The sequence below is a fragment of the Caretta caretta genome, chromosome 8 (genome assembly GCF_965140235.1).
Source record: "Caretta caretta isolate rCarCar2 chromosome 8, rCarCar1.hap1, whole genome shotgun sequence".
NCBI lineage: Eukaryota > Metazoa > Chordata > Testudines > Cheloniidae > Caretta > Caretta caretta.
The window spans coordinates 21,913,370-21,968,251 of NC_134213.1; the positions used below are offsets into that span (position 1 = coordinate 21,913,370).

A 54,882-nucleotide genomic window follows, 5' to 3' on the forward strand; every position below is an offset into this window, starting at 1 on the left:
GTGGAACAGCGCTGCCCAGGCAGAGTCAGAGAACCAAAACAGCTGGCTCTGAGCAGCTTGCATAGGAGACAACATCTGACTTCTTAGAAAGAGCCAGGGAAGTCAATCTAAAACTGAATAATAAGATGAAATTGTGATTGCCTGCAAATGTATGCTAACCCCTGAGATGACTATGGGCCAAAGATGCAGCATAGACATGGTTACTTCAAGATGATGCAGCCTTTGTATCAAAAAGTTGATGACCAACTATCCCATCCTGAAATACAACAGTGTGAAAGAAGAGGCAACCATCCAATGTGATACCAGAGAGACAGGGCTTTGGTCATCACTCCTGCAAAAGGGACAGCCAGAAGCTTTTGTAACAAAGTCACTATCAACAACAGAACAAAAACAGAATCAAATTGAAGAGGAATGTATTGCAAAAATGTCTACATGTGAAAAGTTGGACGGGTATGTTCAAGGATGGGAATCCAGTTGAGTTAAAAAACCAGTGCTCATGGCCCCAAAATGCCTTTAGTGCATGCTACTGAAACTCCAATGCTAAAACTTAGATGTACATTACATCGAAAGCAGCATTGCAGGGGGAAAATATGGCAACTGAAGGAGAATATGAGATCCTCAACCTGATTGAAATACATGAAAGACACAGAATGCATCAACCAGGTCAACTCTGTGCCAGTTTCAAAATAGGGGTTGGAAAGAGTCTGAGAGCAAACTATGCAGTCAAAGATTTACAAGTGCTCATGTTGGTCATTCTGTCAGGACCAGGGGAGAAGCCCACCTGCCTCTCAAGAATACTGGAACTAATGAGATGAGATAAGCATCCAAGATAGCATCATATATATAAGCTGTGATCATTGAGACAGAAACTTTCTCAAGAATACTTAATAGCCATTCTGGAATAGAAGTGGGTTTTTTACCCACGAAAGCTTATGCCCAAATAAATCTGTTATTCTTTAAGGTGCCACCGGACTCCTTGTTGTTTTTATGGATACAGGCTAACACGCTACCCCCTGATACTGGAAAGCCACAGCAACCCCAACAGACCTTGATGCACAGAGAGAATGGACCTTTTCACCACCCAAACTACCTCAGTGTACATAATTATTCAGGTTTCTGGGAGCTAGATGAGCTGTCAGATACTACCGCAGCCACCATCATAGACAAAGCTAGGAAGCATTTCTTCAGGCATGGTATCCCATACAATATAGTTCCAGACAAGTGATCCCAGTTTATCTGCAGTGATTTTGTGCAATTTGCTTGGGAATGGGAATCCGGTCACACTACATCATCATCATACCACAGCCAGTCAAATGGCAAAGCTGATTGGCAGTTAAAATTGCTAAGTCTCCATTAAAGAAAGCTGCAAAAAGCAAAGAAAATATATGGCAACCCATTTCTGAATGGAGAAACACTCTTACAGAAGGCATTAATAGCAGTCCGGTACCACACTTGATGTCAAGATGAGCACATACCTTGGTACCATTAATAATGGTACCAACATTACTACCACCAGCAGTGGTGGAAGGAGTAGCAGACAAAAAGGAAGAGAGAAACATGCAAAGACTATGACTGACAAGCTAAAGACCTCCTAGAACTAGAGCCCAAAGATCCTGTCAAGATCATATTGTCTCCTCCGAACAAATAATAGTTTTGGAAGCAAGCTAGGTGTGGTAAAAAGATAAATCCTCGTTCATGTAACATACCAGTGAGTGAGCATATATTTCAACAAAGCTGCACTATGAACACAAGACAAAAACCACAGACAGTAAACTGTGCACTCTGGTGAGACCTGATCAGCTGGAATACAGGCCAGTGAGTGACCAATACATACCAGAATAGCCTCTCAACACACCACATCACCAGAAGACCTATGTGCAAGGTCGTCTGCTGTTATCGTAAGAAAAACTTGCATTCACTCCAACATCAAACGTCCTGCAAGGTATACACAAGCAAACATCCTTGTGCATTCCTTCAGCTCACTGTCTTACACACAGTCATCAGCACAATGACCCAGTGTGCTCTCAGGGAGAGGGCACAGGGCTGGACATCAGGAGAGCTGCATTCTACTCTCCACTTGACCATTTACCATGGGCAAGTCACTGCACCACGCTGTGACTCAGGAAACGAGGATCAGTCTTGAAGACACTTTTTGGCCCTCTGGAATCTTTGCAGAAAGTTGGTTTCACTGCAGCCTTCCACACTCCAGACATTCAGTATCTAGAAAACAGAGACAGGGCCCACGTGCATCTAGAACCGAATCTAGATTTCACACACATGGGGGGTATTCAGATGGGAGGTTTTGGCTTAGCCCATTATAGAAATGAGAGGCCATGATGTGCAGAGCTAGGGATAGGGTTGGGACCATCTCTTTCAGAAAGTAGTTGGGCTCTATGGGCAAATACAGGAGACATTTTGCTCTTACCAATAGCTCACTAACAACCTGAGACATTTGAGCCCCTGCCAGGGTCCTGTCTAGTGCTCTTCCATTGACATCATCAAGTGTTGGAACAGGCCACCAAGCAAGGAATGTTGGCCAGGACAATGAAACGATTCTTAAACTCCTCTTGAAATGCACCTTGAGGTCTTTGCTTTCCACCAGCACAGCTCCTTGGAGATAGGCAGAAGTGAGCTGAGGTTTACAGATCACATGAAGGATGATACCTCTAATACTGCACAGGTTGGGTGGGATTCCCATGAACCTCTGGCCCATAGATAGATATGTATTCATCTTGGTGTAAACACTACGTGGTTTTGAACTAGAAATTATGCTTTCTAATGAACTGCTCTCAGTCCATTCAGCACAGTGGTCAGGAGCATGGAAACCTGGAAGAAGAAAAGGTCTGGCTGAGTCTGGGTGCTGGACGTGTTAATCTCTAACATAGAGCATCACACAGCCTGGAATCTGGTTCGTGGAACAAGGCGATACACATACTGTACAGTCTTAGGCTTTTCCCACCCACCCAGCTTCACTCCTGGGAGATAACTGTAGAATCCGCCCTCCACCACTCAAAACTACCCTCCCAAAATCAAAGCAATTCCAACCCTTTAAGAGGAGGTATGACTATGTATAAAAATTCTGGGGCGTCTTGGAACACAAGGGCTTCTGAGGCCACAGAAGGGCGTATAGGATGGGAATAACTGGGAAAGTGCATGCTGGAATCTCTGCCTCCTGAGCCCAGTGGACAAGTGTTTTTCTAGCACAACTGACAACTTTGAATTGTACAGTAGAACCTCAGAGTTCCGAACACCAGAGTTACGAACTGACCAGTCAGGCACACACCTCATTTGGAACCGGAAGTACATAATCCGGCAGCCGCAGGGCCAAAAAAAAAAAAAAAAAAAAGCAAATACAGTATAGTACTGTGTTAAATGTAAATACTAAAAAAAATGAAGGGAGAAGTTAAAAAAAAGATTTGACATGGCAAGGAAACTGTTTCTGTGCTTGTTTCATTTAAATTAAGCTAGTTAAAAAGCAGCATTTTTCTTCTGCATAGTAAAGTTTCAAAGCTGTATTAAGTCAATGTTCAGTGTAAACTTTTGAAAGAGCGCCCCTAGTGTTTTGTTCAGGGTGCTGAACATTTCAGAGTTATGAACAACCTCCATTCCCAAGGTGTTCGTAACTGAGGTCTACCGTAGCATTATACTCTGCCCAAAGATTCTCATACACAGACAAACGTGTTTCACAGCTGGAGACAGCCCATGAGTGTTCCTTTATTCCTCCATTCTCATAAACTTTGTGCTTTGGTTTCTTTCTTGGTTGGCTGTACTTTTGGGTAGATCTGAAGGGCAGACTGGCTCTGGGGAAGAATCCCAGTGAGCGTTATCTAAGGGGAGCATGATAGCCTTCGATCAGCATCTCCTTTAGTTGGGATGGGAAGGTAATGAGGAGACTGGTAAACACCACCAGTTCAGCCATACAGAGGTACATGAAGTATATAAAGTGGGCAATTTAAATTAAAATTAACTTATTTTCCCAGCAGCACGGGTTTTGTTTCAACTATAATTGAGATAATAAATATGCATGGTCGGCAGCCTATACGAGATAGATGGTAGGAGCCCCAGCAAGAGCCAAGAGGCACTAAACATAACATAACTTGCTTAAATTAAACCCTCCCTTCCCACACACTGCATTGTATACAGTGCAGCGGGCCTCTTGACTACAACCTGTTAGTGTGCATTAAAATAGTGGGGGAGAAATGCCTGGATGACTCAACACGTTAAGAATGCAGTACCAAGCTTTTGAATGGTAGGACTTTGTTATGCAGCATGGCAGAGTGACTGAAGAGTTATTGTTATTGATTTGAACTGTGGTAGCACCCTTACAGGAAGGGATTGGGACCTCAGTGTGCTATGTGCTGTGCACATGTGAAATTAAAAAGACAGCCCCTGCCCCAAAAAGTTTACAAACCAAGCATACAATGAGACAACAAGTGGACAAAAGCAATTCAGTGGGATGAAGGATGGGGAACAGGGAAATGACAGAGCTGGGGATAGTGAATAGCTCTACCAGTGCACCTGGTTTGAGTTTTAAAAAGGGACTCGGAGGAAGAAAAGGTAGTGGCTTTATGGAATTTTAGACAGAGACCCTCCCTTGTGCAAGGGATGATGTGGGAGAAAATTCATCATTCCCTTAGACACCTTTGAATTAAAGGGCAATGAAAGCTGGGAGTGCTGGCAGAGCAGAGAAGGGGACCAACAGTTCAATAACATGTAAGAGCTGATAGGGAAGCTGAAGCACAGAGTAAGATACAGGGATAAGATAGCCAGCTACTACTGAGGCATGATGCTTAAACCATTGATTTGATCTGATTAGTTGAACGAGATGTGAAGTAGGGGGTCACGCTGCAAAAAAAGTGTGGTGCTCTTAGGAACTCTGCCCACTCAGAATAGACTGTGCTGCTCTTCATGAGGCAAGTGTCCTTCTCTTTTCTTCTAGGCTTTCTATGCGTTAATGAAATAGGGAACAATGCTGACATTTAAATTATCCTTGCAAAGCTTCTGAGTTCACACCTGACTGAGATGAATGGGGCAAGTCATGCTTCTCTTCGCTTTTGCTCCAGACTCTCTGCAGACTCAAGCAGATGTTGCTACATCATTTACACTCACACCATGTTTCAAAGGGTTTCTTCACCACTACAGGGGATACAATCATTTTTAAAATGAGAGCTGAGATTCTGGAGCACAAGACAGCAGTTTGGTTACACTGTACCGTCAAGTACTCCCAAATTCGAGACCGGATTGATAGCAAGCACATTATCCATGCTGTAGGCACCTTTTCAAATTTGAACTACAAAGCTACAGCACACAACCTGTATCATAATATAATGGGTTGCCCATTTACCCTCCGCAATTGGCTACCTGCAACTAACCACATCCGCCAGGCTAAAAGGTTAGGTTTCTGGTGTGCTATTTATGTCTGGCAGACCAAAGTAGGGAGTGTGTGGTTTCTAGGTTATCTTTCATGGAGCCCATGGTGTCTCACACCCACAAGGGAGCCCTCACGCATAGACAGCCCTGCCAGCATTTGAAAGCCAGACAGGGAACAACTGGAGACGACAAATAGACACTCTCTTTCTGAAATCTGTTTGGACTAGAAGAGGACAGAGTGAGGAACAGGGTAAATATTTGACTTAAAATACAGTCCCCTCCAAATAGAGATGATTGGCAGGTGGTGTATGTTGTTGGGATGGAAACCTACAGAAGCGTGGCAGCGACATTGTGGTATCAAATGATGACTGGGTGGGAAATATTTTAATTGCAGGCTGCTTTCTCCATCCTGCTACCCTGTTAATTCTTCCTCATCCTGCCTTGGCTCCAGGGAGGATGGGATGGATCCTGGTGCCATGGTGGGCTGAGACTGAGATGCAGGATACTCATGAAGTCCTGAGCAATCTGCTTGCCTGGTAGCTTTCCCAGATTATGCACGACACCCTGTGGTCTGGATGGCTCCTGCGCGTCACTGAGAGGGAAGCATGCACAGGAAATCTGGCAGCAGCAATCTCGTCTCACGTGAGCGCCGGCGACTAGCATAGGAAACAGCCCAAGCGCCAACGATTCCTGTCACGCTGCTTAATGATGGTAAACGGGAACAAAAGAAAAGGCTTAATGCTCAAAAGCCAGGAGGGCTGTCGTGACACAATCCAGGAATCAGAATGAAAACAAAGAAACTGGCCCCCGAGCACCAGAGCGCCTTTGAAAGAGGAAGAACAAATTCTTACATAACAAGAGCACTAAGCGTCTTCCCACCTAACCACTGGCATACGGTTTTCAGTTTACAACCAGCTGGAGTTATTTCTATAATTAAATACTAGGCAGGTGCTCTGACACTATGGTCATGGGGCCGTATAAGAGCATATTTGCATGGTGGGTGACCCCTGCAGTGTGTACTTCCTATTTAGCCCACGCAACCCAAGCTCAGTTCCGGCTGGGGCAGCTAGAACTTGTCAAACGGGCTTTCACAGCAGCACAGTCTTTCTGTACCCCTAAGCAGTGCAGGTGGAAGCTTCCAGCCATAGTGTAGCTCCAAATGTCAGCACAATGTTTATATGAGGGGAAAAAAAGGTCCTTTACACGGAGAGTGGGATTTTCTAAAGCTCCCCATTACCTTCAGTGGTCATAGAGTTAGGGACCATTGAGCAGTTCTGAATATCTCACCCTTGGGATACGTCTACGCTGCAATAAAAGGTTCTTAACTCAGGTTATCTAACTTGGGCTAAAACAGCAGTGAAGACATGGCAAGTGGGCTTTTAACTCTGGTTAACTCAGCTTGAGTTCATCCCCACTCCCTTATAGGCTTGCAGTGGAGCTGATAACCTGAGTTAAAGCCGAGTTGCCGTGTTTTCACTGCTATTTTAAGCGGTTAACTAATCCAAATGCAGAACACATTTGTTTGCTGTGAAGATACTTCCTGAATCTCGTGATCCCTTATTACATGAAAGGGGATTTTGTCTGATTTTATTGTAGTTGGGGGGTTTTGTTGGACAATCCTGGATAGTTGCATAATGTAAGTAACTTGTGTAACAATCTGGTTATAAAACAATTAAGAAATGTTGGTGCAGGGTGTTAGTGGGCCCCAGCATTCCTTTGGAAATAGTGATTTGACACTAAAGCTTTGCTGTTCTACAACAGGTCTCATTTGGGGATCTCAAGCCATCTTTCCAAAGTGGGATAAGCTCCATTTTACTGAGTGTTCCCAGTCATGCCATGAGTCAAAGACAGAGGGTAGAAAAAACCACAACACTTGCTCTCTCTCTTTCTTTCCTTCCTTTTGCATTTAGTGCGCAGACCTCGTGGCACCAGGCGGCACGATTTATATTGCAACATTTCAGTTATGTTTTCATTTTCATAATAAAAACACAACAGTTAGTTTGTACCAACTTGATACTTCTGTTCAATATTAAAGGATAGGACAAAAGAGCCAAGACCATGCACCATTCAGGTTTTAGTCCTTCCTCTACTAGGGTTGCCAACTTCGAGGTAACAAAAAGCTGGGACATCCAGGATGATCCATAAGACTGGAAAAGTGGCAATGTGTACTGAGCACCTTCACAGATCTCCCAGGACAGCTATTCTAAAAAGGGACAATCTTGGGAACACCTAGACAGGTGGCAACCCTATCTTCCACATATCCTCTTTTATCACGCACTTCCTGAAAGAGGAGTTCTCTACATTCCCAGACATTATCCTATAGAGAAGCATACTATCCCCTACTGGGAAGCTACCATCATAACATCCCTTCCGTCACATTTATCTGAGATAGAAAAATTAGACATGACTGCCATAAACTACTTATATATTTAACATTCTGTTATACTCCCTTACATTTATATGTATGATTATAAAGACTTTAATACCACTTGCCACCTTTTGGGTGGCTAACTCAACTTACTGGGTAACTAAGGTATTTTCCTCTGTGGTTCAGAGGGCTGTTGTTTGACACCTTAGCATTGTAGAAAATCTTGTAATTGTTAGGCATCCATCTTCCTCAGGAAACAGGGGTAGCCATGTTAAACCAAATGAAACCAGCTAGCTTAACATTTCTGTCTTTATCTCGAGATACATTTTTCAGAGGGTTTTCTTGGCTTGGTTTTGTGGGATTTTTTGTGCCTTGAGAAGCCATTTATGGGGCTCTGAAACACAAGATCTGTTCTTCTCATGGTATTTCCACTGTCCAAGAACTGAAATCCGATCTCCCTCTCTTTCAGGCCCATAAAAGGGCTCTTGAGGCATTAACAGAATATGAACACGGAGTGCCAGCTTGTGCTGTCACGCTGGTGTAAATCAGGAGTGACTGCTAAAGCCAGTGGAGTTACACTGGTGCAAACTCTGCGTGAGTGAGAGCAGACTCAGACCCAACTGCTGGAAATGCATGGACTAGAGCCCATGCTCATCTCTAGTAATTCCCATAGCAGGAAAATTTCTACCATACTCTTTGGTAGGCACAGTGACTGGAGCTGTTGTTTTCAGTTGTCACAGGCAAGCATATTCCCATACACACCATTTCACCTCTTGTGCCATTTTTAGCTTCCTTTGCTGAAAGGTGAATTGAACTATCTCCATGAGCAGCGACCAAGTCCCAGGTGGGTCCAGTGTATAGAATCAGACAGAGCCATGTGCTGCCCAGAGCGAGGGTCCCAGACTGGCGCAGCATAATTTGATGGCTACCTATTGTGAGAAGAGACTTGATCCAAACTTCCTTTTACTCTGCTTCTTTAACCCTTTGGAGTGAATTTAGTATTCATGAGAAAGAGGGACGGATAGTGTGGCTAACACCAGGTGCAGGGTGGACAGATGCTTTAAATCATAGAGACTAATGATGGAGAAAGACCTATTAGACCTCTTGGTCTGTCCCCCTTGCCAAGGTAGGATTTTCCCTATGATCTAGCCTTTTGTCCATGTCCTACAGGATGGGGCTTCCTCACCACAGCTCTGCCTACGCACCACAATCCTGACCTGCAGCTGCTTCTGCTATTCCCAGCCTGTGCACACAGACACCAGCTCTGCCAATGCACCTGAATCTTGGTTTGCAGCATGTCCTGCTTCTCCATTCCTTGGTCCCCGTCCCTGCCCTGTTCCCCCATGGACAGTAAGGCTGACAAACACACAGACGCCACAGCATGGGAACAGGGGCGACTGAACTCTCCAAGTTTCATTTTATTTCCACAAAAACAATGAGGAGTCCGGTGGCACCTTAAAGACTAACATTTATTTGGGCATAAGCTTTTGCAGGTAAAAAACCCACTTACTTCTTTTCATCTAAAGAAGTGGGTTTTTTTACTCACAAAAGCTTATGTCCAAATAAATCTGTTAGTCTTTAAGGTGCCACCAGACTCCTCATTGTTTCTGTGGATACACGGCTACCCCTCTAATATTTTATTTCCAAGCATTATTATTCAGTTGAATTATCCCTGGCTATCATGACCTCACATGCCGCTCGGAAAGCAGCCCAGATTTGACAGGGTAGCAGGGAAGGGAACTGGTGCTACATGGGACATTCCCAAGAAGAGATTCTTTCTGTTACTTATTTTTCCCAGGCAACACAGAATCATTCGCTGTGATTTAAAGGGGCCATGTCAGGTTACAAATCATGGGCCAGATTGTCAGGAGGAGCAAATTGCCATGTCTCCACTGACTTCAGTGGAACTACATGGATTCACACCAGCTGCCGACCTGATCTCACCTATGTTAGAAATAAGATCTTAGATAATTAACACTGAAAGGAATTGTTTTTAAAGGGGAATTTACTTTGCACCAATTATGAGGTTTATTTAATTTCTACAAGGATAAATGCAAACTAAGATAGTGAGACTGTAATCTCTGGGGTTGGAACGATGTCTGCCTGTCCCTCTGCGGCAGTGCTTTGCAATATGGGACCTCTCTGCAGCGTCTGGGCACCACCACGGTACAAATATTAATCAATAATAATAAAAGATGCAAATAAAGACAAGCATGAGCTGATAAGTGAAAGTGCCTCAGACTAAGTGACACACAATCTGAAAGTAGCCATGGTGAACTCCGGATGAAATCTAGCCAGGAATAAACCACGGGCAGAACTCTCTCGGGTCCCTCCTTTCGAGGGACATCACTAGTCTTAGCCCCACCATTGTACCCACACCTGAGGCTCTCTCACTTCCATTGTTGAAAGTGGTTAATACCAGAAATGCAAAACCCTGATGCTGAGGCTGTGGGAAGAGTTATTGTTTCTAATGAAAGGAATCTGACAGCATTTGACGTTCCTGCATAAGTGATTTTTCTATGTCCCTCATTTTGGGTCTTTGTTGCACTCTGTGCCCATTAGCTGGCTGAGAGGCATGACAGAGAGTGTCCTGGAAGAGAAGGCCGCCTTTACAACTCTCTAGAAATACCATTGGGGCTTAAAGTCCATGAAAGCTACACTACACTTACACTACCAGAGTGGTGTGAAGAGATGTCAGTGTAAATGAGAATCAGGTTCTTTAATTGCATTCTTCAGGATGCTCTGACCTCCAGCTGGCCCCGAGGCTGGGATACTGGATCATCTTGACCCCTGATCCAGGGAGCCCTGCATTTCATGCCACTTTCAGCTAGAAGTTCTATGAAGAACTCGATGAGGAACTAAAGTTAAAATCCAGATACCATTGTACAGATCCTCAAGTCCTATATTTTCTGTGTAACATCATGGGAAAGCTCTGGGTCATCCTCTGCCACCCAAGTGATGTTGACTGCTAGAATTTCCTTGTCATGAACAGACATCCGAATAAAAACCCATTTTCCTCCCTCACGAGTCTCACGTGCCTTTGTAGTGCACCTAAGGCCACTTTTAGGCATTGCCAGACTGAAGCACTACGAGTGCTTGGCCTCCCATCCCAGGGCACAGCATTCCCTTACCCTTGCTGTATCCATACTCTGTGTCCCTCAGAGCTAACAAACTAAGAAGTCCTGGCACAGTCAAGGAATTAATATGTGACTGGAATAAGAGAGACTTGGTGGGATAACTCACATGACTGGAGTACTGTCATGGATGAATATAAATGTTCAGGAAGGACAAGCAGGGCAGAAAAGGTGGGGGACTAGCACTGTATGTAAGGGAGCAGTATGACTGCTCAGAGCTCCGGTATGAAACTGTTGGAAAACCTTAGAGTCTCTGGATTAAGTTTAGAAGTGTGAGCAACAGGGGTGATGTCGTGGTGGAAGTCTGCTATAGACCACCGGACCAGGGGGATGAGGTGGACGAGGCTTTCTTCCGCAACTAACAGAAGTTACTAGATCACAGGCCCTGGTTCTCATAGGAAACTTCAGTCACCCTGACATCTGCTGGGAGAGCAATACTGCAGTGCATAGACAATCCAGGAAGTTTTTGGAAAGTGTAGGGGACAATTTCCTGGTGCAAGTGCTGGAGGAACCAACTAGGGGCAGAGCCCTTCTTGACCTGCTGCTCACAAACCGAGAAGAATTAGTAGGGGAAGCAAAAGTGGATGGGAACCTGGGGGGCAGTGACCATGAGATGGTCGAGTTCAGGATCCTGACACAGGGAAGAAAGGAGAGCAGCAGAATACAGACCCTGGACTTCAGAAAAGCAGACTTTGACTCCCTCAGGGAACCAATGGGCAGGATCCTCTGGGAGAATAACATGAAGGGGAAAGGAGTCCAGGAGAGCTGGCTGTATTTTAAAGAATCCTTATTGAGGTTACAGGGACAAACCATCCCGATGTGTAGAAAGAATTTTAAATATGGCAGGCGACCAGCTTGGCTTAACAGTGAAATCCTTGCTGATCTTAAACACAAAAAAGAAGCTTACAAGAAGTGGAAGATTGAACAAATGACCAGGGAAGAGTATAAAAATATTGCTCGGGCATGCAGGAGTGAAATCAGGAAGGCCAAATCACACCTGGAGTTTCAGCTAGCAAGAGATGTTAAGAGTAACAAGAAGGGTTTCTTCAGGTATGTTAGCGACAAGAAGAAAGTCAAGGAAAGTGTGGGCCCCTTAATGAATGAGGGAGGCAACCTAGTGACAGAGGATGTGGAAAAAGCTAATGTACTCAATGCTTTTTTTGCCTCTGTCTTCACGAACAAGGTCAGCTCCCAGACTGCTGCACTGGGCAGCACAGCATGGGGAGGAGGTGACCAGCCCTCTGTGGAGAAAGAAGTGGTTCAGGACTATTTAGAAAAACTGGACAAGCACAAGCCCATGGGACCGGATGCACTGCATCTGAGGATGCTAAAGAAATTGGCGGATGTGATTGCAGAGCCATTGGCCATTATCTCTGAAAACTCATGGCAATCAAGGGAGGTCCCGGAAGACTGGAAAAAGGCTAATGTAGTGCCCATCTTTAAAAAAGGGAAGAGGGAGGATCCGGGGAACTACTGGCCAGTCAACCTCACCTCAGTCTCTGGAAAAATCATGGAGCAGGTCCTCAATGAAGGACTTAGAGGAGAGGAAAGTGATCAGGAACAGTCAGCATGGATTCACCGAGGGCAAGTCATGCGTGACTAATCTAATTGCCTTCTATGACAAGATAACTGGCTCTGTGGATGAGGGGAAAGCAGTGGATGTGTTATTCCTTGACTTTAGCAAAGCTTTTGATACAGTCCTCCACAGTATTCTTGCCAGCAAGTTAAAGAAGTATGGGCTGGATGAATGGACTATAAGGTGGCTAGAAAGCTGGCTAGATTGTCGGGCTCAACGGGTAGTGATCAATGGCTCCATGTCTAGTTGGCAGCCGGTATCTAGGGTCGGTCCTGGGGCCGGTTTTGTTCGATATCTTCATTAATGATCTGGAGGATGGTGTGGATTGCACCCTCAGCAAGTTTGCAGATGACACTAAACTAGGAGGAGTAGTAGATACACTGGAGGGCAGGGATAGGATACAGAGGGACCTAGACAAATTGGAAGATTGGGCCAAAAGAAATCTGATGAGGTTCAACAAAGACAAATGCAGAGTCCTGCACTTAGGACGGAAGAGTCCCATGCACTGCTATAGACTAGGGACCAAATGGCTAGGTAGCAGTTCTGCAGAAAAGGACCTAGGGGTTATAGTGGACGAGAAGCTGGATATGAGTCAACATTGTGCCCTTGTTGCCAAGAAGGCCAATGGCATTTTGGGATGTATAAGTAGGGGCATTGCCAGCAGATCAAGGGACGTGATCATTCCCCTCTATTTGACATTGGTGAGGCCTCATGTGGAGTACTGTGTCCAGTTTTGGGCCCCACACTACAAGAAGGATGTGGAAAAACTGGAAAGAGTCCAGGGGAGGGCAACAAAAATGATTAGGGGACTGGAACACATGACTTATGAGGAGAGGCTGAGGGAACTGGGATTGTTTCGTCTGCGGAAGAGAAGAATGAGGGGGGATTTGATAGTTGCTTTCAACTACCTGAAGGGGCGTTCCAAAGAGGATGGATCTAGACTGTTCTCTGTGGTAGCAGATGACAGAATGAGGAGTAATGGTCTCAAGTTGCTGTGGGGGAGGTTTAGGTTGGATATGAGGAAAACTTTTTCACTAGGAGGGTGGTGAAGCACTGGAATGGGTTACCTCGGGAGGTGGTGGAATCTCCTTCCTTAGAGGTTTTCCAGGTCAGGCTTGACAAAGTTCTGGCTGGGATGATTTAGTTGGGGATTGGTCCGGCTTTGAGCAGGGGGTTGGACTAGATGACCTCCTGAGGTCCCTTCCAACCCTGATATTCTCTGATTCTAAGGCAAGGTCCATTCCCCACTCAGCTAGTCTGAGCTCATGAATGAAAAAGAGAGACTTCTTCAATCCCTATATTTCGGACAGCAAAAGAGGCTGGAACTCAACCTCAAGTATCTCAGGAGGTTACTGGCTCAGGCTGGGCAAACTCCACTGAAATTTGAGACTAGAGACTAAAAAAGTAGCGGGAGGAGGAGAGTGGTTTGGTAATGGCTCTTCTAAGAGTCTGCAGTACTTTGGATGGGATTAGGATTTACCTTCCCAAGCTATCCCCAGGGCAGTTTTGACAGGCTGATGGCGTTGTTGACTGGTCACTCTCAGGTAAACAAGCAGCAAACAATCCATTGCCATGTCGACAGATGCTCCATACAGTTCAGAGGGGGGAATGAAGCCAGTGTTTGCAAAAACCATTGGGCAATAAAAGTCATTTGTTTAGGATTTACGAATAAATAAAAACAGTATGAAAATGCTCTCGACTGTGTCCCTTGATGAAGACAGGGCTGGACGTATACGACTCTAGTTGTCCAAACATGGAGCCCTCCACAGGTGTTCCTGAAGCACTGGGCCTCAGCATCTTAAACCCCGCCCCCAACCAGTTCGTAAATCCATATCAATTAAAAATGAAAATCTTCCTTGTTTGTTTTCAGTCAGGACTCAGACATGTCAAGCTGGAAGAACTGTGATTTATTGCCCTCAAGTGGTGAGACATGGTAAGAAGACAGCCAAGTGCGAGGTGTTCAGCAGCACTGTGCGTACTTGGCACTTGCCTATCTGCTTGTTCCATTGCCACTCTCTAAAGTGTCTTTCTACATCTCCAGCATCCCGTGCAGCTCAAAGCTTCACAGTATGAGGTGTCCTACTGACCTAACAAAAGACAGAGGGGCTAACTGCTACTGCAGGCAGCCAGGGGTCTTCACAGAAACACTCCCTCTCCCACTATCCCAGGACCTATCCCAAGGGAGTAGGCGTTCAGATGCAAAGCAGGCTGGTGTGAAGAGGCTCTGCATGTGCCCTGCCCTCTGCACAGCACACCCTTCTAACTTTCCTGGCGTCTGCCACCTGTGCAATGGGCGGTCCCCGCACAGGACGACTGTTAGCCGCTCCACTTTACAGGCCAGGTGGTCACTGTCAGACTTGGGATTTGCCAGGACAGAGTCACTTCCCCTCCCTGTTGGGCAGTGCTGGTGGGGCAGAACAGTGGCTGCCATGCTCCCCCTTCCCCCTCCATGCCACCCCACCCACAGTGGCTCTCCCGTTCCCCAGACGGAGCTGGCTGCCTTTCTGCTGAGAACCCTGAGATTCCAGGAGCTATGGAAACAGGAAGGATTTGTAGCATTATGGAAATAGCAAGTGTGTTACACTCCCTCCCACCATCACTCTCCCTCTTCCCCATCACTCCCTGGGCAGCAGATAAGTACCTGCTTCCCCAGCCTTCCCCATCACATCAAATATAATACCGGCAGGGGATGGGATGGGAGCGACAGAAACACACTGGTTCTTAGAATCTCTCCTCCCCTCCCCTTGACAGGGCTTCATACCTGGTAAGAGGAAGTGGATGCAAAGAGCTCAAGAAATAGAGATTTTGCGAGGTGTTTTTCCTTTGAAATCTCCCAGCAGTGAAAGGTACTAATATTTAGAAACCAGCAGCAGCAGGATTGGGCTGCAGATCATGGCCAGAGCAGAGACAGCACCTCCAGCGCTGCTTCTGCTCCTTGTGCAATGCGCTGTTGGTTACTTTTCTGCAACATCTGGGCCAAAATCTGACTGTCCCTGTGCAGAGGGGCTGAGTACAGGGAGAAAGAGCTGGACAGAGGGAAGAGCCTCTTCCACCCACTCTTCCCAGAAGGCGCCAATATTAAGACAGACCTAGTGCAGTCCCTTGGGAGCTAGTCTGGGTTCCCATCTGACATATCCATGCAGCACAGCCCCGAGGAGGCAAGGCCAACGTGGCTGAGGGGATGATCATGGCTCATCATCCCTGCACACTTGCTGGGGTATGAGTGGAGGCGCATGTTGCAGCTTTGCACAAAGTGACAGCAAGGGCTGCAGTTTAGCAGTGCCCTCGCCTGTGCAGGCAGAAGGCAGACGCATGGGCTCCTCCTTCTTCCCATGGCATTCATGCTGCAAAGTAGGAATCCTGTCCTACCCTTTGTCTGTGGCTTTAGGGAAGACAGTTCCTCCCTCCTGCATGGGAAACTGTCACCTATTTACTGTCCCCAGATAGGTGCTGGGTTAGCTGTTGGAACATACATCATGGTGCTTTGTAGGCGGGATGCTTTATAACTGATCCTGTGTGCTTGTGGCATCTAGGTAGCTCATCTGCCCCCTCACAGACAGGAGACAGACTGAACAGAAAATACAGAAATAAATAATACAATTGCTATCGGACACGTTAAAATACCTCTGGAATTAGAGCCAAAGCTCCCACCGATGGCCCCAAAGGCCATTTGTTCAGCCCAAGTCTATAGGGCTGCAGGTGGGAAGGGCGTATTCTCTGAGATGAGCATCGGACTGATGACCCTACAAAACACTTTCCCACCATCAGGGATGAGTTTCAGCACCAGTCCCCTCAGATCAGCTGCGTTCTTGGAGTGCCATCTAGTGGCCACTTCCACAATCTCCATCCCGTGCATTCCCAAACACTGGACTTTGGTTCCATCCTAGCTCAGGCTGATAACTGTGTTGCCACTGAGCCTCCCCCATGTAGTACAGAAAATGCAGTAAGTCTGGTTTGGAAGCAGGGTACGGGTGGTGGTGGCGGTGTCTCCTACTTATGTGCTTTGCAGTTAATGCTAACTGACCAGGCTGGGATGATGATTTCATCTGGTTTCCAGGTGACCCAAGAGCAAAGCCTGCGAGTGATCTCAGGGGAAGGTGTCTCATCCCAAACAGCTGGTCTTTCCATCTGAATGTTAGACACGTGACGATAACCTGGCTTGGGAACAGGCCGGGGCGCAGGACTATATGTTTGCTGTTGCTCTGAACGCACATGGCCGCCCTTCAGCAATGAGGTAAGAAGATAACTTGGTTTGGCTGTTTTCCATGTTGGAGCGTGTGGGTCCCATGAGGAGGCTTCTCAAACGACATGTCCTCCTTCACTCAGCCACCTGGCCCGATATGTAGCACACCAGTCCGGGCCCTTCTACCACAGGGGAGCATTGTATATGAGAGCCAGCTTGGCATGAATGGCACCTTGGAGCTTCTGGTCTCCCAGCTCGGTGGCAGCAGCCAGGGCCAACAGGAAGTAGGCAGCAGCATCTTGTTCATCCTAATCACAAAGGACAAGGGAAAACATGAGGGACTGGTTTGAACTGAAGTGCCCAGTGCTGGAACTGGACCAGGGCCCAGTCCCTGGATCTCTGTCTACACTAGACCCCTCTGTTCTAGCAGCTGAATTCCAGGATAGGCATAGGGATACTCTAGCAGATACTCCAGCTAGACCATTATATTCAGCACAGCATGGAAAGACGCTTCTCACCTTCAGTTTGTGCAGGGTCAGGTTGCCAAGGCGGCAGTAAACCTTGCAATAGTACATGGCCTCTTCCGCACACTGCAGCACCGGAGAGTGCAGGGCAAGTGTCTTCAGATAGCAGTCCTCTGCCATCTCATAGATCTGCAGGAAATAGTACACCGTAGCCAGGCGGTGAAATGCAACCAGCTCTTGCAACTGATCTCCTGGAAAATGATATAATGATACTGCAGCCAGCTATAAATCATTCCCATTCCTGGACAACTGAGCATGGAGCCCATGGACCCTGAGGAATTCTAGAATGGGTGTGCTTCACAGTCAGGGGAAGTGTGGACATCTGTGAATGAGGAGATGGGTGAGAATGGACATGAAGATGGTACAGTGGGGACATGGCCATCAACAAGATCGTTGTCACCATCAGCACAGGTTAACAGGGGATGAATGCTTCTGTGTATATAATTCAATATATAATTCTATGGATATGCCAGGACTGCATGGGTTCTTTCAACACAGGGTGCAGCTAAGAGCTATATATTGGCATTGGCAGAAGCAATTCTTGCCCAGAATTGGGCAAGGGTGGTGAGGAGTTCCATTGGGGAAAGAAGAACCAGGGCGGTGAGGCATCACCACATTACAACCACCCTGAATATCCCAGGCTCTGGCAAAACAACAAACTTCCCATCAGACTCAGGTCTCCCCCACGGCAGCGTGGGAGAGCCAGGCATTCCATGAGCCTATCAGCCAGGGCCCCAGCCATGTGCTTAAAGAAGACTTTACCCTGAGACAGTAAAAGACCATCCAGAGCCTTCATTAAACTAGGAACTTACCTTCCTGGCCAATACATTCAGACAGACTTTTCTCTCTTGCCTCCTCCCCACCCACCCACCCCCCCCACACACACACTTTGGAAAAGACATGGGGACAGATAACTCCTTCTGATGCCTGGGGACCGAACCACTCACCTGCGCTGCTGCTGAGCCTGGCTGCCAGTGTGGCAAATTCCAGGGCTTTCTCGTAGCCCTGCAGCCCAATGTGCAGCTCTGCCAGCTTATTGAACAGCCGCAGCTCTGTCCTGGTGGCCTTCAGTTTCCTGGCCAAAGGCACAGCACCTCCCTGGGGAGAGAGGGGACAATAGCCCACAGCCATCTTGGGCAGTTCCAGTTCAAACCCTGCACGGCACAGAGTAGCCCCAAGGTGCCAGCTACAGAGGAAGGATGGTGCAGGAGTCAGGGCATGAGCCTGGGACTTTAGAAAGCCAGGTTAATTTCCCTGCTCTGCCTCAGAGACCATGTGTGACCTGGGCAAGTTGCTTAATCTCTCTGCCTCAGCCCGTATGAACAGGAGTTAATAACACTTGCCTACCTCTCAGGGGAAAGCCCTTGCAGACGCTATAGTAAAGGGAACTGTGTAAGAACCATAAATGGCTTCTGCCCTCAGTCCAACACACTTGCCACATTCTGTCCTTGGCTGTTTGCCCTGCCATGAAGCATCCCTACAGCCCACGCACTTTCCACCAGCCAGTGCCCTGCAAGCCTCAGAACTCAGTTCTCCTGGGTACAATGTAATTCTGTGTAAAGACAGCCACGGTTGCTCGGTATATCCTGTGAGCTTCCAGGGAAGCAACGGCTCAGGCTTTCTAGGAAACCCTGTCCCCTCTCGCAGCTGAGCTCTGACTGAGGCAGCAACTGTTGCCGGAGGTGTCTGGGCTTCAGAGCCAGGTTACCTGATGCGTTGTGCCTCTGGCCATGCCCAGCAGAGTGCAATGGTCATCTTTGCTCTCTCATGCTCGGACACATCCCACCTCCCCACCACCATTTTCCCCTTTCAGCTTCTCTATTGCCTTTTCTGAATGACTTCACAAAACATGCCGCTCAGCTGGAGATCTCGCTGTGGCCATTTGCACAGCAGGGTCACCCTGATGCCAATGCTCTGTGGGCTAGGTACCCTGTAATATTCCACTGCTCGGTGCCTGTTTCGGTTGCCATTGAAAAAGATATCCCCAGCCTCTTCATACAGGTCCATGGCCACGGACAACTCCCCTGGATTCAGTGCAGTCTGTATGGCTGCCTGGAAGGAGAAGGACTCAGGGTGAGAGCCTGAAAGAGGCAGCACCACATTCACGCTCTGCGTGATTTTCTACTATAACAATAAGAAGCGTAGGCCCAAGTCTTCAGAGCTGAGTATATGCATAATTTGCGTTCTCAGTTGCAGCAGCTATGCATGCAATTAGGAGACCAACCGGTCATTTACATTTGGAAGCACAGTTACTGCTATTCATGCACAGCTAGCTGTGATAACTGCCTTTGTAAGTTACATGCGTGCAGTTTTGACATTCGGAGCGGAACCCAAATTGCCATGCAGGTGTGATGTGCCAGACTGACATCCCTGGAAACCAAAGACATCTGAATATTATTCATAGGAAGTGGAACAGGGCAGCCAGTGGCTGTGCAAGCTTTCCCCAGATGCTGCCCTGCTGCTGGGCTTCAGCCATGACTTGGTGGAACCACCTCAAAGGGCGCTGAGGGAATCAAAATCTAGAGAGGGGAAAGACCAGCTGCGCCAAATGTATGGCTGGAGCGCGCGCATGTAGCTACATTGACATCAGTGGGGCAGCACCCGCTTGTTGCAATGATGAATTTGGCTACAAGGTCCTATTTAGGCCATCTCCCAGCCAGTGCAGGATTGTTCCTTAGTGTATGCTTAGTATTATAAATAATCTTCCCTCAGACACGGAGACCACCACCCTTGGGAATTGCTGCCTGATATTCAGCCTATAGTTCCCCTTCCTTAATGAGAGGTCACTCTCCACTGCTCATTAAATCCATGGCCTCCCTGGTCAAATCACCCACCAGCCAGGGCATTAATTACTACCATTGACGATGGCGTCATTGATCTGCCTGCTGTGAGCACTTGACCATCAGGAAGGAGGCTGAGGCCACCCATTCATTACACATAGGTCCATGAGAAGCCATCTGATCCTGACAACTTCCAGCCACTACTGTCTAGGTTTAGATTCATGCTGGTGACATAAAGGTGAATGTCTCTCCCCTGTTACTAGCACTAAACCCCATGCCGGCCAGTCCCACCAGTTTAAAGGGTTCCTAATGCTGCGTATCCAGGCTGTTGCTTTACTGCACATCCTAGCAGCAGATCACACCATCAGCAACCCTCTGCTCTGCTTAGTCTGGGGCTGATGGGAGGGGCACCCTCTTTAAAAGAGATTGCTTCCCGCAATCAATGTTTCCACCAGAGATTATAGGCTGTTTTTCCCCTCTACTGTTCAAATGCTAGAATCATAGAAATTAGAGATGGACAGAACCTACTAGATCATGCAGTCCAGTCCACCCAGTTGGCAAGGTAGGGTTATTCCCTGTTCTACATGGTGTAACGCTTTGTCCTGCCTGTTCTTAGTCCTAAGCAATGGGGCTTCCACCACTTCCCTTTAGTCTATATGGCTTTCAATGGGATCTGGGCACCTAACCCCTGACAATCCCTCTGAAAATCCGAGTTTCTATTCTCACATGCTGAATCCAATGCCTTTCACTCAGGAGGTCACCAAACCCCAGTGGCTGTGCATGTAACACCTGCTATTCCATATACACCAGTGTGCTCACTTCTCCTTCAGTTGGTGGTTTGCCAGTTAACAGTGAGGGGACCCTCTGCATGGTGGGATCTTCTTGCCAAAGACACTCCTAGCAAACGGGTGGCTGGATGATTGGTAGCCATGCCTATAGATTAATAGCAAAGAGCTGCCATGGCAAACTCTTCCAGCCACTCACACCCTACCTGGAAGTACATTTCCACCAGCTCATCCTCTTGCAGGAGATAATAGAGCCTTCCAGCCTGCAGCCAGGCCTGAGCCGCTTTGACTGTCTCCCCCAGGTCAATGAAGATCCTTAAGCTCTGTTTGGTGCAGTCCAGAGACCGTCTCAGGGACCTGTAGGGTTAACAAGTGATCAGTCATTACAGAGAAATTGTAGAGCTGCAGCCCAGCAAAACGTCCTGCATTCCTTCCCCCTTTGTCACAGCCCCATGTGGACCACCTTCCGTTCGGCTCCCTGGCACTAACCCCAAAGGTTACTCCTGTACAGAGCAAATCGCTGCTGCATGCAGTGGCATAGTCCAACTACACGAGCCTTGAGCACTTACATACATCAGCCCTGCAGTTAGCAAAATTTGGTTCCCCAAACACATCTCTCTCCTGTTCACTCCAGCTAAAGGGGAACTTCCACTAGCAACAGTTCCAGGGCCTAGCTCCTCTTTCCAGGCCACTAGCGGGCAAACTGACAAGCACTTGAGCATCTCATTTTTCATCCAGAAGGGGGCAGTGGCATGCAGGAGTACCAGCACAGTATGGCAGCTCTGCCTGTTTGGTTGTTGTCCTTGGGGCTCCCAGACTCCAGCTGTCCTGTTAGTTCAGGGAGGGAACAGTTCACAGGACAGGTGTCTGCTTCCTGCATTCCTTCCCTCTGAGCTCACTGTGACCTCGCATGGGCACGTTAATATCCAAATTACTCCATGACCACATGCCTGGCCAGTTAAATGTTCCACAGAGATTGGCACTAACTTAGTGCGATTCAACACGTTTGCTTTTAAAAAACTAAATACTACAGTTGTCTGTCAAACTCTGTGCGCCTCCCTGTCCCCTCTGGCCTCATCTGTTCAAGAGATTAAAAGGTGATTTGATTACAGAGTGTAATATCTTCGTGGGGAGAAAACAGTGGGTATTAAAGGGCTCTTTAATCTAGTGGATTAAACAACAAGAACCAATGTCTGGAAGCTGAAATCAGACAAATTCAAATTAGAAATAAGGTGCTAATTTTGAACAGGGAGGGTGATTCACCATTGGAACAAACTACCAAGGGAAGTGGTGGATTCTCCATCTCTTGATGTCTTCAAATGAAGATTGGGTATCTTTCTGGAAACTCTACTTTAATCTACACCAAGATATTGGACTCAATCTAGGGGTAACAGTGAAATTTTCTGGCCTGTGATACCCAGGAGGTCAGATGGGATGATCTAATGGTCCTTGACAGCCTTCAAATCTATGCCTCAAGAAACAGAACCCCCCAGAGTCACCCAAGGAACAAGTATTTGATAATGGGCTCTTTGATCTAGCAGACCAAGGTACAGTGCAATCTTGACAGATTCTGACTGGAAATAAAGGTGTACATTTTTAACAGCTAGGGTGATTAACCATTGGAACAACTTACCAAGGGCTGTGGTGGGTTCTTCATCAATGGCAATTTTAAAAATCAACATTGAATGTTTCTCCTAAGAAATATGCTGTTGTTCATCAGGAACAATTTGGGGAAAGTTCTCTGGCCTGTATTATACAGGAGGTCAGACTAGCTGATCACAACGGGCCCTTCTGGCCTGGGAATCTATTAATCTGTCTGTGCATCAAGGGGCACTGGAAACCAGGCATTTCCCCTAGGAGCTGTTTCCCCCTAGAATTTGCACCCTCAGTTGATCTGACAGAGCTCTGAGCCTATTGATCTCTGTGGCATAATGCAGATTTTTGCTGAAGGGTATTTAGAGTGTCAGAGGCTGAGTTCCTATTCTGGTTAGGGACAGCGACTAAGTCCTAAAAAAATAAGTGCTGGAACACACTCCCAGTACTTCTGGGATTATCACTCAGTAATGGAAGTACTGGATCACCAAAAGAAAAAAAAAACCCAGTGCCAGAACAGCATTCCGGAGTGTCCAGCACAACTCAAGCCCTAGTTAGGGAACCCCTTTCGGTTGACACTGAGCCAAATTCCTCCCTAGCATTAGTCCACTGGCGTCAGCAGAGTTACAGAAGGGATGGATCTCACCCAGACCCAGTTCAATTGGTTATAACTCACCTGTTTGTACTAAGCTCTCTTTATTGCATAAGATGCTCCTATCACAGCCTCTTGAGGAGATGCTTATTAAAATTTTCACTCTGTATCCTGTGTACCAGGTCAGTGTAAGGCTGCCAGCTCTTACAACCTCTGGTAGTATGCAGGAGATAAGGCAGAGTGTGTATTTCCATGTAGTTCAAATATCAGGAACCACTACCTGTTTTAAATCCTATCGCATAGTGGTCACCATTAAAATTTCAACATTTGCCAAGTTACCATATGGTTGTATCTGAAATTAAACCATTTCCCCCTTTACTTACAATATGAGATATCGGCAGAGACGGAATAGTAAAGGCTGGCAAATGTTGCCTTTTTCATGACTTCTGCTGATAGAGTGTGAGGCATGGTAAGTGCTATGACACACATATAATCGCCTCTTCTTCTTGGCCCACTGGAGACCGTGCCCTGTACATTTGAGAGGAAGCTGTTGGTCTTAAGCAGAGACTCCCAACCAGCAACCTCTGCAATGGGTATGACCATGGGACTGACTTACTTGGGTATGTCTAGAGTCTGGTAGAGCTGGCTGAGGGTCTGCAGGACTTTCCCTTCTATCTCTCTGTCCCGGAGCTGCTGTGCCAGGGATACCCAGTGCTCATGGTAGGTGATGCAGGCCCCGGGATTTGGGGATACTTTGCTGTAGAAATGGCAGAGGGACTCAGTGATATGAAGCTGACCTGTATGGTATGGGGAGGGGGGTACGATTAAATGGGGTACATTAGAGATCTAAGAAGATACAGCAAAAAGACAAGTACCTTCCCTCTATACCCTCCTCCCTCAACAAAACCCTAATTAATATACTCACTCTTCACATTGTGTGACTTCAGGGCAAACACCAGTGCTAGCTCATAACAGAGTTTGCTGTCTTCTATCCTGTGCCTGCTCAGCATGGCCTGTGCCAGCCACAGAAGGACCTGCACCAGCTCTATCTCTGAATCTTCCCCACCCTGGAGTTCAATATACAGTTGAACAGACTGGAGGAAGTAGCTCTCTGCCAGCTGGCTCGCCCCGCACGAGAGAGTCAAGTGTCCAAAGTTGGCCAGGGCAATAGCCTGGTTCTGCCTGTTGCCAGTCTCCTTGGCTTTGTTTAAGGCCCATAGGTAATTCTCTGCTGCCTTCTTCACCTTTCCTTCTTCTTTGAGGGCAATGGCCAGGAGATTGCGAACTGCCCCATCCTGAGTAACACTGTCTGTCTCGCGCAGAGAATGCAGGAGCCGCAACATGATCGCCTTAGCCTTAGCCGGCTGGCTGGCCAGAACATACATCCACCCCAAGAAAAGGGAAGATTCAAAGGCCTCCTCCTCACTCATCAGCCTGCCAAGGGCTACAGCTCTGGCAGAATAATAAAGTGCTCTATCTAACATGTCATGCTGGAGGTACATTTTGGACAAGACAGCACACAAGGTCTTTTGGGTGGACACAGCTCCACTCTCATGGGAGAAGGCCAATGCATGCCTGAGATACAGGCAAGCAAGTGCTGGGACGCTGCTCCTGCCCAGCTGGCTTCCCAAGAGCTTGGAGGTATTTTGGAGGACTAAGCCAGCTCTCCATATAGGCGTCGGTGCCCCCTTTATGCCACTGGGAACAAACAGCCTGGTGGAAGCCAATGTGATGTGCGGCAAGTACTTCTTGTCATAGAGGTAGCTCAGGATAGGGGTCGTGTCCAAGCACGTGGCACTGGAGTCCTGGCTGGAGACGCAGGTAGAGAGGAACTGAAGGCGCTCTGCAAAGGGCAGGACCTCGTCATATTTGCCCAACTGCAGGAAAAGCTTGACAACAAGAAAGCAGGCCCGGGCCTCCAAGGGGGCATTGCCCACGACGATGGCTTCCCTCAGGATGTACTTCACGACCTCCAACTCGTTCTCAGAGCTGAAGCAGTGTCCAGGCAAGCAGGCCAGCAGGGCCACAGCTTTCCCCAGCATAGAGAAGAACTTGTGCCTCATCTTCTGCTTCAGGTAGATAGCGGCAAGGTTCACGTGCAGTGCAGCCAATAGGGGCAGGTCATCAAACCCCTTGTCCATGACATTCATGGCTTCTTCAAAATAGACTCGGGCCTGGGAGAACTTGACCCTTTTGATGCACAGCCTTCCCAGAAGGAAACAGAGCCTGGTGTGAGCCCAGCCTAAGTGAGTCCTCTTGGCCCAATTTCTGGAGGTCTCGAGGTACAAGACCAGTTTGTCCTCATCAGAGAAGCCATAAAAAGTGGAGCGGAGGAAGGAAAAGGAGAGGTCATAGAGGCTTTGGAAAGGGGCCACATAGCGCTCTTGGTTAAGGAAGGTCAGTATGGGGTCAAAGACTTCAGCGTCCTCCATGTGCCCAGCATTCAGGTCAATAAAGAACTTGGGGTCATCGAGGTCATCTGGCTCCTGCAGAAGAAATTCTTCCAGGGCAGTGGGGGATGCTTCGCCCTCCGGGCTAGACTGCTCTGTGTCACTAGGTGTGGACAGGCTGTTTGCAGCAGATTCCCCACAGGTCTTGAACAGCTGGACGTCCTTATACCCCTGAAGAGCAGCCTCTGAAAGGGACATATAGACCACAGAGAAATGTTTCCCCACATGGAGATTCCTCCTCAAAATCCAGCAGAACAAAGTACATCTCCCCATTCACATGTACTCACCAGATGGCCCTCCTGGAAACGTGGCTGTGGGTTCGAAACCAGCTACACGGCCAACAGAAATAAAACATGGTCAGTGCTAGCAGCCAGAGGCAAGCTCTGTAACTTCAAAGCCTGTCCTGGAAGGGTTCTGCTGTCCCCTCTCCAGGATGCTGAATCTCAGCTAAACTATAGTGTTCTGACTCAATGGAGTGGATTTATTTCTATATTCCTACTCCATATTCAGCTAGAATTTCAATTCCCCGCCCCCCATCCTGAAGGGCTGGGATCAATGCAAGAACATGGAGAACAGTACCCAAATGCTGGACGATAGCAGGGTTTATTTGATTGGGTATTGGCAACATCACACCCACACAGGAAACGAGAGGGTATCATCTTTTGTGGCTCAAGATTTTATCAATGCCATCTCTCACTGACAATGAGGCACTCCAGGGAGCAAAATTGCTAGTGGAGGGGGCGGGGGCTAATGTACTTTCTGGGGATCAAGCCTGTCTTCATTCTCATTATGTGTGCAACCCCCTATAGGCTTGCTATTAGGGGATACACATGCTCTGCCTTTCACATGCCTTTTCACATACTCTGGACATGGCAGGTGATGCATTTAAGGGTAATTGCCTTGTGTGTGCAGAAAAGTGTCCTTTAAAGCACAAAGCTAGAAGGCAAGAGAATTTATAATGCTGCAGCTCTCTTGTCTCCCATCTGAAATGCTTTACAGACATTAATGGATTAAGCCTCCCAAACCGCAGTAGAGGTAGCTAAATATTTTTATCCCTATTTTTTAGATGGGGGAACTGAGGCTGCGAGGTTGGGTATCTTGCCAAAAGATCACCCAACAAGCATTGGGAATAGAACCCTGGAATCCTGGCTCCCAGCCCCCAGCTCTAGCAAGCAAACATCACTTCCATTCACTTTAGTCATTTAACAATCTCAGAATCCCACTGCGAGCCCAGAAATGCTGGGCTAGGGAGCAGAAGTGGCGGGGGTCTCTGTTCACACACATTGTGTTTCCCACTTGACAAGAAAATCCTTTGAATTCTTTTTGCCTCTCAACATTTAATCCTTTTGAAAGGTCTTCACTAATTCGTCTGATCCTGGCAGGCTGGGCCCATCTCCCGAAGAAGCTGCCTCAAACCACGAGAAGGTCATTTACTAGGGGCTGGGGTGCAGCATTAACACCTACATGCAGGTTACCCAAGGCCGGGAACAGTTAAGCGCAGCAACCTCTACTGGTGAGTTACAGTTTAGGGCTAGAATCATAGAATCATAGAATATCAGGGTTGGAAGGGACCTCAGGAGGTCATCTAGTCCAACCCCCTGCTCAAAGCAGGACCAATCCCCAATTTTTGCCCCATATCCCGAAATGGCCACCTCAAGGATTGAACTCATAACCCTGGGTTTAGCAGGCCAATGCTCAAATCACTGAGCTATCCCTCCCCCCCATTGTGCATCACTGTAAGAAGAACCTGCAGCCTCTTTGACAAAGCTAGGTGGCCAATAAACATTTACAAATGATATTAATAGGGTGGAGAGGAGTCTGCAGAAGAGAAGAATGAGAGGGGATTTGATAGCTGCTTTCAACTACCTGAGAGGTGGTTCCAGAGAGGATGGTTCTAGACTATTCTCAGTGGTAGAAGAGGACAGAACAAGGAGTAATGGTCTCAAGTTGCAGTGGGGGAGGTTTAGGTTGGATATTAGGAAAAACTTCTTCAGGAGGAGGGTGGTGAAACACTGGAATGCGTTACCTAGGGAGGTGGTAGAATCTCCTTCCTTAGAAGTTTTTAAGGTCAGGCTTGACAAAGCCCTGGCTGGGATGATTTAATTGGGGATTGGTCCTGCTTTGAGCAGGGGGTTGGACTAGATGACCTCCTGAGGTCCCTTCCAACCTGATATTCTATGATTCTATGATTCAATTGTTGTGTGACACTGAAATGAGGGGGAGGAGCAGCACACAAGTGTAACTATAAAACAAACCAGAGCCTAGAATAGACCTGTTCTTAGCAGGCACAAACAGCCAGTTTGAGAACTACCTGAGACAAGGGAGAAGTGACAGCTGACATACCTTGCCACAATTCAAGTGGCTAATGTGGGATGCAGGTTTGGCCTGTCTGCCTCTCTGTAGGTGGAAGGGCAGCTGGGCGGCACTGTGACCCCGTGGGCCAGGCCACAACACTACTCTGTTTGGGGTCCTCTCAAACACGGTTATGAGGTCCCTTTCCCCGCCCCACCCAGGGTGGTCATGAATGTGGGAAATGTTCACTTCAACTAGGACCAGGGGCTTGGTGGGGTCAAAGCAGGACAGTCCCGTGAAACCCAGGACTGTGAGGAGGTCTGAGCTAAGTCTGTTCTAAGTAGAGACTCCTTCAGTCTGTTTATTGTTTGGAGGGAGAACCTGGCTTCGGAGCACACCTGGGATGAAATCTAGACATAGCTCCTGCACATTTCTGCACATACCTGGAATGGATCTAAGTCAGCCCTTCCCTCCCTCCTGCCCCAGGAGTTTGTCTGGAATACTTACAGAGGTTCACAAGTTTCTGCTGCTATGTGTTTGCTCTGGACAAAGCCAATGGTCCCACTGCTTGTGGATTTCCCCACAAACCACAGCAGTCTCCCCAGCCAGGAACTCAGGGGCCAGTCAGGAGCTAGCCCCCGGGCCCCCCCTGCTGTCTCTCCTCTCCCTCAGCAACGCGGCTTGCGCCCGCCGACCTCCCATGCTTTCAAATAAGCCTGTCCTGCCGCTCTGAGCGGCAGGGTAAGGGTTGGATAAGGGGCAGGAGGCCCCGGGGGACAGTCAGGGGACACGGGGCAGTTGGATGGGGCGGAGGTTCGGGGGGGGGCGGTCAAGAGACAGGAAACAGGGGGGGTTGGATAGGGGGTGGGATCCCAGGGGGTTGGGGAGGACACGGAGCAGGGAAGGTTGGATAGGGGGTGGGGTCCTGGGGGGGCAGTTAGGGGAGGCACAGCCTTCCCTACCCAGCCCTCCATACCGTTTCGCAACCCCGATGTGGCCCTCGGGCCAAAAAGTTTGCCCACCCCTGGCCTAGGACTTGCCCGAGATACGGCCCCTCCTGCATCCATTTAGCAGCTCATTTCCCCCTTGAAGGTCCGAATGTGGGTATAAGGCAGGGAACTTGCTAGAGACTGCCAGATTGGCCCCCGTGTAAGGAGAGACAGGGCTGCAGCACCAAGGAAGCAGCTGGGGGCACTCACCAAGCCTGTACACAGAAGTGATGTCTGTGCGGGCCAGGTCCTCGAGGAGGCTGGTGTAGTGCTGCTCGCTGCCAGGGAGGAGGAGAAGGGAGGATTTCTCTTCTTCACTTAGAAACACTGAACCCTTTCCCCTGTGTTTGGGGCACAAACCAGTGGGAATTAGCCAGTGCAGCTCTCCCATGCCACCTGCTCCTAATCCCCCCACCATAGCTCTACCATGGGGCAGAGCCAGGGCTCCCAACCCCCTCCCTCCACCACCATCAGCGCTCTGTCATGGTTGGATACAGGAGCCCAGCTCCCCTCCCCCATCAGAGTGCTGACATGGGAACTCAACGGGGCTCTCAGCTTTGCTGGCCTCCCACACCCTGCATCCCGAGGCAAATCCTGCCAGTGGAGCTGTGTCCTGGAGCTGAGGCAGGGCTGCCAAGCCCACCTCCTGCAGTGCTCCACCATGAACTGGTGGCAGGCAGCCTGGGTCCTGAGCAGCATCCTGGAGAGGAGGCCAGGGCATTCCATAACCCCACTTTATTGCAGCACGTCCTGGGGTGAAGGCAAGGCTCCCCAAGCAGCTGGAGTGGAGGCAAGGCTCCCCAAGCAGCTGGAGTGGAGGCTGGGAATGTCAGTCTGGCTACACAGCAGGACCGGGCTCACAGAAGGAGATAGGCTCCCTCTGCCCTGTCCACACCCAGGAGTGCTGTGCTGCGGTGGATGTGGGTGGACAGGAGTCTGCCAAACACATACCCGGGGTGAGGTGCAAAAAGCTTTGCAGAGAAAGAGAAGCTCCACTGTAAGAACGCTTTCACCAGCCAGGAGCGAGAGCAGGAGTAAAGGGAAGGATCTGATTTCTAACAGGAGCGTGGCCCTTTTTCAGGGGAAGGAAAATCTCCCCTAAGCAAGACGAGAACCTCTGCAGAATATAAGTGATCAGCAGGCCCAGAGCGTACGCTTACACTGGAGGTGTAATTTCCAGACATCCGTGCACCCACTTTGGCTGAGCTAGCGTGCTAGAAACAGTAGTGGAGGTGTGGCGGGAGAGGCTAGCCACCCACGAAGGTACCCGGGATCTCAGAAGGGGCAACAATGGCACCCCCTTGGCTGCACAACTGAACACAGCTGCAGAAGCCCAAGGCTTTGTTTGTGCATTCTCCCTCTCCCATGTATGGTGCGCCACAGACAAGGGGTATAAGGTTTGACTTCTATATTGGGGGCGGGGGGGGCATCTCCACTAAGACCCATGGGACCACATGTGGAGGACAAATTCCATGCCTGCCCCGCCCTCCCCCAAACTACGCCTGTGGTATGAGACACTCCTTTTAGCACTTTTATGTGTGTTTTTAATAGGGCTTTTATTATTTGCCTCCAGGAGCCACTTCTGGAGTGGAAAAAATGCGGTCTGGCTTCCTCACAGTACTTCCACCAACTAGGCAATTAAAGCCACAAGGAGACAAGATCCTGAGTTATCTCACCCCCAGAAATGGCTGCCTGAAGCATTGGAAAGCCTGTGAAAAACAGACCAAAATGCTAATTCTGTGAACCTGCAGCCCCAGTAGCGGTATCTCTAGTTGGAGCCTACGTCCTCTATTAGCCAACAAAGCCCACTGCCAAGGGCTTTATGAGGTAAGGGGGTTACTGCCTGCCTCATCTGCTGGCTCTTGCCTTTTCCTTTTGATGGTGTTGGAGCTGGTGTTTAATGTCACTCAGCATCGAGCTGTGACAAAGTGGCTGCATTCTCCTGCAGGCCAGAGAAAAGAATTCTCTTGAGCGCTCTCCTCTGCCTCCTTCAGGGCCCATTGTGCATCACCATCAGAGGAAGCTGCAGCCTCTTTGACAAAGCTAGGTGGCCAATAAACATTTACAACTGATATTAAAAGGGTGGAGAGGAGCCAATTGTTGTGTGACACTGAGATGAGGGGGAGGAGCAGCACACAAGTGTAACTATAAAACAAACCAGAGCCTAGAATAGTACTGTTCTTAGCAGGCACAAACAGCCAGTTTGAGAACTACCTGAGACAAGGGAGAAGTGACAGCTGACATACCTTGCCACAATTCAAGTGGCTAATGTGGGATGCAGGTTTGGCCTGTCTGCCTCTCTGTAGGTGGAAGGGCAGCTGGGCGGCACTGTGACCCCGTGCGCCAGGCCACAACACTACTCTGTTTGGGGTCCTCTCAAACACGGTTATGAGGTCCCTTTCCCCGCCCCACCCAGGATGGTCATGAATGTGGGAAATGTTCACTTCAACTGGGACCAGGGGCTTGGCGGGGTCAAAGCAGGACAGTCCCAGGAAACCCAGGACTGTGAGGAGGTCTGAGCTAAGTCTGTTCTAAGTAGAGACTCCTTCAGTCTGTTTATTGTTTGGAGGGAGAACCTGGCTTCGGAGCACACCTGGGATGGAATCTAGACATAGCTCCTGCAAGGAAACCGGGATTTCTGCACATACCTGGAATGGATCTAAGTCAGCCCTTCCCTCCCTCCTGCCCCAGGAGTTTATCTGGAATACTTACAGAGGTTCACAAGTTTCTGCTGCTATGTGTTTGCTCTGGACAAAGCCAATGGTCCCACTGCTTGTGGATTTCCCCACAAACCACAGCAGTCCTGGTATAAGAAAACCAACAACCTCTATGCTATCTCCCTTGGAGAAACTCAGTTCATCCCATCCTCTCCCTCTGTGATCCTCTGTGGCCGTGCACCTCCCCGTGCCTGAGAAACAAAGGGAAACAATCTGATTTCAGTGGGTTGGCCCAAGTGCTAAGCATATTTGGACCTTCCCTCGTTGGAAGTGGGGTGGCCAATCAGAGATCATGCTTATGCAGTGGATAAAAACAGGGTCCCATTGTCCCTGATTGATCTGCTCCTTTTTGTGGTTTCTGCGAAGATGCTTGTGATATCAGGGAGAGGGAGGTATAAGCAGCAAAAGCAGGTCAGATGCCTGATGGAGAAAGACCCAAATCCTTGCAAATAACCCCGATAATGAAGATTGGTTGGGGGAAATAAATCCATGATTCTCTGCATCATACTGCTCACAGCAAAACTGACTCTGCATAGAACAGAGTTTGCCAGAGATGTCTGTGAATGTTTCATGGTCTGACTTGCAGAGAGGCAAGTACTTGTACCCAGTGACGTGTCTAATTTGTACATGCAGTTACCATACACAAGAGGAGGCAAATGCCCAAAAATGGCTGTGTGCACATGTGCTCACCCAGTTACTCTATGGTGTTGCAGGGATTGCAGGCACAAGTCTGGTGTGCTATGGTGTGTGCACTTCTGTGTGTCTAATTGTTTAACATTCAGGCCCTACAGGACCAAAGGAAACAGAGGCACTAGAGAGAAGAGAGAATAAAAGTAAAGTGGAAAGGTGGGGAAAGAATATAAGAGGATGCTGCAGACTGTCGGCAGCTCTTTCTACCCTAGGCTGTTAAGGTTAGCCTTTCAAAGCACATGCTGTCTTGAGGCCCCATGCAGAATGCTGGAGAACCTGAAGATGCTGCTTTTCTCTCCTCCATTGCTTCTTGTAACTCAAGTGTCATTGTTGGAGCAAGAGAGATATGCCTTGTGCATCTGTGGGAGAGGCCCTTCCATAGCTGAACCCAGTGTGGTAAGGGCCATGGTGGCCTCATGTTGGAAAGACTGCATTATTACAAAGGTGTACACACCAATGGGCTGAGAGGTTGTCCCGCTGATCTCCTTGGAGGTGCCGCAGCTCATTGGATTGTTCTTCAGAAACCACCTAAACAGAGGAAACCCTGGATAAACACATCAGTTCTCTCTGAGAACGGTGCACTTGATAAATGTTAGTGTTCTCAGGCCACCAGCCACATTGTCAAGGGGAAGCTCAGATGGGTACCAAAAGTGCTCTGGGTAGCAGGAGCTTAGGTAGCAGGAGCTCACATGGCACATGTCCAGTGCTGCCAATCCACTAACCCTGGGCATGCCATATTTCTAGAGGGTAGTACGTAAGAAGCGCAGGTACAGGCATCTGAGTGACATAAAATGCCACCCACTTAAAAGCATGATGAGTTTCACAGGCTGTGGAGTGGAGTTTCACTGAGCAAGTACAATGGTTGCTGAGAGTGATGCCCATGTCACGATGGCTTAGCCAGGTATCTGTCATGAGGGACCATAATATTAACAGTAATTCCTCAACAGCCAGCCACTGTGGCAGCCTTCAACTTCAACCAACTTTATGTAATCCTTTAGGTAATCCTTATGTAATCCTGTGCTTTTCCTCCCAGTTACACCAGCATAAATCAAGAGTAAGTCCACTGAAGTCAAAGGACCAACATCAGTATAAAAGCAGAGTAAGACCAGAATTAAACCCTTGATCTTACAAAGGTGCTGAAATTCCAGACCACTACTGTTCAGGTACAAAGGGCTGCCCCATCACTCTCAGCGATAAGAGTACTCCCGTACCCTGGATTTGGTGCTGCCCTGGCAATAGGGACCCTGAATGTGCCATGATCAGGAACAAACATTGGGTGGGCAGCATGGCCCCTTGTGTAGAACATCACAGCCTGTGTACTTACTGGTAAAATGGGTGGGGGAGTGGCTCTATGGCTGCCACAGCCACCAGGCCTCGCTGACCTGTTGATAAGGACATCCCTTCCCATTTCGATTCTTTCCCAATGTCCTTCACATGGACTAGCTCGTTCTCGTGCAGCTTTAAGCTTTCCTCTCCTCCCTCCAGGGGTTGAGGCACATTGAACACTGCTCTGGAAAAGAACTGACCTGCAAACAGAAGCAGGGAAGCAATTAGCAGTGTTCTGTATATATCCACGCAATCTGGAACCCGGATTGGCTCTGCAACCTCTAAACCACAATCCTGCTGGGATGCATGTCCCCAGATGGGCAGTCGCTTCTCACCTTCCTGGAGTAGCAGACCCAGGTACATGGTGGCCAAGTGATCTTCATCTACAGTAATTCTGATCCCAGTGTCCTCCACCAGAGAACAGTTCAACCAGTACCCGCGGTCAAACAGAAGATGCTCCAAACAGCAAGCCACGTAGCCTTATAAACCGAAGAAAGAACACAGTCTAAACAAGCTCCTTTTCCATATACTCCTAGCCTGTAAAAGGACAAAGTCCTGTTTCTGCCATCCATCAGAGCAGCTATTTGCAACCAGTGCAGCAACAGCCTCTTTGGTGATGATATTGTCCATCCTTATCAGTGATTCCCAGTTCCATTGTATGCAATGAAGGGGTTGGCAGATATGGTCTCAGTATCTCTTGCACTGAGCTGGACAGTGGCTTCATAAATCTGTAGCTGGGTACCATGCTACATATTTCTCCTGCACCATCCCTTGCTCATTAAGCTTTCCACCCTGTTAGCCAATGGCATCCCTGGCATGGCTTAATGCCTACTCACAGGCTTTCTCTGGCATGGGGCATTTGAGGATCTGATTCAACCTCCCCACTTACTGACTACCCCCTCTCCCTGCTTGGTGTGATGAGTGCTCTACCTAAAGCCAAATATGTGGAAAACTTCCAGATTTCTTCTGTGGTCTTGAAGGTGAGGAGGAACCGATCCTTCTGGGCCTGGATACAGACCAGCCTGGCTGAGAGCTCCTACAGAGAGAAGATAGCACAAGGATGTGAGAAGTCCCTGGAGTTCAGCTGGAACTTCTGTCCTGGCAGCCATGATATGAGGGAAGGACAAAAGGGGTAGCCATGGTACATTTCATGTTTGCTAATAACGGAAGGGCCTAGAACTGTGATACAGAACCAGGATTCTGATGTGGTCCAACCTGGAGATCTGGGACTCTGAGTTCATGGCCAGGGTTACAGGCAGGGCTTTGCTGCCTGCTGGAGGCTGTGCCATTTGCATCCTTCCAAAAGGAAGGACTGAATCTCTTCCGTTTTTCCCTCCTTATCATCGCTGATGCTCGTTGATGCAGCAGAATGAGTGAGAGGGAGTTAACTCTCTCCCCACAAAATCCTTTCCTAACTTTATTGCACATTCCAGTGCACTTCTGCTTATGAAATGCAGGTATCTGTATTGTTCAATGGGGGTGGAGGGGCAGTGTTTAATCAAGACAGGGGCACCTCCCAAACTACCGCTCAGCTGGATTTAAGGGGTGTAAGAAATCCTTCCCTCCTGTGACTTGATCCAAGGGATCCTCTGATTCTGAGAGCTGTAGATCTGCCTCTTGAGATAAAGAGACTTTCCCTTGTCACCAGCAGTTGTACTCATTTCTTCTTCCAGATCTCCAGCCTCTGAGTAGCTGAGACCATCACAGAGATATCAGTAAAGAACATGGTGGTACTACATGGTGGCAACACTATGGGACTTGAAGAACTGAGGCAGAAGGATAGATCAGACCAATGAACATTAATACATGGCATCTTTTTAAATTTAAATTTAATCTTACAACATCCTGACATCTTCTGTGAACCTTGGCTGACACAAAATGAAAGGGAATTGCCCTATCTCTAAATTGGTTATCCGTCCATCTATCTGCATAGGCTAACTTTCAGTGGGATTTTGGCACCCAATTCCCTCAGACACTTTTGAAAACCTCACAACTCTTTGGCTGCCTCTAGCATCCACCACTCTCCTATCACCATTTGGCTCCCATCCAGTCAAGGTGCATGTGAACAGTTCCCCTTCCACCCTCTCTTGCTCTTGCATGCACACACCTGGGACTCTCACCTTGAAAAGATCACAGATGTCCTTGTCATCATTTTCCAGGGCCCACAGCTTCTTTCTTGCTGCCTTCTGCAGCTGGGAGTTGACACACTGAGAAGTGTGACTCTCAACAGAGAACACAAGCGCAATCTCTTTAAAATGAAACACGGCTGATTAAAGAAGAGCAGCTGTTACATGTAAAAAAATAAAAGACAATAACCCAAGCACCAGCACCCCACCTGGCCATTTTGGGCACTGACCTCACCCTTAGACCGAACATTCATCTAGTGGGGTTGGGTTAGATGACAAGCCAGACGAGTCTGGAAGGCTCATCCTCATGGACTGTCATCTACATGCAAAACCATCACATGACTGTGTGTTACACAGTCTGACTGGCTGACTCTGCAGAGGACAGGCTCCAGGACTGGAACATCAGGGCACTGCACGTCAAGACTGAGATGCATTGGCTTAGCTGTGTGGAATAGCAGATGGTGCATTTGCAGAGCTGCAGACCCCACACTGAGTCCTGCAGGCCGAGCTGTGTGGGAGAAGCTTGCACAACACCTGCCTGCACTGGCTTTGCTCCATCTGCTGCTCTCAGTCTTTCACTTTTATGAAGGTCCCTTAACCCTAATGGGGATTACCTACAGCCTATAATGATGATTAAGCACTGTAAAGAAGGAGGAAAGTATTATGGTATGGGCCATGGAGACATCTGACCAGCATAGCTGTGTCCTGCGATGACACCTGGCATTAAAGCCGCCCGGCATAGAGTTGCATGCCCCACCCATGCCTCTGACCCTCAATTTGCTACATTGCTTAAATAACACAGGTCAGACCAATGCTCACCCCAAATAGTTTCTCTGGACACTAATATTAAAAAGGAAAAACTGGTGGGCTGGGAAGATCCATTTGGGTGTGGGTCAGTCTTTGCTACATACTATCATTAGAAACACTAACTATGGACAAGACAATAACTGACCAGTTGGAAATCCTTCCCCTACAGCCAGTGACACAGACTCGGTCTCCAGAGGGCTCTCTGCTACCTGTGCAGGCTGATCTCCTGGATCCAGCTGCCTGGGGTTACCTAACAAGACATCATGGAAACAGAAGGGCGGTTGCCAGTTTTCACAGAGGAGATACAGTAAATTCTACCTTACAAAATGCTCTTAAAACAAATTAAGTGGGTTACACACTGTCTCTTATATCACACTGACTCACGAATGAAAGAGAGATAGAGAGATTAGTAAAAAGAAAAGGAGGATTTGTGGCACCTTAGAGACTAACAAATTTATTTGAGCATAAGCTTTTGTGAGCTACAGTTCACTTCATCGGATGCATTCAGTGGAAAATACGGTGGGGAGATTTATATACATAGAGAACATGAAATAATGAGTGTTACCATACACACTATAACCAGAGTGATCACTTAAGGTGAGCTATTACGGGGCTGGGGGGTGGGGGGGGAGAAGAGGAGAACCTTTTGTAGTGATTAGTGGGATTATTGTGTTCTTAAGGACCCTCATTATGGAACACCCCTTAATGACTGTTTGGTTTTGCCCCAGTACAGAAGTAGCACTGAGCTGTGGTGTTTTTCCCTTCTTGTTTTCAATTCAGACCCTTAGCATGCTGATCTGGGCAGTAACATGACACTGTAAAAGCGACATTTTTGGGGATTCTGTAGTTATTACTTTTCTTCAATGCAGGAGGCTCAGTAATTTGAATAACACCTTTCTCGTCATCTTGCCAGTCAAAATGAGATTTTCCAAACTGCTGGCTCAGGCTGGCATTTGAAAATCAAGCCTCATTCTTTCTGCTTCACACATCATCAACCATCGCCATAAAGATTCTGGAATTGGAACTTTAGCTGGCAATTACATTAATGATGCCTGAAGTGCATTAAAATCCAGTGTGCTCTTCCACAGCTGCATTGGCTCTGCAGGGATAACAGGATTAAAACCCAGTTTTTGTCAGTAAGCCGATGTGACTTGAAAGATGTTCGTGCACCAAGAGATGAGAGACTGTAACAATGCAGGTACTTTTGTAATTCACTTTTCTGACCATAACTGTTCTCTAATGTTCTTTTTATTTAGTCAGCTTTGCCAGTTTGTAAAATAAACTGCCATTTGGACATGGAATTATACACCATATTTACTGTTAGCAGTAGAAAAGACAGCCCCAGGCTGCTTATTTAGTGAGCTTTGCTTACACGCAGAAGCCCCTATCTAAATGTTTATATTTCACTTTACATCTGAGGAACTCAAAGCACTTTACAAAAGAGTATAAGTAGCAATATCGCCATTCCCCAGATGGGGAAACTGAGGCACGGGTGAAGTAACTTGCCCAATGCCAGAAAATGAGTCAGTGGCAGAGACTGAAATAGACTCTAAGTCTCCTGACTCCTATGTAATGCCCTATCTGCTAGACCACACTACCTCAGAGACTAGGGCTTGACTAGTATTCATTTAACAAGTCCCTCCCCCACGTCACTTTTTCTTTCCTTTCTCCACACTTAATGCTCTTATTGCTGTTATAACAAAGAGAGCCTTATCTCCGACTCAGTGTGGCCAGTAGCCCTGCAGGAGGCTGATTGGCACCAATATTGCAATGTCCATCTGACTGTGACCAGTGGGATGTTCCCCTTTTCCAGTGTTCAGGTACCTGATGCCATGGTCTCCTCCGGAAAACATTTTTCTTGAGGCTCAGCTGTGTAGTTCTGCAGACTGGACCAAGTGGGCAGAAGTAGGGCTGGGGTGGGAGAACAGGAATCCGGCTCTTCACCTGAAGAACACATGGTGCAGACAAAACAGATCAGACACAGAGTAGGGTATTCTTGGCCATGGGACCCAGCTGGAATGGTACATCAACAAAAACGAAGGGTACTGCTTCCAGAGTGTTGTATCTACTCTCACTGCTGCTGCCATGGGTTTGCCAAACAGCCCTGATGGGACATCGCTGGGGACATTTGTCTCAGGCAGGCTCAGCGTGGACGACTAGGGGACAGGCTTGCCCGCACCAGTGTTTATTTTTGTTCCTGCTGCCTCAGAAAGGGAACTAGGAGCGCTTCGATACATGAATTGAAACTGGTTGCCGGGTTTCGGGGCAATTCCCAACAGTGACTCATTCACCCCGCCTTTGCTGAGATGATATTTTGTAACGTCTAACAGCAGATCTCCTGAGCGAATCCCAACCCTGAGCTGAACTCCTCCAGCAACGGGTTCAGGGGAACAATAGGCCAGGTTTGTAACTCAGCAGTGCAAATTCACAGGGATTCTGCTGCCATGGACTCACTCCAGATTTCCGCCAGAGTAGCTGACATCAGGATCTGGCCCTCCTCTCTTTCCAGGAGAGAGAGAACCCAGCGAGTCAGAAAAGTTACAGCCTGGGGGGAAACATCATCATCCAGCCAGTCTTCATGCCACCTCAGGACTCCTCCCTACAATACATTCTCTAGCATGTTAGCTCTGCCAGATCAGGTCACCAGGCCTGACAGCACCAAGACAAAGGGCCCTGCCATGTGCATTCAGACCTAAAAATGCAAACACCACCAGATGATGCTGTCTGCAAACCCTACTATTGCCCCAAAGAGCCGTCAGTCAGGAGGCAGAAGTGGAGGCAGAGGGTTGCTGAAGGTTTCCCAGGGAAACCTGGAAGAAAGTTCTGCACAAGCAAACTGAATGACTCCTTCCTTCCTCTCCCTGATGACACAGCTGGTTTCTGCAGAATGCCCTCACTGCATGTCAAAGGCAGAAGGCACTGGCAAGGCAGTGGCGAGGGAAAGAGAGAGAACAGCAGCTGTCCCTGTGCGTGAGTGAGCAGTCTGACAGAGCCAGACCTGACCAGACTAGGGCCTTTCCCGGCAAGTATGGCAGAACTGTGAGATATAAGGCTAAAGGACCCACAGCTCAGCATTGTATAGTAGCTAGGAGAATGCAGGGAGCTGATATCCCTACAGACAGCTTACCTGCACACCATAATGAAAGATCCCTTTGCAACGGGGCACCAAAGCAGCAGCCCATGTGTCCACCATCCCACCCAGGCCCGAGGCCGGCAGGTCGTCCCTTCTCACGGCCGTGGGGAGAGTCCGGTGCTACCCAGCCCTGCAATGGCGCTCTCTCCTCACTGGCACTGGGACTCAGACTCTCAATGCACAATGCATCTTTTGATGGCTGCTGGGCATCTGCGAGGCGGGGGGTGGGGCTGGGCCTGTCTCCCAGGCCGGTGCGGCTGCGGCTGCCCAGTGTCTGCTCTGTGATTCCAGTGGGTTCGTTTCTCTCTCTGTCTTTTCAGATCATATCTCGAATGCCATGCAATACATTCCTGGCATTCCAGGCTTCAGAGAGTGGTGGAGGAAATCCACATGTAGGCTTTGGTTGGGGTTCTCCTGGAAGCCATCTGGACCCCCCTCTTCTGCTGTTCTGCCTCATCTCAGACATACACCCTCTCTGCACTGACACTGAATTCCCCTCCATCCCTTCCCCCAAAAGCCAACCCTGCATCAGACTCTTTCACGAGTACCTCTCACCTGCAGTAATAATATTGCTGTGGCTTCTCTAGCATTCTCCATCCGGGGATCACTTTGCAACCTTTGACGGATAAGCCTCACAACTGCCATGTGGATTAGGAAAGTATTATTCTCCCCATTCCACAGACAGGGAGACTGAGGCCCAAAGAGGGAAATGAGTCGTCCAAGGTCACACAGAGTTCATGGCAGAGCCAGGCACTAAACTCTTATTGCCCAGTCCTTAATTCTTGTCACAGGTCCTTAATTCTTGTCACAGGGCTATCTTTGAGATGCACAAATACAACCAAATGACACAGGGAGAGGTTTTAAACTCATGGCTCAGGTCACTGAAGAGCAACACACTGGCCTGAAAGGTCCTTTCCCACCCCCAGACTCAGAGTGCCAGATGTCACTGCAAGCTCCATGGCGTTCTCCCCAACAGGTAGGCACATTGAGGGTGGCAGATGCCATTGGAATGTATATAGCAAGGGTGTAATTTAGCCTCAGTCTATCAGACAACCTCCAAAAGTGCCCAAGGGATGGAAAGATGGCATGGACAGTGCTCTTGTTGGGGCGGGGGGCGGTTAAACCAGGAACTGAATGGTCATAAACCTACCCAGGATAACTTGCTTTGGTTTTCATCTGGAGCATCATCGGCTGAGGACATGACTAGACTAAATTAGCAGTGCTGTGCCTACCCAAAGTAACTGTGTGTATCACACCCTTTCTGCGGTGTCAGAGCAGGGCACGGCCAAAGGGAACAATGGGCCAAAGATAGAATTAAAGGGACAAGTGCTGATTTAGGAAGTGTTTCCTCAACTTAGAACACTACTAAGCCAGGCCGGACAGTGGCTTGTGCTTCTCCCCAAGAAGCAGCAGCATGATAGAATGATGGAAAGCACCTAGCACAGTGCAGTCCTCCTGGGCCATGACTGAGCCTCCTAGGGACGACAATAATATAAATAATACTAATGCCTGGGACAGAAGGAGGCAGTGTGGGTCAGCCTGGTCCATTTAAGCATGCAGGGCAGTGTCTGTATCCTACAGGGAATTGCTCCTGGTACTGCTGCCGTGGGTATCGATGCATTTAGCCCAGTTATCCCCCAGCACAGAGTACTCCTAACTAGAGCTGGTCCAACAAATTCCAGTGAAACATTGTAGCCATCTGAATTTGCTGATTCAGCCAAACTGCATTGTCTTTGCAGAGACGATTTGATTTTGACAAAGTTCAGATGGGACCCCGAGCATCCTGCCAGCTCATCCGCGCAGCTCCAGGACAGCCCACCTGGTGGGCTGCTGGGGACTCCAGACTTTCAGGGACAGCTCGCCAGGCAATCTGCCTGAGAGTCAGAGACTCCAGGGCCCGTGGCACCAGGGCAGGCCACTATCAAGATCTACTCAAAGCCACGGACCCCAGGGCTTCTGAGGTCTGTGGCCCTGCAGAGAGCCAAGGTTCCAGGCCCTTTTGAGGAGAATTTCAATGTTTTCATTCCTATTCAGAACAAAACCAAATTTTGAACTATCAAAATCCTCTGCAAAATGCAATTATCTTTCTCTGCCCAGTTCTACTCCTATTGTCCAGTGCCTGGACTCTGCCTAGCTTTGGTTTAGCCCTCCCTGCCCCCGGTCCCACACTCTCACTAACATCTTGTTGTGACTCGCCTTCTTTGCAGCCCTCCAGACACTCTGCAACTTCCTCTTCCTGGCCTTGTTTGTACAGAACAAATAATCCCTGTTTTCCCAGTCTCTGTTCACTCCTAGTCCTCCTACTGCTAACTCTCCGTGCAGCTGAGGGGAGCAGACAGAAAGTGGGCTGGAAAGCAACCATGCTGGATTCCCTAGTATTGCCCCATTAGTCCCTCCAGACCAAAGGAGCTTGTTCCTGGCCATAACATAAGAGATGCTGGAAATGGGCTCAAATCACAAAATTTAGCTCCAGATTTTGAAAACCCCAAAGTTAGGAGGTATTTGGCCTCCCAGCATAAAGATCCAGGAGCCAGTGGTGAAATTCAGATTCAAGTGTGGATTTCAGCTGTCCCTGTGAAAGCAGGAGGTTGGGGGCTGGGGGCAGAGGGGTAATCCACACACATCCCTCCCAGACTGGTGCTGATGTGCTGGGAACAAATTTTCCAAAGAACTTGGCACCCAGAGGAGCACTTCCCCCATTTCCTACCTCTCTATCCCCGCACTGAGCTCTGGCTGCTGAGCACTTGGAAATCTGGCCCCGAGCTCAGTTGAAAAGCCTCATCCTAGTGACTAAGCAAACCGTTTCACATGCTGGTTTGAGGAGGAGCCTCACCTGGTTTAGGTGAACAGCCAGTCCTGTGAAAGACATGAGCGGCCTCCACTCCCAGCTCCTCATGGGAGAGGGGTCCCTACCCGAACCCTCCAGCATAACTGGCACTAGCTGCCCCCTGCTTGGCAGTCTCTGGAAGGAAGCCAAGTTCTGAGTGAACCACAGAGACTCACTTCCCAGCCCTCCCTTAGGACTATCCTCCAGGTCAGCGTCAGTGGGGCACGCTAAGCCATGGGGTGGGGAGCTTGCCCTGCGATTGCCTATTGCCCAGGCATTGCCTGTACTGTGGTAATAACACAGTAGGCTTTGGTCTCTTGGGCTGTCACAATAGCACCTTTCACCAACACTAAATTCACCTCAGTAAAACCTGAAAGGCTGCCAGCTCTGTTCTGCGTTTCCCTGCTCATTAGACCTCTGAACCTCCAAGGAAATCAAACTAGTCTATTCTGCTCCGCCTCTTAGGCCGTGCCCATCACCAAGGTATCTGAGCGCCTAACTCAGCTGGGACTGAAAATCCCAGCTCCATTTCCCCAGCGCCTCCGCCGGGCTGCCTGTGGCTGTGTACCATCCACAGGGCTGTTCGAAATGCCTGAAAACCTGCCTCCCTGCTATGTTTACTCAGCTGAGAAATTTCACAGGTAGGCAAGAGGCACTGCAGCGGGACAGGCAGATTGCCACAGAAGGCAAACACAACTGCCTAGCAGAGCGAGCAGCTTTACTGACCTGATTCTTCATCGGCCCAAGGTCGCTCTGCTCCCCAGCATTCTCCCTAGGTGTCTCTGCAGGTCAGGCCCTTCAGGAAGTGCCCCAGAGGGACTGTGTGGACACCCTTGTGCCTGAGGATAGCAGCACTGCCGGGCGAGTCAGGGAGAGCATGTGTATGTGTGTGCGTGTGTGTGTTTATGAGCCAGGCAGGCAGGCACAACACAGCCACTCCCTCGCACAAAGAAAAGAATGTCTTGTGAGAGCAGCTTATCATGCAGGGGACCTCTGTTTCCCAGCAGTGCAGCTGAATGCTGAGGTCAATGAGTTACCCAGGAGCTGTGCTGTAAACAGCTCAGTGCTTTCGGACTCTTGGCTCACAGAAGTAAAGCACCAAAGCTACCTCAGAGCTGGGTTTCCAGAAAGTAAATCCACCAGGGGCTGGGGAAACAGGTTGGGGTTCTTTTGAGCCAGATTAGCATCGGTCCAGGCTGGACCAGCAGCCTGTCCGTCTTGTTCTTGAGCTGTTGTTTTGACTAAACTAGCTATTCCGGCCTGGCTACCTGCCCTGCTCTCCAGCTTCCCCAGGCCTCTGACTCCCCTCTGTGCCCTTGAGGTTAAGACGTTTTAATGCTGGTTAAACATCAACTCCGAGTGGAAAAGCTCTGCTCTGTCATCAGGCCCTAGAGCAGGCGACAAGAAGGGTGAGGAAACAGAGACAACCCCAGGAGCAATGGCTTGGACTGGAAGGGGATGAGGAGAGACTCGGGCCCCAGACTGAGAGCTGCCATGAGCATAGGGGAGAGGACTCTTATGCTGGGGCAGCACAATGGGGGTTTCTCATAGTCTAGAGGTTTTATGCACAGCTCTACGGTCAGGCGATCTGACTGCAGTTCCTGGTTCTGCCATTGACTTGCTGTGTAGGGTGACCACCTATCCCATAGTTCATTCATTTGTCCCTTAGGGTGACCACCCGTCTCATAATTTATTGATTTGTCCCTTAAGTGTCATCCTTTGACCATTTTAAACATTAAATTGAAGCTCATGATAATTGCATCACATACTTGCAGGCAGTAAAAATGTACAGGGGAGAAAAATACATGCAGTGGAAAGGGGAATGGAGTTTCCCTAAAATGTCCCTTCAAAAAAAAGCGTTGTCCCTTATCTTTCCAGCGGTTGTCTCTTATTTCCATCCCACAAGGGTGGTCACCCTATTGCGGTGCGACCCTGGGCAAATCACTTTCCCTCTCTGCTCTCAGCTTCCTCCTCTGTGAAATGGGGGTGAGGAGAGTCTGTCAGTGTTAGCAAGGCACTGAGCTCCTCCGGTGGAAGGGCTAAGTGGGCTGACCTAGCCATTTCCTTTCTGGCTTAGCATTCTAAGTCACTGTGACACAGCGCCAAAGGGAAGAAAAAACCCGGCTGCCCAGAGCTCACGTCCATCCTGCAACTTCTGATGCACTGCAAGCTGCAAACAAGTTCAGGCATGTCAGGCGGCTTGGGGGTGGGGGAATCTGCTTCTTGATTGTGCCAGGCATTAAGGGGGTGAGGGGTGTAGTCTTGTTTCCTGGGTGCCCCTAGAAGGCCAGGTACAAAGAGGAAGGCCCTGGGACATTGGGCAGCAAAGGGGAAAACCTGTTTCTTGCCTGGGCAGTGGAGAGCTTGGAGGTAGGGTGGGAGGAGCCCATTTGCTGGGGCATGTGTTTGGCTGGGCAGAATTGGAGGGGTTCACTGAAACCAGGCGTGCTGACAGCAATTCCATGCCTCAGGGTAGTACAGTCAATGGGCCCCCAGGTCCGGCATGGCGTCACCACATGGGCGCAGAGCTAGACCATGTGCAACAGCTGGAGCATGCACAAGGTGCGTCTGCGCGGACACGGTCCACCTGACATTTGGGCAGTGCCACGCCTGCGCTGGCTGGTGCCCAGCGAGCTGCTGCCAGCTGCGCTGCTGGGTGTGCTCTTCCAGCACGGCCAGGGCTTCCACGTGCCCGCCCAGCTGCCTTTGCCACCACCAGTACCACCCCACGCTCGCCTAGGAGCCCTGCAGCCTAGCCAGGCGATGTAAAAGGTTCTGGGGCTCCCAGCTGCCACAGCATGGGCCTTTTAAATCACTCGGGACCCTGGGCAATTGCCTCCTTTGCCCCCCCATTGGCGGGCCTGACTGAAACAGTAGGCAGTAACGCTGTATCTGGAGATCACTGAGCCCTGGTCTACACTTAACATTTCGATTGACCTAGCTACATGGCTCAAGGGGTTGAAAAATTCATACCCCCCTGAGAGATGTAGTTAAGCCAACCTAACCTCCGGTATAGCTCCAGCTAGGTCGACGAAAGAATTTTTCCATCGACGTAATCACTGCCGCTCAGGCAGGCGGATTACCTGCACCGCTGGAAAACCCCCTTCCGTTAAGGAAGGGAGCATCTACCCTATGGTGCTACAGCCGCGTAGCTGCCGCTGTGCCACGGACACGCCTTGAAATGGAGCCAGCTGGTCTTGCCTTTACAGACTCCTCTTTTCATTCATACCTCAGACACGTAGCTCAGCATCAAGAACCTTTCACTGATCCACTTCTTCCTTATGCATGCTTCTTAACTTCCTTTCATCTGCATGAACTGCAGTCAGCTGAAGCTGTCTGTTGTACAGTGCTACTCAATTAGTCCAGCAACTCAAAGTTATGCAACTGGACTAAGCTGCACTCCATGTGTCTAATTTTCCCACATGCTGAACCTAGCCTCCCCACTGCAGCTCTCATTGTTTTCAGTCAGAGCTAGAGATGCTCAGCACCTTTGAAAATTAGGCCACATGGGTCTGCTGTGTTTCTATTGGCCAGAAGCTGCTTAGAGCGCACAAAAAGGTACATTGTTGCAACAAATGGTGTAGCTGCATCTGTGTTTAAATTGATTAGTCAGGCGACAAAGCCATGCGGGAGAGTGGCTGAGAGCATTGGTGGCTTAGGAACTGACTGAGAGCAGTGTAGACTGTGGCCTTGATCTCTGTTGCTCCGTGAGAAAACATGCATTTGGTTATTAATTAATTCATATTATTGTGGTCGCTTGTATTTAACACTGTGAGTGTCCCTGGTGCTTCAAACACCAAGACACAGTGACTGCCCAGAAGAGTTTCCGGACTAATCAGGGACAAAAGTGAAGGCCACAGATAAGCAGTGGGACGAAGGAAGTGAGAGCATTTACCATTGCCCTGCAATAACGTGATTGTGAGGATTAGTTCTACACGCTATCTGGAGTTTCCCATCTCAGAGGTTCTGCTTTTTAAATTCAGTTCTGTTGTTTCTAAGCAAATGTGTCATTTATTCTTTGGACTGTGGTAGAGGCCAGAGGCTCCCAGCAGTGAGGGCCCCATTGTGCTCGGTATTGTACCAGAACCACAGTTCCTGCTCCAAGAGCTTACAAACAAGGCACAAGAGGTGGGTGAAATACCCAACAAGGTGGGAGGAAGAGTGAAGTAAGAGTGATAACAGCATGTTTTCACAGAGGTTGGCTAGCTATCCAGGGTACTTCTGAGGTGAGGATCACTATGGTTCCCAAGCACCGTTACTCACTTGGTTGTTTTATACCCCAGGATAACTCAGTTCAGAATCAGGCCCATAATTCCATGTGGCTAACCATGGAGGAGAAATAAGATGGACATCTTCCCTATGCTATAAGTCACTATCACTTATCATGTGCCCTTTCTTGGATGTATAGGGCTCCTGGATATATAGGGGACTGATTCTCAGCCCCCATTCTAGCAGCTTGGCTTTGCTCATGAAAGCTGATGTAGGGGAACCCCCGGGTGGCATAAAATAGGTGTAGCCCATTCTATGCCAGCTCTGCCCCACCCCTTTCCTCTTCCCCTGTGGTTTGCAAGAACATCTTGCACTCCAGCAGTTCTCAGATTATGGAATGGTCCCTAGGAGACTTTACTGCTGCTAGTGCAGAGGAAAACAGACACCAGCTCCAGGTGCAGGGGAGCTGAAAGGTGATTTAATGGTTTCTATCAGCCCTAAGCACAGCTAACCAGAGCCAAGAATCTGGCTCACAAAGTCCTCAGTCCATCATCCTCAGTCCAACACTCCTACCTTCTGCCTCTCTACATGCTTCTCCCCGACCGTCCTCAGACACTGTTATAATAAAGAGTGTGAAAGGGCTGCTCGCATCTCTGTGGCAGAAAGAGGCAAATTTCAAATCAGGAACTCTGATAAGGGACATGGACAAACCTCATTAAACTAGTCTGCTAAACCTTCAGCTCAGCCACATTGCACAGATCCACTGGCAGGCAATCAAAAACACCATTGTTACACTTACACAATCTGTCAGACAAAAAAAAAAAAAAAAAGCCAGTTCCCCTTCCTCCTCTACCTCTGGAATGTCAGAGGAGCCTGTACTCTGCAGTATCACAGCCCCCCAGCCGGCACTTGGCCACTGTTATCTGCAAAACTAATAAACAACCTCGGAAGAACCTTTGATTGCAGTTTCCAGTTCTGCTATGCACAATAAAGGACATTAATGAGTTTTGGAGCACAGCCCTCTATTGCATAACTTCTGCTTGATTCCGGTAACTGAGCAAAGGGTCTTTGCTGGAAATCCTTTAAATTTCCCCTTAAATTATCTAGGTGAATTTAGCATTGTCTGGCATCTCCAGATTGACAGTGCTAGAGCCTGAAGTCCTCTGTTTAGATCCCCAAGGAAGGTACGGCTGGGGCAGGGGCAGGTAGTGCTGATGTGTCTGAACCCTGACCTGGATGGACTGCCTCCACAGCTGAGAGGGGAGGAGTCCCCAGGGCTTGGCTCTGCTGAGGCTGCAAAAAAAGGGGCAACTGAGGGTATGGATTTCTTGAGATGCCTGTTTGTTCCCTGTAAACTGGACTGGGACCCAGTACAAGTCACATAGCCATAGACCATCAAACAGCTCTTAGATGCAGGGGACACCGTGAAGGTTCTTGCTGGTAGTCCAGTAAGCTGTTCGATGTAATTTCACACACGGAGACCTGAATCTGGAGAGCAGCACTAGCTAGGCAGGCAGCCTTCCAGGTGATTGAGTGGTCTAAACACCAGGATAGGCACCAGGAGCTCCTGAGTTCTGGGCTCTGACTTCTACTGTGGCCTTGTGCAACTCACTTTGCCCCCTCCCACAGTTTCCCCATCTGCAGAACACAGATAACAATAGTCCCTGGCTGCCCAGGTCAGTGTGAAGATTCATTTGTTAATATTTGTAAAGCTGTTCGGAAGATGAAAAATGCCAAGTGCAAATGTTATTCCATTCTCTGAGGCGTTAACTGTTACAGCCTGTAGGTGGCAGCAGCTACTGTGCCAGAAACAGCTCCGGTCTCGGCAGAGACCAAGCCAGGTTAGCACTTGGGTACATGCCTCTTATGTGGCATCCCCAGAGACCGTAGAAATTAGCATGTTAGAGCTAGAGTAAGGGCTGGTGGCTGGACTGGACCACAAGAGGGAAAAGCAAACTGCAGCACATTACAGAACAAGGATGAGCCAGGGTTATGACTATGAGCTGACAGTGTTCAGCTACCGCAGAGACACACAGCTACCCACAGGGAGAGATTGACGTTTCTGGAACGGAGAGGGGACCACATTCTTTCAAACTAGGGTTGCCAACTAGGGTTGGACACATTCCTGGACGTTTCATCAGATGACAATCTTTGATTAAAGATTAATCTTTAATTCCTGGAGACTCCAGGACAGCCCTATTTCAAACTTCTGCTGATAGTGAGATTCCAGATAGCAATCTAACCCACTGCCCTTCTCTATCACCATCCTACCAAGGATCTTGCCGTGCTTCACCCAAATGAATTCAGCTAGATCTAGGAAAACAGCCACTGAGAGCCAGAGGGACTTGCCCAAGATCAGACAGCCAGCCAATGAGAGTCAGGACCAGAACCCAGGAGCCCCAGCTCCTATTCCTTTGCTTTAATAATGAAGACCTGTTCCCTCACAGTGATCATTCCAAATCCAAACCAGAGTTGTAATAATACATTAACTTCAGTTAACCAGTTAACCAGCCAGCCACAGCCCTCCCAGTAAACAGCTTTGTACTTCATGACATGTGTCTCAGAGGGGGAAATACTGTGAGATTAGGGTGAGGACATTCAGATCCTTGCAGCTGTAAGAAAAAATGAAAACAAACAAACAAGTCATATTCAGGGAAAGGCTTGTGACATAGTGAAGTAGCATCCTCAGCTTTCACCTCTGGGCACCTGGCCATGGACACAAGTGAAATCATCTTGATCTCAGATTAGCCCCAGAGCAGTGGTTCTCAGCCAGGGGTACGTGTATCCCTGGCGGTACACAGAGGTCTTCCATGGGATACATGGAACTCAGCTAGATATTTGCCTAGTTTTGCAACAGCCAAAATAAAACACACTAGCAAGCTCAGTACCAACTAACATTTCATACAGACAATGACTTGTTTATACTGCTCTATAGACTATACACTGAAATGTAAGTGCAATATTTATATTCCAATTGATTTATTTTATAATTATATGGCAAAAATGAGAAAGTCAGCCATTGTTCAGTAACAGTGTGTCTGTGACACTTTTGTATGTTTATGCCTGATTTTGTAAGCAAGTAGTTTAAGTCAGGTGAAACTTGGGGTGCGCAAGACAAATCAGATTCCTGAAAGGAGGACAGTAGTCTGGGAAAGTTGAGAGGCACTGGCCTAGAGGACATTTGTCCTTAGCGGATGTCCCAGTTCAGCTAGCTGATGCCTGCAGCAAACACGTACTAGAAAGCGTTTGCTGCTAACTCCCAAAAATCATTTTCTGTGCCATGACGTAAAAGTCCAACTCCTTTCCCCAGGGTCTGTGGGGAATATGTCTCTGCTTTAAAGGCACTGCAGGCTGGTAACACAATAGGCAAATACTGCACCTGATTTTTCTGCAAAGATTTCTTCAAATTTTGTCCAAAAATTGGAAGAAAAATTGCCAGAAATGTCAGTCATTTTCGTCCTGTGGGTTTCAAACAGGAACAATTTTTATTGGAAAATGTTCATGAAATTATCAAAAATGTTCATTTTCAAAATGCTTCGTTTTCTTTTTTTCTCCCTTCCCCACTCCATTTACCTTTCCCCCATGCCCACCTTCCCTTTTTACCCTTTTTAAAAAAATGATTTTGTTATTGCACTACAGGTGGAAGGAGTGGCAAGGGTGAAAAATGCTAAACTTAAAATAAATTTTAAAAACCTCATTTTTCAGTTTAATCCCCAAAAATGGAAATTTTTGACAAAAACCCGTTTTCACAAAAATTTCCAATTTTGTCCACTTTGGACTAAAATTTTTCCAAAAAAATTGCAACTTAATGTGGTTGAAGTTGAATAGTGTTAAGTGAATTTTAAGTCTCATGCTCAAATAATAACAAGAATGAAATATTCGGTTTGATTTCTCTGTGAGCATTAACACCAAAAATGTGATGTTAAGAGTTATGCTCAGTCAATCAGGGAGCACAAACAATACCACGACTTATATGACCAATCATATCTAAGAGAGACACAGGGGTGGCCAGCCTGAGAAGGAGCCAGAATTTACCAATGTACATTGCCAAAAAGCCACAATAATATGTCAGCAGCCCCACATCCGCTACCCCGCTCCAGTCCCCAGCGCTTCCCGCCCACCAGCAGCCCCACCAATCAGAGACTCCCGCCCCGACACGCCTCCCGCCTGCTGCAATCAGCTGTTTTGCAGTGTGCAGGAGGCTCTGGTGGGGAGGGGGGAGGAGCAAGGGCATGGCAGGCTCCGGGGAAGGGGCAGGGGTCTTGGGGGAAGGGGTGGAGTGGTGGCAGGACCTGGGGCAGAGCAGGGGGTTGAGCAGTGAGCACCCGCCAGCACATTGGAAAGTTGGCATCTGTAGCTCCAGCCTCGGAGTCAGTGCCTATGCAAGGAGCTGCATATTAACGTCTGAAGAGCCGCATGCAGCTCCGGAGCCACAGGTTGGCCATCCCTGGAGATACAGCTCAGATTTCAAATTTGGAATATCAAACCATCAGGAAAAGGAAATTTATGAAAAAAAAATCATTGAATTGTTTTAACTAACCAATAATTTTGACAAAATCACCATATATCTGTGGGCATTTCTCTGGCAGAAAAAGAGACCACATTAGCTGAATAAAGTATTCTTTGTACATGAATCGCTCAGGTCCAGTTACTGGAATTCTAGAAGGAAATTTGATTTTACTGACTACATAATTCTGTCCAGCTACTGAAATGCAATGATCTTAATTCTCCTGCATTGGCCATTCAGCTCTGGAGGTCTGAGTTCAACTCCTGCCTTAAAACAAAAGAGTAAATGAGTTTAGTCCTTCTGCCTACATATGATTATGTGCACACCCCAGAACTATCAAACAGTGTCACAAGGTGCCTGAGTTGGGAATGAGAGAGGATGTTGTGAGTCATGGCTGAGGGTTATTGACAGAGCTGTGGGAGTACCTGAACTAGATCAGCAGGAGGAGCGGAGGCTGCAGATCAGGACTGAGGTGCACTGGCTGGGTGTATAAGAGGTGTGGAGGAAAAGGAAGGATTAGAATAGCAGGGGGGATGGGCAGGCCACTGCTGAGGTTGGCAGAGGGGAGGAAAGCTTGTGCAGTACCTGCCAGTCCCGTACTTGGCTAGCGCTGGTTGTTCCTCACATTCAGAACTGAATTTCACCCCCAAAATTGCAGGAACCACTTTGAATTTGAGTTTCCCAGTGAAACAATGTGAGGAACAGAAGGAAAAACACAGACCTGTGATAAAGCCATTACAGCAACAAGACAGAAGAAATGTTTGCCAAGGCTAAATTGCTCTTACTATGTTATCCCCTAAGGGGGTCTGGGAAAGTTGAGGGAGAAGAGCCAACGAGCCTCCATGAAGGGAGGAAGCTCTGAGGTTGTTTTACAAGAAACTCTCATGTTTGGTAGGACCATCCATTGACCATGTATTTGGATCCTGACCTCATGGTTCGGGGGAGGGTGCTTGCTCTTTCTTTCAATCAATCCTCATTGCTGCAGGGAAAGTTGAAAGGGAAAACGAAAAACCAGAGTCAACTTCTGTGACCTTAATGGCCTGGTACACAGCAGGACTCTTGAAAGCAGGTCAGATACTTCAGCGGGCAGAACCTGAGCTACTATAAATCAGCAGAGCCCCACTGACTTCAGTTCCCTGATGTTGTTTTATATCAGACGATCGATCTAACCCCAGAACTGCTTCAGAGCCTGGCTTTCACAAGGCAGTGTGGGTAACTTTTCACGTGCACATTTTTTGCACAGTAAATTGTCCACATAGGCTGTGGTGTAGTGTAGGTGTCATGCACCTACAGGTACATGCATGTGTAAAGTTGCACATGCACAAGTAGTGAAAACTCATGGCCAGAGTGTCTGAGCTAGGGTATCAATCTCTATCCAACTACTAGGGAGTCCTAGCCTCAGAGCAGGTCCCGGCATGCTGCTGTTCCTGGGAGCGACACTCCTCCCAGAAGCCTGTGCTGTCAGAGCAGACAGCATTTGGAGCAAGACACCAGAAATGTCTGGGTTTAACAGCTGTAGGGCCTCCTGTGAATCTGCAATGCCACTCCATTGGGTTCAGAGCAGTTACCCCAGGAGTGACTTAGCCCCTAGTCTTTAGCATGGTTAATTGTCTGTACCATTCTCCCTATTCAGCACAAGTGGATATTTGTCCCTGTGACGGGTTTGTTGCTTTCTCAGGGACTTATCTGAGCTCTCAGCCTGGCCCTTCTGAAATGCTGATCATGCAGTGGGCAACCCTAGGGATTGGTCCAGGGCAAGGCTATAAACTCTACCAGAAAGGTTGATGAAAACTAGACACTGAGAGGTGAATTATTTGCAGCTTTGTGCTCTCAGTTCCATCCCCCCAGGCAACCTATTAAAGTCACCCATCTAATTAAGCCTCCCAATTCCCCTGTTGGATGGGTCTGTATTATTATCCGCATCTTAGATAGGGGGAAGTGGAGGGACAGAAATTCTCACATGGCAAGGCAGGTCTCCCCAGGCATCCTGGTGCCCACTCTTCTGATTTCCTCTTCGAGGAACACTTCCACCCTTTCACAGGAATGTTTATGCTGGGATGTTGGCGTGTTTATTAGGTGGTAAAGCAGCTAGTCAATTTCAAAAGCCCTCTAGCTCCTTCTGTGATTTGAATTCCGCGAATAGAGGCCAAATTCCTTCAGAAGCGCTGTCCCTTTAGTCACGTATGTATTGTCTGTGTTGCAGGATGCTCATAAAGAGCTGAGCAAAACTGCACTCCAGCGATGCTTGAGCAATGCTTGAGCAGGGCCAGCCCACAACCATTCCAGACAGTTTGTGTAGTTTTTTCCCCCCTAAACATTTGGACAGTGCTAAAATTAATGTCTGAAAATGTGAGTTTGCTTGAAAAGAACCTATCATTTGATTATCATTGTAATGCATGCAGCCCAGGGAACATCTGCCCCTGTCTCTCTGTGTCTCCTCCTCTCGGCTCTGGGGAATGCCGGGAAGGGCTGTCATGTGGCTGTGTAGACTGGAACAGAGCCCAACCACTGGCAAACAACGTGTGGGTGCTGCAGTTGGGAAATGGGAGTAGGGATTTATGCTGGCTGAAGCACTGAATGTTCTGCCCACTTCTACCGTAGCTGCCCATGCTCCTGACTGCTCCACTAAACCAGAGCATCTCAGAAATTAACCACTCCCCCGCCCCTTGTCCTGACTGCCAGCTTATCTAGGGACTCCAAGGGCCAGTTTCTGATCTCAGGTACATCTTGAATACTCCATTGACTTCAAAGGCAGTGACTCTGGATTTACACTAGAGAGCAACATCTGGACATCACTCGTTTTCCAACCGACTTACAACTAGAGTTTCTGCATGAAATTCCACCAGCTTCTAATAGGTCAGGACTTTTCTCCTTAGCAATTTAGTTCACTCCTGCACTGAAGGCAATGGGGCTGCGTAGATGTCACCCAGGGCCTCAGATTGATGATGTTTAGACTTGCACACGTCTATTAAGAGGGAGTTCCTGCCCTGACAACTCCTGGCACCCTTGCCCCTTCCCAACAACCTATGACAACGCAGCAGCAAGTCATGTATCTCCCACGAAAAGCCTTCCCACTCCCACACCACTAGGGAACGCAAATGGGCCTCACAGTGCACCCTGAAAGGCAATAGATGGGGGCTAGTATGGAAGGTGTGAGGGAGACAGGTCCAAAGCTGAGGGTCCCTTGTGGAGAACACTGGCAGCTGCTCCCTTTCTCTCACCACAGCTATCTACAAAACAAAGCGAGATGAAAAGGGACATTAAGGTTGCCAAGTCAAGCATTCAAAAGTTAGGAAATGCCAGAATTAAAGCTACCTGTGCAGCCTTCATTCAGCTTTCTTGTGTGTCGACATTATGGTACAGTCTTTAATTAAATGATCACATACTGTACTATTTGTTCCAAAGGACCCCTGCCTCATACAGTGCACCATATGGATAGTGCTCACTGAATGGGTAGTTAGTTATTCAGTATTTCTTTTTATCCCCATCATACAATGTGTGGCCCAATGTCATGTTTACTGCACACCATCAAATCCTGTACTAAATACTGGGTTATTAATTTCCTCCCTGGCTTTCCTATCACGCTTAGCACTGTAGGATCTGGGTGCTTTATAGACATGAATGGATTTATCTTCATGGCAATCCTGTAAGACGAGGGGGTGCTATTATCCCCATTTCACAGGTCGGGAACTGAGGCACAGAAAGATTAAGACCAAAACGTATTAAGTGTCTAGTAGTTTTGGGAGTCCAGCCTGAGACATCTTGAGCCTGATTTATCAGCGTCTGTAGTATTTTCATAGCACATTGCATGTTCAGAGCACAGCTCACATTTACTTCACTTACCGCTGATTGCTCAGGACTTCTGCAAATCAGACCATGAGGTCTCAAGTCAGGCGCCAAAAAA

The 54,882-nt window shown here is 48.3% G+C and overlaps 1 protein-coding gene across 4 annotated transcripts; it reads right to left on the minus strand.

Moving 5' to 3' along the window:
- Nucleotides 1-14,334: 14,334 nt before the first annotated feature.
- SH3TC2 (SH3 domain and tetratricopeptide repeats 2) lies at nt 14,335-39,569 on the minus strand. 4 transcript variants are annotated; one of them, XM_048861768.2, is made up of 18 exons: nt 39,430-39,565; nt 38,127-38,246; nt 36,448-36,552; nt 35,490-35,617; nt 34,300-34,405; nt 33,705-33,848; nt 33,368-33,569; nt 32,498-32,571; nt 31,349-31,544; nt 28,847-28,977; nt 25,643-25,684; nt 23,831-25,540; nt 23,522-23,702; nt 20,927-21,077; nt 19,085-19,207; nt 18,103-18,253; nt 17,150-17,346; nt 14,335-16,939 (listed from the first exon to the last, which is right to left on the minus strand). In XM_048861768.2, the coding sequence occupies exons 1-18, from the start codon at nt 39,482-39,484 to the stop codon at nt 16,814-16,816; spliced, it is 3,942 nt and encodes a 1,313-aa protein (XP_048717725.2). In that variant the 5' UTR covers nt 39,485-39,565; the 3' UTR covers nt 14,335-16,813. The 4 variants fall into 4 exon arrangements, 3 of the variants coding, with proteins under 3 accessions (XP_048717725.2, XP_048717726.2, XP_074987444.1); XM_048861769.2 differs by lacking the exon at nt 14,335-16,939 and having other exon boundaries at nt 17,200-17,284; nt 39,430-39,567; XM_075131343.1 differs by lacking the exons at nt 14,335-16,939; nt 17,150-17,346 and adding an exon at nt 17,360-17,477 and having other exon boundaries at nt 39,430-39,567.
- Nucleotides 39,570-54,882: the final 15,313 nt, after the last annotated feature.

What these genes read in the sequence shown, in the direction of transcription:
- SH3TC2 (XM_048861768.2), bottom strand. Translation starts at nt 39,484, where the DNA reads ATGGGCTGCTGCTTTGGTGCCCCGTTGCAAAGGGATCTTTCATTATGG. An exon ending in GACAACCTCTCAGCCCATTG is followed by an intron (nt 31,545 to 32,497) that starts GTGTGTACACCT and finishes TTTGTTTCTCAG; the next exon opens with GCACGGGGAGGTGCACGGCC. An exon ending in GAAGTCACACAATGTGAAGA is followed by an intron (nt 23,703 to 23,830) that starts GTGAGTATATTA and finishes CATACCATACAG; the next exon opens with GTCAGCTTCATATCACTGAG.